This window comes from Chiroxiphia lanceolata, chromosome 5, assembly GCF_009829145.1.
Source record: "Chiroxiphia lanceolata isolate bChiLan1 chromosome 5, bChiLan1.pri, whole genome shotgun sequence".
NCBI lineage: Eukaryota > Metazoa > Chordata > Aves > Passeriformes > Pipridae > Chiroxiphia > Chiroxiphia lanceolata.
This window is the reverse complement of record NC_045641.1, coordinates 31,619,184-31,682,973: the sequence shown is the minus strand read 5'-3', so window position 1 is coordinate 31,682,973 and position 63,790 is coordinate 31,619,184. Positions and strand designations below refer to the sequence as shown.

Here is a 63,790-nt window from a genome sequence, read left to right as displayed (position 1 = left end):
ACAGCAACAAACCCGATAAAGGTAAAACAGGCTGTTTTATAGTGTGTCCAAAAGCCCAGACTTTGAAAGTAAATTAAGATAAAAACAAAGTCTGGTTTTTTCCTTTTCAAACTGTTCTACGCTCAGCCCTCTTGACTTGTACTATTTGTACTTCTGAGCACAAGTCTTGCTGTTTCACATATTTTGTAAGAGGTTTTTTTATCCTAAGACATTAAAATTACTCGTGCTGAAGTCATTAATCAAGTCATTTAATAATTCTGTAGTTTAATTATTGAAATTATTGCAATCTACGCTTAGCAAATGTAGCAGCATGTTGGGGATTTCCAAGGTATGTTATATGTGTATTCTCAACAGTAGAAGAAACACAATCTTCAGTCTTGTTGGCTCCTCCACGTCAAACAATGATAGGGAGAGAGGCTTTTTGGAAGTTTAACAACCCAAAGAGGATTTGGGACCCAAATTACTGCATCAGATCCTCCTCTTCCTCCCTACGAGGCAAAATGTCTTCAGCTCCTCAATTTCTGCTACTGAATTTTCAGTCAGGTTAAGTTCCTCACAGTGTGTACATGCAGACCACAAAAACCTGGGAAGGACAGAATACTGAAACCAGTTTGGGGTATATCTGCCCTGCCAATAGGGCTTGATGTTTTAGCTTAACCATACCTCAAGGGAAAACTTTATGTCCCTACGCCTCCCTGAGATCACAGTGGATGAGTATCAAAATGGAAAATCCTGGTTCAAATCCCTTTCTTCGTCCTTATGGGTCAAGCCAGTGCCCTAGAACATCCTGGGCAGTGGGTCCTAAATGACTCTGAAAATTCAACTTTGCGTAGCCTAATTAGATCATTGGATTATTCTGTTTTGAAAAAATGTGGAAGAATATGGTAGAAAACAAAGATACAAAACTTGATCTCTCTCTAGCTGCTGAGAACAAGTTTAATAACTAGTTTATAACCACAGAATTGCTGGATTAATTGCTAGAGTGGCAATCTCCAGCATATGGGCCATATATCATGTGTAAAGTCCCATGCTAAAACTCAGGAAAACAAAACATGATGTGATCTGCAGAACATCGCCTTGTCCAATACTAACTGTGCCTGCAGCAGCCGATCTTGGTGTGCATGTTGGCTTGTTGGCGTGGCTGTGTATCACACTCTTTCCCTCCCATCTCACTCCCTCTTCCTCCTGTGGAAAAAAAAAACAGATTTGGGGGGGCAATGAACATACAGTGGCTTCCAGGCAGACAGCCAATCTGCATGGTCAAATCCCAAACTACCAGTTGTGGTAGTCCTGTGCTGGAAAACTTGTTAAGTAACTTTCTTAGGAAAATCAGAGATCTCCACTTGCATTGTAGCACAAAGTCCACATTTTCAGGATACATTCCCACATCTATCTCTTATAAAAGGGAAGGAAGAGGGTTGATGGAAAACCGACAACATGCTGGAGACAACAGTATATGCTGCCCAGTACATTTTTAGGCACAGTAGGAATACATGCACAGGCATAAATTATCAGAGAGAGAAAACGTCTGAGCATCAAAACCGTGTTCAATGTGTGGGAAACCTCAATGCAGCTCAAATATAGCACAGCGAGCAGATGTCTTTACTACCATAAGCATACTTAGACCTCCCTGGATTCACAGCAACAGCACAGAATTACAGTCTCTTTCATTCAAAAATTATAGCAAAAATCTATGTCGCCAGTCACCTTTTATATAAACCCAGGAGGCTACATCACCCACAGTAAGAGATCTGCACTAAAGACAGAAAGAAACAGGAGAAATTAAAGGAGGAAAGATGCAATTTTCATTCTTTCTTTTCAAGCCAGACTTCCTTATGTGGAAGAATGCAAAATTCCTTGTAGCCAAACTCAGGAGGTATCGACTGATGGGGAGGCTACAATGAGTGAATGTGCCTCAAAAGTAGCAATAACTCACTTGAAGTCTACCAAGTGGCTGGTGTTCCTCAGTGGTTGATACTGAGGCCGCTACTATTCAGTGTTTTCACCAGGACAATGAGGTGGAATGCACAATCAACAAGATCATGAATGGCATGAAATGGGTATAGCAGTTGATACACCAAAGGGCAAAGCTGTTATGTGAAGAGACATCAACAGGCTGGAAGAATAGACTGTCAGGAACCTCATGAAGTTCAGCAAATGACAAATGTAAAACCCATGAACGGAATAAGCCTATGCGGCAGCACAGACTCTGCATTGACGGGCTAGAAATCACTTTGCAAAAAAGGGCCTGTGAATTGTTGTCCTGATAGGCAAAAAATGGAGTCTTAAGTCAACAGTGTACCCTTGTGGGGAAGAAGGTCAGCCTCATAAGGCATTAACAAGAATGCAGCCAGGGCATCAAGAGATTGACTCTTCGTCTCTATTTAGCAGTTATGGGTTTACATCTGTCCTACTGGGTTTATTTGTGGGCCGTAAAGTGCAAGAAACAACAAAAATATGGAGCAAGTTTGAAAGAAGGACCCCACACTTGTTGGGGCTGGAGCACCTGACCTGTGAGGAGAGGATGAGGGACCTGGGCTGGTTCAGCCTGGAGGAGAGGTGGCTTCAGGGACACTTAACTGCTGCCTTCGGCTGCCAGAAAGGTAACTGTAGAAAATGTAGAGCCATACTCTTTTTCTCGCTCCACAAAGAAGGTCTCTTCTCTAATAAAGAGACAATGGACACAAGTTTTAAGAGAAATTTCAATTGCATGTATTGAAAAATATGTTCACAATGAAGGTGCTCAAACACCAAAGTCAGTTGCCCAGAGTGGTTGTGGAAGCCCCATCCTAAGAGACGCTCAAAAGCTGGCCAGACACAGCCTTAAGCAACCTGACACAGCTTAAAAGGTAGCCTGGTTTCGAGGCCTTCAGTGCTCCCTTACAACCTGATTTTTTTCCTATGACTTTATGATTCAGAGGACCCAAGAGAAAATGTAGGCAACAGAAAACCTGAAATCTTTATGTAATGTTCAAAACTTTCCTTGAGAGGCAATTCCTGGCGTCTGCTTCCACACCTGATGGCAGAAGGGTCCACGCCTTAATCTCATGAGTTGAATACCAGCCCTACATAATCAGAGATAAGCGATCTTTGAGCAATCATCTCCTGCCCATAAAAATATCACAATTGTGGATGTTGTTTCTGCAATTAGCTAGTAGGAAAAGCTTTGGGTATGTAGGACGGTGACTGACAGTAATCTCCACCTTACCAAATATATATCTTAAATGCTTGTTCCCCTTTTTCTAGAGAGATTTTCACAGCAAATATTTGGTTCCTTAGGCTGTGAACCACAAATCAGCATCATGTAATGGTGAATGGTACTACATCCAGCTGGTGGTCAGTCACTTTTGGGGTTTCCCAAGGCTCAGTATTGGGACTAGTCCTGTTTAGTATTTTTATCAGTGATCTGAATGAGGGGATTGAGTGTATCCTTAGTAATTTCATGGATGACACCACACTGGATGGGAGTGTTGATCTGCTGGAGGATAGGAAGGCTCTGCAGAGGGATTTGGACAGGTTGGATTGATGAGCCTAGGCCAATTGTATGAAGTTCAATAAGATGAAGCGCCGGGTCCTGCACTTAAACCACAACAACCGCATGCAGCACTATAGGCTTGGGGAAGGGTATCAGGAAAGCTGTTGAGTGGAAAAGGACCTGGTGGTGCTGGTCAACAGCCAGCTGAACATGAGCCAGCAGTGTGCCCAGGTGGCCAAGAAGGCCAATGGCATCCTGTCTTGTATCAGAAACAGTGCAGCCAGCAGGACCAGGAGAGTGGAGTTCTTTTCCAAGCTTAATAATTCCATGATTCTATGACTTCATATCGAGTTTCTGGAAATTATCACTCCACATCTACCCCTCTAGCTGTGAAACAGCTCCCCAGACAGAGTCACAGAAAACTGAGAGGTAAAGGTGTTAATAAATACATAACAGCAACAATCAATATGAATACAAAACAAGGCAGCAGGAGAAGCAGCTACCATGTTTAATCCCTCTTAGGACTCTTCCTCTTGTAGACGTTGCAGGAGAAGCTGTTTAAAAATAATGGTTGGTTTAAAGTTTTGTTGAAAATATTATCTAAAACCTCACTGAGTAGGTCTACTGTGGGCACATTTTGCTTTTTCAACTTTGCCTCAATTCATTGGACTCTTGGATGGACAGATAGTGGAAAAAATTTCAAATAAAACCCAGTGTTGATTTAATATGAGAAACTACTATTAACTCATGAACAGGACACTAACATAAATTCTTCATGGTAATGTAATTTAAAACAATTTTCTTTCCTATTTTAAAGCTGAATTTCTGGAAAACAATATTGAGGTATGAAATGTTCCCATTTTATGATTATTCTGAAAGTCTACAATTAGATTTTCTGGCAGATTTACTGTTTTTAATTAGAATCAAAAGTGCAGACTAAAGTCATAGTTATAAAAAAATGTTATATTTTCATTAATATTTTAATAGAGGCATCCGAAGCAGTAATTTTGCCCAGAAGAATAGGTCAAGTCTCTGAATATTTGATTTCAAATGCTAAATAGAACCAAAAATATTGACTTAAATATAAAGTACCAAGTATATCAACTGGGTAATGCCTTGAAGAAATATACTGGTGTGGGACAACAACAAAACAAAAGAACCAATTTTGATACTTTTATTAGACTGTTAGCAACAAATATATGGAATTCCAACTAAATGCCTGAAGTCAGACCTCTCTGACAATTTCTTTTTGTAATTTAAATAAAAATATGTGATTAATGTAGCATTTCCTAAATGGATATTAAAACTACTTCATCTTTTTGATTAATCTCTTAGGCATACACTGCAGTTTGCATTGAAAAAAAATCAGGTATTAATTTACTGGGCCAAGAGTACATCCCACTCCTAGTTAAAATGCATACTGTGTGCACATCCATTGGTTGTAACACATTGTGAAGAGAGGAAATGGTTCTCAGTTGCACTAGTAGCAAAAATATCCAGTCTCTTTCTCCCCTTACCCATCATTACTTGTCACACCTCTAAAAATGCATATGGAGTTGTGGGTAAAATTTAGTCTGCCAACTCAATATGAAAAATAATCAGAGGACTTTCACTTATTGCTGTATGAACTGGTTTTCCAGTCTCTATTTACATCATAAACAATATAAATTCAAGCTGAGTTTTACTCATTTTTTTTTTCAAGTATATTGAGCATTTGAAGACCTTTATAAAGAAGCCAGTCACCAAGTACATGAGTGAGTGAGTGCAGCACAGCCCAAAAGTACTACCTTGTCCCCTGAAACAGTGTGACTGCGACACTCTGACCCAAGCAGTCAGAGGTAGCTGCCAGCTTTCTCTTGTCAAGGCTGACAGTTGGCTTAAGTATCTATCTCTGTGTTGTGCACCATGACATAAACATGCCCATCATCACACCTGGCTGGAGTTGTGTTCTCACAGTTTTCTCACAAGGTTGCACCTCACTCCAGTCACTCTCAGCCACTGAGTCTGCAGCTGTGTGGCTCAGGACTGCTGGTGTTTTTCCTATCACCCCATGACATATCCCATATACAAGAAACTTGATTTATATTTCCAGTCCCTGTATCAAGACTGATAATTGTATTCAGACAGAGCAGATCACAGTAAGGCATCTGAATGTGATTCGGAGATGACAGGAGAGGGAGAACTGCCTGCTCTAAATGTGGTTTCTAAATTCCAGTTCATCACTTAAAGGGGCAATACCCAAGTTTTCGCTGGGTTACGGTTTAACTCACAGACATTATTAGTTTTTTTTCTGGTAGGTTAGTGAGCTCTTCAGGACCTCTGATTTTCTTCTCCTCAAAGTGCTCACTGCTGATGTTTAAACCACCTTGGCAAGTTTGGTGAGCTTGACAGACTTCTCTAGTGTCTTTCAGTACAACGTCTTTTCCACAGCATTTTGATATTTAACATATAGATTTAATTATCAGGGAACATAGAATAATAGAATCATTTAGGTTGGAAAATACCACTGACATAATTGAGTCTACTGTGTGAGAACATAAGATGAGAAATAAAGTAAGATGTAAAGTTTAAAGCATATTTGATTTCATACAGTCTTAAAAGCCTCAAGATTAGTGCGAAGCCTGTCTTTTAAGTACTTCTCTCTGTCCACTCAGTGCACATCAGTGTAATGCTTGGGCTAACATATATCATTGGACATTGTGCCTTTAATCTATGCTGTATGTTGAGCTTATCTACCACACCAAGAACCAACACTGTGTTTCTTCAGGTGGGGTTAGCTCCCAGCACCCCCCTCTGGCAGGTGCCCACACCAAGCTGCAGGGCAGGACAACAAGTCCTGTGTTAGCAGAGACCAGGCAAATACCACAAAGTTGTAGCATTGACTCTGCATCTCAGACCATCATCTTCACTGGCAAGAACAGCCAGCTGGCATGGACATAGTTTTCTGTCTAAAATCTTTCTGGCTGCACAGTGCCATATGGATGTGTATGTGTTGATCTGCCCTAGGAATGGCTAGGGTGTTCCTGAATACGTGCTTCTGGGTTCAGGAGGTGGTCCAAAAAGGAGCAGCTGTGCTCAGTCAAGAGCTCAATTTGGAGTGCTCTTGACAAGTGGAAGTTGCTACAAGAAATCCACTATCATCCATGATTTGTTTGGCTTCTTTCTGTGAATTCCTTGGGAGCACCGCAAAAGCTAAAATTGTGTTTACATATCTCTGTTCCTCCTTGGCAGTCTCCTTATTCTTTTGTAAACTAACTCAGTGTGGCACAAAAATGGCACGATGCAGGAGCATGTCTAATAATCCTAACTTTGCCTATCCATAAAACAAGTAATATAACAAATGGCAATTTTTTCTTCTGTCTCTCTTTTTGGAAATAGTACTGGAAAATCACATACATTCTCTGTTTCTATTAAACAACATACGGATGCCATCAAGAGACCCAGAAAAAGACAACAGTTTACTGGTATTTCTGCTAGCATCAGAAAGACCTAGTCTTTTTCTAGTCACAGCTTATCATGTAGTGCCTGGAAAAGGACAGATGGGATAGACAGGGTTGATAGGGAACCTCAAGAACCACAGAAAAGATTAAGAAGAGTTTTCCCTTCTGACCTCTTCTCCTCCATTTGAAGGTTTGGGTTCAGCACCCTGAGCTTCTCTCAGACCCAGATGCCTATAGCAGTTTTCCCACAATGCCTACCAAAGACAAACACATAGTCTTTTAATGGTTGGAGCAGGTTAAAAAGGAGATGAAGCTAAAATCTTTCCTTTGGCCTGTGAGGTAGGGATTGAAAATAATCTCTCTCATACTTTCCAGGTCAATGTCCTAGCTGTTGTCTGTTTTCTCTCCTTTCATTTTATAAGGTTAAGTTAGTCTGTTCAAAATGAGATCCAGTTAAAAAAAAGAGACTAGGAACCTCTTTCTCTACCCTGATTATCAGGGTAGCTAATAGTTCAGTGACCAGATGAGATACCGAAACTGAATTTCCACAGAGAAAACAGGGAGTAGTCTAGAGATTTCATGTGTTGTGTGACTGCTTTCACTACAGAGTAATTGGACTAAAAAAAAAAAAAAAAAATACATCTTTGCATAATTCCCATCCTGGTTGGACCTTTTCTCCAGTCAGATGATTCACTACACCCTGACCAGCCTTGAACACTGAATATATTTGTTCAAGTCTTCTTCACAAGAGCAAATTTCTCCATATGCTTAGTGCTATAATACAGTAATGATCAAAAAAATCTCACTGAAGGAAAACCATTCATGAGAGTATTTTCAAAAAACATTCTGCTGTCATCATGCTAATCCTCATTTTTAGGTCTGAAGTGTGTGAGAAAGGCTGAGCAGTTCTGTTTAATTAAAATAACATAATTTTGGAACAGCAGACAAGCAATAAATAGTATAAAAATAAACCAGATGACAAAACAAAAGAACAGGCTCATATTTGTCACCAAATCTGATTTGTACCTTTCCTTGTAGTTTGCCCTTTTTAAGTGTTTTTGCACTGCTGTTATATGGGATGGATGATATCAGATCACTTCATGAGCAATTTTTGCACTACACAGTGTAATAAACAGCTCCCAAAACATATCAGAGACGCATCTTCTTTATATTATTTTCATGTCAAAATTAATTCTTGCAAAAATAAACTGTTAAGAGAGCCTTACAGAAACAATTCTGAAATAGTGTGCTGTGAAAACTGTAATCTTATTTCCTTAAATTAACTGTTATCTTTTTAAAAAATCAGCATTTTCTTCTAGATGGAGAATCTGCAACGTTGGCCAAAAACACCTAAGCAATTCCACAGTCGTTTCTTTGACTTCTTGAAAGTTGTTTTTATCCCTCATATTACAATTTCTTTAGCATACAATGGAAGGAGTAAATGTCATTCCTGAGTTATTCCCCACACTGTAGAATTTTTAATAGTCTCAGTGGGAGCAGGTTTGCTTTCAAGTAATGTATTTCTGTGCCAACACAAACTATATTTGGATATTGCTCTTGTACACTGTGAGAGATGAAACCAGAAAACTTTACATGTGATACCCATCTTCTTCCAGTCAGATCACTGGATCTACCAAACTGCTAAAAAAATGCAGCCAACATTCGTGTTACCCTTGTGAGTATCAATATTGATAGGATGGAGAACTTATTTCTAAAGGACTTCAGATAATGATGGGAGCTTTCAATCAGTCCAGAAGCTATTAGACTAAGTGGTCTTTCAGCAGAAACATTTCATTGTACACAAAGCAGCCTCTGAAACTCTTCAGCCTACAGAATGGCATGTTCATAGAGCCCATAAGAAGCTTTGATTTAATTGTGTGGGCTGACAGTCGGGAGCTACATACACGGTTCACTTGTTGCCATAGAGGTGGTACGACTGCAAGAGGAGCTGGTGAGTAAACAGGCACAGTATGCAGCCATCTCACTTTAACCTGCCTGTGTGTGTCCAAATCAACACCCACACTCACAGAAAGAAGGCGAAAAGAAGAAAAATACCTTTTTTAGAATGAGATCCTTAGTTATTTCCCATCTGGTAGGAAATGCCTAGCACCATGCAAGACCTGATGGCATTTCTTGTTGTTTTCACAGTGAGTTAAGTCAGCATGCAGGCTGGATTGCATCTATTCTGATATGTTATGACATAAACTCACTGAAAAAAGAAATAGAGAGCCACTATTTAATAGAGGGATTGGTCTAATGGAAGACTTTTTGCCTAAAATTTTGGTTTTAACTCTTGTACTCCCACTATGTGTATCAGCTGGGCAAGATATGTCTTCATGCAAAATCCGAGCCCTGTCCAGCCAAGCATATGGTCATCTCTTCTGCTGTGATTTAGTTTAACTGCTTTGTGTCAATTTTAAACAAGCTCCTTAACACTGTTGCAGCAAGTGAAGATGTGATTAAGAAAATGGCAGTTTTTCCCTAATAAGTTGTCATTACCTAAAAAAACTGTAAAGGTTGTGTTATTGCTTTCATGCAATTTAAGATACCGTAATATACACATTATTTGATATTTAAATCTTCCTCTAGCTTTTATAAGTGCATTTGTCAGGTTACAACTTAAAAATTCTCTTTACTGTGAAGAAAGTTAATTCATTGCACTTCACTGAAATCTTGAAATTAATGGAGTCACTTTTCTGAAACGTTGCCCCTTTATCAGTTATTTGTCTTTATTCATGAAGCCTGAGTATAGTCAGGTAATTTTATTTTTAAACCTTCAACCTCTGAAAATTAGTCATTTCATACACCCTCTTCTGTCTCACGTAACACATATTAGCTTCTTAAGAGAATAGTCCTGTTAAGAATACTTCCTAATATCACCCAGATACATTTCCTACATTTGTTTATGCCAATGTTGGGAGAATTAAGTTTTAAATGTGTGACTATGTGTCTAGTCTAAATATGACTAAGAAATGGCACACATTTACATAGCCACAATATACATGATACATTTCTTCTTTGATGTAAGAAGAGAAAGCCATGAAATACTAAATGCGAACTTTACAGACCCAAAAATTAGATGGCAACATTACTGTTTTGATTTTGAAAGAGTAAGTTAAATTAGCTAACAAGGAAAAATTACCCTTTGCTGACAGATGCAAGTCAGTACAAAACTAACACTATTTTCCTTTTTTTTCTTTTTAAGAAAAGAGACAAGGCTAAGCCCTCTCTTTAACCTTCTGGACCCTTAGAAATATCAGCTGTTATGTGAGCTGGTTTCACAATGATACTTTTGTTGGTAGAGCTTCCAGTAGGAACTTCTCAAGGGAAAGAAACACACCTTGCATCTATGCTCCTGCTTGTCCAGGAAGGGTAATCAAGTACAGCATTTCCAAAGTGGATTGCTTTTTTGTTTTTCCTTTGTGGGTTTTGTTTTGTCCTTTGAGAACTGTATACCACTTCAGGTGAAAATAAAACAAAATTCGCTTTACTGTGTCTGAGGGATGGTGAAGTGTAAGAAAAGTTCGTCTATTTTGAGTAAGACTCAGAAGCCTGAATGGGAACTGGGCAGAGCCTATCAGTTTAAAACTCCAGACTCATTTCAGGGGTGAAAGTTATGGTTATGTTGCTAAATAGTATAGACTGGAGACTGTTGTTTACTATGCTGTCAGATGATACTGGAATGTGACAGCTAAATTCCCTTCCTCCACAGGAGCCCAGCTACAGAAAGGCTGCCATTGCCAGCTCCATTTGATGCTGCCTTGGGACAAGGTAAGTCACCATGTCTGCACCAAAACCATACCAGCAGCACTGTCTAACAACACCTCCTCCTTGCTGCTATTTTACTAAAGCAGATTTATAGATGTAGTCCTACAGATCCAAGCTACAGGACTGGCCCTAAGCTCTTCTCATGCTAATATATAAATCCTACTTCCGGAAACCAACATAGCATCTTACTGGGAATTTTACTAGGTGATAGGATGGGAAAATGTCAAGTAACCAGGGTGGTTGTCAGACCTGTTTTCTATTCTTTTAATTTCTCTTTCAAATGAAAGTCTTATCTCTTAATAAAACATCACTTATCCTGCCTATATGCATAAGAATCATTCAGCAAAAGAAGGGTAGATTATGCCTGGAAAAGTTATTTCTGCCTTTGAAACATTAGGATTTGGAGATGGATGACTTATGAAGAAACTATTTTTTCCAACTTCTTTTATTTCTTGTCTAAGTCCACAATTCCAGTTGCTAGCAAAAGATGCATTTATGATATTGCACCAAAAAAAAGAAGACTGACTTTCAAATTCTATTTCTTTTGTGACCTGAAAACAATGTGTTTTTTTTAAAAGAAGCTCATTTTCACTTCAGTTTCTTGAATTGCATAAATTGCTTTATTATAAAGGAAATGACAACACACTTGATCATGAAAGGTGATTATCTGTGAGAAACTCTATATAAACTCAAAGGTTACATTTTGAGATGTCCAGGTTACAACCACCGTTGTATGCCGGCTGTAAGCAGGAATGTAAGTACAGAAAGTGTTTCTACACCCTTACTGAAGAGGTGATGCATTCTGAAGGAGGGCTGCTAGAGGAATGACAGACATGACAATTATCTATTCTAAAAAGTGCTGCAAATTATGAACTGGCAATACTCACTGGACAAAGTTTGCTTGGTACAGTACAGTCACCATAAAAAATTCGGGTCTATTAATCCACAGAAAAATTTGATTTTTTTAGAGTCAAAATATTTTATTTAATATTTTTGATGGTGAATTTAAAAAACATGTTTAATTAAATTTAATTAGATACAATGATGAAAAATTCAAAAGATATTTCAATTAATCCAGAATAGAAAACTAATTTTTAACCTGAACATTATTTTTTGGGGAACAGGGAGAAAAGAGAAGATAAGCAAAAGATAAGAAATCTCTTCATGCTAAAGGATTGCTCCTCTGTTTCACCATTGATTAAATAATAAAATAAAATTTTACATTACTGGGTCTGGTAATGAGCCTAAGTCATGCTATTTCCAAGAATAATGAAGGAGAGCAACTCCTGGTCCTTAATCAAGACAAACCTTGCTTTGTTCATGGAAATCTGTATTGATTTTTACTCTAATCTGTGGCAAAAATAGTTAAAGATCAATCACATCCTCAGATATATTCCTATTATCACTTACTTTAAAATGAGTGTAAGCTAATGTTTAATTTTTATTTCCGTATGTATTTAGTATATTTGTGTACTTATTTAAGCCATACAGTCATTATAGTGTTTTAAAAATGAAAGAATTAAGATCTTGTGTTCATGAACGTAAGTTGCAAAATAAACCAAGAGGGTAAATAAATTTATACGTTGATAGACTTTTGAATTAAATGAATCTTGCTAAAAGCACTAGATGCAAAAAAGACAAAAAACTAACTGTCAGCATCAGTGGTGCTAGTGATTCAAAAAAACCCGTAATATGTAAAGCAGATTTTTATTATGGCCAGGGGATGCAGAGGGGTTTCATCCCCCCCTATGCATTCCGCTGAGAAAAGAAACACAACAGCTGTTTATACATTTGGAAGGGGTGAGTTTCAAAAATTATCTATCATATACACTCTTTGAGAATTGGTACAAAGTCTGCCTTATCTAAATAGACATTCGGTTACCTATCCCCTATTTTTATTATTATAGAGTAGTTACATAAAGTGTTATCATTTCAAGCAGTTGTTTTCCCCACCCCTCTCCTATCTCCCTTGCAATGCTATGTGCTAAAAGCCTTTCTTTTCCCGCTTTCCCTGTCAGTCCCCTATCTTATTTGTTTATGTAAGTTAGTTCCCCTTTATCTTAACTGCCCAAAACTGTGCAGGTTTCTATTTGCAAGTGGTTACAATTTGCAAAGTCATATTTCATGCTAATTTTCATCTAATGTGTCTAAATTTTTATTTTATTTTGTCTTGTCTTTATTTCACTAGGTGAATGCTTGACTTCCTGATTACAATGAACCACTGGTGATAGTGGGTTTTTTGAAAATTTTTTTGTTCCTGAATTATTCTTCCATGTTGAAAATGCTGTTTGGGTGGCATATTTCACATGCAATTATTTTGTCTACTGGTATAGAGATCATTTGCCCCAGGAAAACATCTCTAATTGTAAGTTGTTTTTTTTCTAGTATGTAATTTTTCTATAAATCATATTGACTAGACTAATATTGGTGGGTTTTATTTTTAAAGCTTTACACAATGTCTAATTTCTCTCCATTATTCATAACTTTTGATCCACAAACCTTCTTCTAGTTGCCAGTGAATGTCATTTGCAATCTCATAGGGCTTTATAAATAATAAGTCTGGAAAATCAGCAGCTCTTTAGCTAGTGGAAGTCATGAAATGTTCAAGACATAGCAGAGATTCACAAAATGACACATTAATAAACACTCATAACATAAAAAACCTTTAATAAGACCTAGCTGAGCTGCATGAATATAATCAACAACCTCCCACTGCTAACAATACTTAGTTTGAAAGACCTTCCAAGTATATGACTTTGTCATATCATACGTTCAATTCATGTAATTGGAAAAGAAACAAAAATATGAATAATTATCAAGAGACTTACTGGATATGGCTGTTATGTTCTTAATAGTACTTTAAAAAAAAAAGATATTAAAAGCTATTAGTATTTTCAATATTTGGAAAACAGTACGCCTTTGGTCGGAGATTTTGCCTTCTCTTCTATGCCAGCTAGGTCTTATTACTGTTGTGCAAATACCCAGGAATAGTCTGGAAAAGAAAGAGTGGGGAAGATTGGTGTTTCACTGGCTCTGTGTTTCTGAAAGCCATTTTGTCACATCTTAGTATAGAAGGATTGTTGTGCTCCATAAAGCACATATTGCTTTATCTTACTGTCTCCCATGTAAGAACTGGCTGCACGATCAGGGGAGACTGAGGTATCTAAGACCCAGTCAAAATGGTAGCAGACTCAGACCTGACATTTTGTCCTGGAGTATTTTTATATCTGAACCACATTCACAAGAGTTTCTAGTTTCCAGCCTAAATTATCCCATTACTAACTCTCATAGCTTAACTTCTCCTTAACACCTCTGGGAAGAAAAAAAGGTTTGAACCAAATGTTTTTGAGGAGCGGTCAATCATTATAAAGAAGAGGCAAGGAGTAATGGCAGAAACCTGAAGAAATCTATTATTCCAAAAATGTTTGTCTCCTCTTCCCATGCATCCTTGCTAGTGATGAGCTAGTTTTGATGGACTTAGTTCCAGGTTTCACTTTGCACTTCTGCAACCCTCTCTTGTGTCACTTTGCTCAGTCTCAAAGGACCCTGAGGGAGCCTGCTAAAGAGCTGTGTGCTAAGACACTCTGAAAGCGAGATATGCACAAATTCATAGAGTAAAGCAACTGTTGGTTATCACTCCCGAAGGCTACAGCTCTAAGCTTTAGCATGCTAACCACCCCGAAGAGGCACCTGAAGAGGATTTGTTATTCAGAAGGTGCCAGTCAGGAAGGAAAGAGGCCAGCCAGGGCCAGGGCCTCTGCTGCTGGATTTGATCTTGCATACTCATAAGCTGCCATCTGCTGCTGAGTCCACCTTTCTCCCTTTAGGGTTTTAGAATCATAGAATATTAGAATTTTTTCTATCTTAGCATTTTTTTCTATTGAATCTGTCAGCTGCCCACAAACATCCCACTCCCCCACCTCCCCATCTATCTGTAATTTTGCCCTTCTTATTTTGTACAGTTCTCTATACAGGCTTTTATTATGGCCTTTTCCAGAACTTAGCTACTTGCTTAGAAGTTTGGGGCAAATTTTTACAATGTGGACATGCCAGAAATAGTTCTGAACTACAGGAAGACAAGCAGTGGAACCCATGTTTGGGGTGGCAACAGAACAAGGGGGTTGCGTTTCTCTTCCAGTGTGTCAAGCTAATTGAGGATTCGGAAGTTCTTCCTCTGCTGAACAAGATATCTTACTTCACTAGCAAGTGTCTTGCAGGAAGATAATCTGTTCTCTGTTTTTGCTTCTGAGTGTAACTGAGAATAAGTATTTCCCTATACTCTTGATGGTGCAGTTTGGTCCTAAGTGTACATCAGAAATCTAGATGCATTTCTGCTATCACCCTGACCCTAGAATTTGGGAATAGTTGCACTATTCTTTGAACCGGTTCCCCACTTTCCAGTTTCTGATATATTTCAAGACAGCGCCCCAATTTTCTTGTTCCAAGCTGACACCATGACTCTCTCATGTGACAGCTTTCACAGATGCTTTCCTGCAAATACATTAAAACAGGTCTTATTGAAATCTCTAAGGGGAAAAAAGAATGACTTTGAAGAAAACAGGGTCACAAACGGAAAACACCTTGCTTGTTTTATAATGTGCTTGCACATTTTCTCATTCAAAATCTAATCACAGCACTTTGTGTCAGTCATGGAAGACTGCTTGAGGTGGATTCAAAATATCACCTACCCACCTACTCAGCATTTAAATTTACTTTGTGCTGTGCATGGGAGTACAAAATAAATGGGTATTAAGTGAGCATTTTAATGGTTCTGGGATCTCTAACAGACACAAAGGAATCTCTCACTGTCTTTGCATATGGTGTCACATATACGTTGAACAGAAACACTCTAGTGTCATCAAAATGTTCTTTCCTTTCTGTGTAACCGAATCTGGAAGCTTCAACATTATGCAAAAATGTTGATTTGGTATCCACGCTATTCATCACTCACAAAAGGGTCTGATAAGTTTACTGACATGCATAGAAAGATTTCCATTTTCTTCAAGAGGTAAGCATCAATATTGCTAAGTAATGACTAGTTTGAGAAAAAAATGGCTACCAATGACAGCTGGAGCATTTCTGAAGCTGAAGTCTGTTCTTGACAGAAATCGATTACTTCTAAAGCAATTATGATAAATAAAAAATACTGAATTCAGAAAGTGGAGATGTTGTTAGCCTGACATGGCCCACAAAACTGGAACATTTAATTCAAGGAAGTAATACACAACAAAAGAAATTACCCTTCTGTGAATCAATTGCAATTATGTGTACAGTTTTCTACAATGCTAATCAATTGCTAAGGAATTAAATATAAAATATTGTGCTTTTTACAAAGGGACACTTTCATCAGTATTCAAGCAGAAACTTTCTGGAAATAACTAGTAATTTCTGGGTGGGTCTGAATCAAAGCCTAACTCTGAATACCACCAAATTTTGGCTAAAGACATTGTGAATATTATCTCCTTTCCTCAGGGAAAAATCCTGTCTGTCTTTGCATTTTGAAGCTCTCTTCTCTGTCTTCAAATTAGTTTAATTAGCTCCTGCAAACCGAAGATAAAATGAGTTGCAGAGCTGTCTCATCAAAAAGCAACTTTGGTCAATTTAGGTCATTAAGACCATATCAAACTTTCTCATTACTGCTTTCTCAGAGTCTAGATATTAAGGGAGCAGGAGGAATTGTTTCAACTTTAGAATATAACAGTAAGGCTGTAAATCAAGGAAATGAGTCCACATTAACCGAAATATAACAACATCTTTCATCATTTGGGGCCTGAAGTGAGGTTCCTAGACTCCCTGTGCTATCACACAAAGAAAATCAGGGGCCTAAGATTGGGTGTCAGCATATTCTTTCCAAAGTATTGGAAAAATCCTACCTAGTTTGTATGTGAGGCTTTTCAGGATATTTTTTGACATTAGCTTGATCCTTCTCTGCAGAGCATTTTTATTACAGATTGTGCAAGCTTTGGAGTAAAAATCTTTCATCATATCTTTGATCAGACTGTTATTTCACAGTACCTGGACACACTAAAATAACAGCCAGAGAAACATAGAGTAATTTAGATCTAGAAATAGCAGAGCTGCCGTGGTAGGGTACTGTATCTGAGCAGTTAAACTGCGTTACATAGTGTGTGCCATACATGAAGAACTAGACCTCGTAAAAATGACTCTTAAGAAATATTAGACTAGACATCTAGCTTTCAGATGGCTAAAGTTAAGGTGGAATTTATCCCAACTTGATTATCAACTCCAAAATTACAATCCTAACCTATATACTGGATTCAAAATTACAGTCCTTGGTGTCCTACCTAAAGGCACTGGGAACCTCACCTTGCACCAAGAAGTTCTGTGAGCATCTTGAGGCTACGACTGCTCTCTCTGAGCAAGTGATTCACCCAGTTGCCATATCAGCTGAAACTGATCCCCACAACAGGTCCAGGGCAGTGCACAAAAGTAAGTACTAAGCACCATACATGATGTTACAGAGACTTTGTTTCAGAAATACTGCAGTTCCACCAATAATTACAACAAAAATTATGGCACTTAGAAAGAAAAACAGTTAACCATGGAAAGCATGTCATAGTTTCTGAGTCTGCTCTATGATGTGCAAGGGTGTTTTTTATGGGAAATAAACATCGGGTTTACTTTTGCCGATTGAAGGCTGAAAAGGACTTGTCAGTGACAGAGTACACTCTGTATTTTATGTTCTTAGTATAATAAAGTAGAAAGGGAAAACTAATGCAGGAAGCATGTGCTGGCAACAAGACATATTCATGGGAGAGAGAAAAGATGAAGATTCAGCTTCTTTCTAGAAAACATCTACCTGGCAGTGCTACATCAGTGAATCATAAGGAGATTTGAAAATTTGAAACCCTGATATGGAGAATGCTTGCACTTCTCAACAGTGTTCAAGAACAAGGCCTATGTTTTCATTCACAAGCTAATGCAGCTGCTGTACCACTGCAATTTCCCTTCCTCTGTCCGCAGTGTAGCTGTGTCCAACTCTTGCTTCAAAGGGATTTAACCATCAGCCAACTGCTCTGATCTTCTCAGGGGATTGAAGAATTATCTTTACACTGTTTGCATTTCATTTTGGAGCAGAGGTGATCCTGGTGAACATGTCCTGTCACTAAGTCAGAGAGGCAACACGCGAATTGTCTGGGGAGAATTTGCTCTGAGCATTGTCAAAGTATAGGATTAACCTTGCAGGTTAATTCCATGCTTTGGGATCCTTGTAGGACTCTGCTTAATTAAAATTTTGTTTGTCTTTCATGTTCAGACAAAACACAGGAACAAAGGCAGCCCATCTGTAAGAGCTGAAGGCTTATCTGACTGTTTTGATCTCAGATTACACCAGTGGGCTCACTTGATTTTTCCTCACAATGAAAACCAGCCAAGTCTGGCTCAGTTGCAACCCTTGGCCGGGATGAGAATTGTGGGCCTTGATAAATCCCCACTGGACCTGCCCTGATTTTCAGTTTCTCTTTATCATACATATTTTGATACCTTTGGCAGTCTTGTCTTCTTAATGACCTCATGTCTTCTTTCATCTTGGTACAAAGTGCATTTGTTCCCTCCCTCTCCCTCCCACCAGGGCACAGGGTAACCCACCCACCTTGCTTGCCCCTCTACAGGCCTCCTGTGCATCACCCCACCCTGGGTGCTCTCTCATAGAGCATCCCCTGCCCACTCAGCCCTTATTCTCTAGACCTTCTCCACAGTCCACTGTCCTTGCATGCCCCTCAAGTTGTCAGTTCCAGTTAGAGCCCACCCACCCCAAAACTGGGCTCCACAATCACCTGTTCATATCTGTCTTCCAGTTCCTCCATTTTCTCACCCTGACATTCTGCCAATCACCAAGAGATGGGACATCCTGTCATCTGAGAGAAGAAGAGAATGGTGAGTTGTATGTTTGAAGAATTCCTCAGAGCCATCCTCCACTTGCACCTCAGGCTTTGGGTGGTACATATAGGAATTTCCTTTATAGGTAGGTGGGCATGGGAAAATCACACTCACCGTGGACTCATGAGCCTTTTGTGGCAAAAAGTAGATGGTGTCACACTTGTGCCCCAAGAGCTTCAGGTCACTGTCAGTCCGCCCACTCCTCCAGATCCTCTTGTTGAGGCTTTTGCTGTACGTGAATCCTCATCTCTTCCTCTGTCAGAATCCCAAACAACCCATTCCACCTTCTCATCCTGGCCCTGTCCATGTTGCCCATTCCCACCACCTAGAAGATGAAACATGAGGAAGGGGGTCTCCTAAAAATTCTGTTCCCTCTCCAGTCATGCCTCCAAGCATTAGTATGTCCCCAGCTCCATGGGTGCCTCTTACAACAAGCAGATGCTCTCAGATGTGTTTTGCTGAGTATCAGTCACTAGCTCCTCGGACACCCATGCCCAAGCCCCCAACCTTCACACTCCTCTTTTTTCATTTGTTGTCCCTCATCACCAGCTATCTGCCGTCCTTGTGTTTCATTTTGCATTGTTCTCTCCTTCACAGCATCACCTACAGGACTTACACAGCTCTTTGTCTGACGGCTCGGTCGGGAAGAACCGGTCAGCACACTTCAAGGGTTCAGAGTGAAACAGCCTCTTTATTAAAATGTCTTCCACCTTTTATAGGGTAGGGTAAGAACTCACTAGAAAGAGGGCATAACTGGGGAGAGCGAGGGTGGAACATGCAAAACAGAGGGATGGCACAACCATAAAGGGAAGGGTACTGCAATGCAGCAAAATTCAACCAATGAGAGGGAAGGGTGCAGGGCCATGAGGGACAAGGGAATTTATCAGAACTTAGGGTACAGTATATAGGGAAACATACAATAATCTGGGAAACAAAATACAAAACCCGAAACGCTTCATTTGAAACAGTTCATATTTTCTTATATAGACATCTCATCTTCATAACAAATATCGGGCTCTATGTTTCTTTTCCAGCTCTCATACCCTTAATTTTTTTCTCCTCCAGCATTTGTCCACTACTGTTCACCACATTCCAAACTCCCACTTACTTCTTGTACTCCTGCAAGCACCTTTTTATTGGCATTACTACTTTCTTTAGCAGAAAAGGGTATCATGGGGAATTCAGGAAAAATATGAGAAATTATTTAACCCCAGAGTAAAATTATGTAACTACAATAATGAACACTTTCTTCTACAACAAGGCAAAACCCTGCACAAACAAATATGCATGAAAGTCCTTTGTGTGTGCATGCCTCCAGTTTGATCAACAATATACACTTTTGTGTTTCAGATGAATGTTTCCTTTAACTTAATTTCATAAAGAAACATAACTGATTTCAATGTAGCATGAAGTTGCATAAATGATGTTAAACACAGTGAGTTTATTGAGGTTGCTTTAATCTGTATTTTCTTAATAAGTACAAAAAATCCTCTAACGTCACATTATTATTATTATTGTTATTATTATTTTTAAAATAGAAGCTTCACACAGTTCAGATAAAACAAATCATTCCCATTTCTCCTTTTCTTTCTTCTTCCTTTTTTTATTTTGATAGTTAAATATTTGAATTACTCACTAAGCAGAATATATAAAATTTATAATAAAATTTAAGAATTTATTACGAAATAGAAGAAAATAATGACACCTGCTATTACACTGACTTTTAAAAATATTATCCTCATTTTAGACCAGTATATTCTTGAGTCTACATTATCTTATCAACATTTCAAAGTTAAGATTAAGCTGTTGATTTGTGCTATAATAGTACTTCATATCTGAAAACTCTAGAACTTTCTAAAGTGCTGCACCTAAACAGCTAGGAGGTTAAGAAAGTAAATCCCATGAGTTTCTGATCTTTTGGCCTATTGTCTTTGTGTGGCAATTCTCATTTTGATGTACTAGAATTACATTTGAATTGTGTCTTGTTCTTCATTAAAATCTCATCTGAGTTCCTACAATCATACATGTCTGCCATCTCTGATTTTTGAGCTTTCCATCATGATATTTTGCTGTTAAGAAATTCCAAAAGTAAACTTGCAAAAACATGAGTGTGGCTTGAATCCTAACGCTAACTGTATTTTCACTTTTTAATTTGATTTTGCATGAATTTAGCATGAGATAAGAATTTAACACAGATTACAGAGAGCATCTTAGCATAAGTATGGAAACTTTTAGGTTTGCAAATAGTCCTGGTCCCATATGTAACCTCTTCTGTGTTTCTGAAAGGTACTTCATTAAAAATGACAGTCCCTCAAAATGGGAGGCAGATGTCAAAAGCAGAGAGCAGATCACTGCTGTAAAAGAAAATGAACTAAAGTATGAAAACACAAAATAATTGTCTATGTGAGAGAGTACCTGGATTTGTGAATTTGAGGAGGGGAAAGTTTGGAGAGAGCAGGGAAGAAAGGGAAGTACCTTACTGAGGAAAGCCAACCAGGCGGCTCTCTGGTAATGAGGACCACAGGTGGAGATGCTGCAGGTGGACAACAGCATTTGCCATGACAGAGTAGAAGTCGATCACAGGTCCAACTCACACAGCATCAGCAATGAACATAGATGCACCAGGTAGCTTTTCAAAAAGCCAGACACTAAAGCCCACAATCCATAAACTGATGAGCCAGACACTCCGCTGGGAGAGGAAAGCAGACCTCAGGCAGGACAATTGTTAAAGTTTCTACTGTTTTATTACAAAAGGAAGTTCATGTGATGAAATTATATTGGCAAGAACAGTTTAACCATGGTTAAATTACAGTCCTAATGTTACCTTTCTTCCCTTTTTCCAACAACCTTTTATTAAAATCAAACACTGAGAAGCTAATTTGTATGTGATTCATGCAGATCCTTTCTTCTTTACCTCTCATTTTTATTCCCACACAGACAGACACAATACTGCTCACATTGATATAATTGGAAACATTGCCATTGAATTCAGTAGGAGCAACATCCAGCATAGCATAGGTGGGTTACTGAGTTTCCATGGGATATCCATTGTCACTATTCACTTCCAGTATCATGCAGGTCTATTATGGGAACACAAAGTACATATGACAATTATGGCTTTAAAGACCAGTACACTGCAATCACATCCAAATTTTCAGCCTTAGTGTACAGCAGTGCCTTAAGGGAAAACTGCTCTGCTGCAGATGAATATTTAAGGAATAGAAATAAATGGGTGACTTTGTTGTACAATAACGTGTGCAATGTCCAATTTTCTATAGGAGATCATCAGGAACTATCTGAATCATTATGTTCATTCCAATTAGGGCTTCATGCAGTTCAAATTCATATCATTCTTGAAGCTAGCATGTGAGTTCCATAAACTCACATGGCAACAATGCTTGGCTTTCAAAACATATTCATAAAAAGCTGATAGAGACCATTTCAAGCCACAGAAATGAATGTTTACTTTGACAGTCAAGGCAGTGATGCTGAGATACTAAAAACTACCTTCCATATCATTAAATACAGCCTTTTCGCTGTGCTAGAGTAGCTGGTAAAAAATGTCAATCTGCTTTTTGTCATGACAGCTTCTCAACAGTTCATTTTGTAGGGTATTAATCATGAATGTTTTTCACCTTTTAAAAAAATTATTTTTGTTTGCACAATGTACTAGGTATAATGTTTGGCAAACTGGTAAACTATGATAGACACCGGGATTTCTGAATTTGAGATTAGGTATTCTAAACTTCCAAAAACTTCAGCCAGTCCAAAATGTACTCATTTTCTCAGACAGAACCTCAGTATAACACTACCCAGCTATGTGTAGACTCCCCAGCATACAGTTTAATAGTCCTCTTGGACTATTTACCTTCAGTAGGATCACTAAAATTATCATAAGAGCTAACGAGAGCTGTACAAACAGCTGAATCAAACCTGGAGTGCTTTATGAAGAATGACAGTCACTCTCTAAATCTAAGGACTGAAGAGCAAAATTCCCTTGCTTGGCCTTGTCACAATAGAGGAAGGAGTGCTGAGTGTCAAGATCTTTATATTCAAACATGTTTTGAAGCACTGACTGCACTCACAAGTTGGCCTTGTCTGCACAAAAATTAAAACCAGGCATGAGGGTGTATAACTCTCTTCCAGTCATTTGGCAACTCTATTATTACCTGCTTGCTGGAATCGATTTTCAGCTTAAAAGATGTATATTTGGCTTAGGAAGACCCCAGGATAGAATAAGTGCTCCAGGATAAATCTGTGCATGCTTTGCTCCATTTGTACGATACCTAATCAGAATGACCTGCTCCATGACCAGGCACTTGGACCTACACTAGGACTCCAAGAGCAATTCAGAACTAAGACTTAATCTGCACCATGTCCATCTACAAAAAAGATGGAGTATGAAGAAATAATTTCACAGCAGACTTTGGCTTGCCATTCAAGTCCTTAGATGTCTTCTTCTTCCGAGCAAGGGGCACGCTTGTCTGCGAAGCTCGTCACTAGATAACAGTAATGACAGACAAGGAATGTAATAGGAACCTAAGGTCCAGTTAGTGTGCAAGCTGCACAACGTGCTCAGAAAAGCAATTGTAATATGGAAGCACTGACATGAAAGAAATGCATTTTGCTCTATTTATTAATATAAGAACTTAGTTACTAGAAAGAGATCTCAGGGGATAAGAAATAGCTTTTATTTTTTTCTATTATTATAGAGTATGGTAAAGTTAGTATTGTAGGCTTAGAAGATGAACCTAGGAGATCTGAATTCCATTAATTTTCTGCCTATTGTGATGGTACAAATAGGCAGAATTTTCTACAACGGGGAACTCACTTGACAGAAGGGTCAAATCTACTGGGATATGTGGGTACTGATTAAGACGATATTGTAAATGCTGTTTACCTAAGTCCTAGTTGAAAAAAAATGGATAGAAATGGACACTTGTTACCACTTGAAACATTAACTTTAAAGGGTCCCACAAAGTGCTGCTGTTCCTGAGTAGCATAAAATAAAGACTTACTGTTATAAAGAGTTTGGGATTTATTTCAGTGAAACATTTTACATCTGCAGAAATCCACCATTTTCTCATGGGAAAGATTATTTTTCTTTTTAACAATTAGGTTAAATTTAAAATTACAAAATTGCAGTTCAGAATTTTCATTGATAACTTTCTATTTAGAATTACATGATATAAGACTACAGGAGCATAACCATAATTATCAAAAATCTGCAGGCTAAAAATATGGTTTTTATGCAGAGACACTACTAGAAGAACTCCTTAATAGGAGCTCTCAACTTCAGCATTCATTTTCCTTTAAAGACAAATCACTTGTTTACAGTATTTTTAACGATGGTAAGTATGCACTAAGTGTAAACAAAACAAAAATACTGAAATGCTTACTTACAACATAAGTATTTGGATATCCAGGACAGAAACATCATCCAGCCATGTGCTGATCCTCTGAATTCTGAAGCACAAAGTGCTATTGTCTTCTGGTACAACTACTCAGTCATTAACTAAGTAACACTTCCTGACAGGTTTATCATCAGAGGCAGTGCCTCAATGGTCCATGGGCATTCTTGGCCTCCAAAGGAGAAAATGGTAGCTTGTGATCTTTGCATGGACACTTGCATAACCCTATAGTCATAGGGTTACTGGGGCTGGTGAATTCACCTTGGAGTGGCAGCATAAAATTCCCTTAAATAAGGGAAAGCATAAAATTCAAGCTGGCAGAGTGCAACTGAATATATTTGATAACAAATCATTTAGATTTTTCTTAAGAATTTTTATGCAAATGAAATTCCATCAAGATTTAGTGAATCATCTAAATGTAAAAAACCCTAATGTTTTTCAATCTGGAGTGGCAAGCCTCAGCATGTTGTGAACAGTTTTGAGAGCTGTGAACCATCCCTCTGTCAATAAAACGTGAAGGGTGGGAATGCAAACATTTTTCTATATTTGCTGCTACCATAATTCATTCATTCACAAGCACAATGCTAGACCACTCACAAGTCTGCGCTGCCTTTTTCTACAATATAACTAGACAAAGAATGGTTCCATTCCACCTGGCTGCTGCAAAGTGGGACAAGAAGAAAGGGGAAACAAAGGGAGTGGCACAAAATACTCTTCCTTTTTTTTCCTAGCTATGAACACAGATAAAATATTTGAGGCAAATGGGAACCTTTCTGACTACAACTTTAAAAACTGCTGATCATATGCACAGTAGGATAAACAGTTGCCTGATTATGTACAGTATACATTGCAAGGCTATTTATTCAAAGGAATTAGGTTAATATTATGAAATATCTACTACTCAAATATGGATTATAATGTATGTCGTATATGCATTATGCATATTAGTGACATGTCAGTGAAATACAGAAATCTGGACATAAGCGTTTATTCATTCAAATCTGGAAAAAAAATAAGCAACTTTATTAATAATTACAAGGACACCACATGACAAAATAAAAGTCTTTCACTTATATATTAAGTGATAGAAGAACACTGTCTAAGTATATATATTTAGTATTTTTGAATACACAGTTTATAGGCAAGCAATAATAAAGGATAATATGTTCTGATTTTTACACAGTAGCATGCCTGATTGATCTGGAAGATGTATTTCATTTGTCACTGAAGATTATGAAAATGTGCTGTACAACCTTACACTAAAAAATCATTTTTGCAGTATACTTTCGAATTTAACAAAAATTATGCCTTTCTAATGAAATCCCAATAAAGAGGTAAAATATCCCATATGTGTGGAATTAATCCATAAATATAAAGCAATTTTAATGTACTTAAACTGTAGTTTCATAGGTGTAAGTCAATTTTTCTGTCTAGTTCTATAGCCTTCTCTAGCACCAGCACCAATAACTAAATACTAATTGCTTTCCAACACACAAAGTAACTGTGGTATAGAAAACATTGTGCCATAATCAACCAGAGACCTTCTAAAAGGTCTTTCACTTTCTTCCTATACTAATTAATAAAGAGAGAAGTGTATCACCTTTCAGTATATGCGGAATGGTAGGGTTTCCTAAACAGAAATTGAAAAATCTTATAGAAAAGGGGCATATCTATGAATGAAACTTCATCTCTCTACAAAAATATTTGATTAGGAATTGAAACTTCATGTGCAGTTGAAATAATTCAGTTCTGGTCAGAAAACTTCCCGCAAAGACTAGGAAAGCAGACAATTTGCAGGATTGTGTGGGGTTACAGTTTACCTTCAATTTTAGATTTAAGGGAGTGAAAGAATTAATTAAAATAATTAAATGCAAATTAAATTTCATGTCTTTGACTTTTATCCATCTCTGGCCTTCTTAAAGATTTTTTTTCTTTTGGTGTTCTCTTTTTGATTTTCAATGCATCATTTGTAAATCACACAAGGTGTCCTGAGAGACCTTTGCACCTACGTGGACGTCATTCTATGTCTTCATCCACAGTACCCAAATATGTAACTCTTGCAGTCTATCTTTTCCAATAATATTAATCAAACTCTATAGACAGTAAAAAATAAACCACATCAATTTCAGATTAGCCTTTACTCCCATTAAACTGTAAAGTACATATTCTCTACAAGATATATTTGGAAATCCCCTCTAACTTCTCCCTCTAACTTGATTTTATTATTCTGGCCATCAAATGTCAACTTCCATTCATCTACTACATCCTCCTTCTATGCTGATACCAGAGCTAATTTGGACCTAGTGAACTGCAAAAAATCATAGAAAGTTCCTGTTGCAGCATACTCTAAACGGACTATAAATCTCACACAAAGAAAATGTTTCCTCTGTGAGTCCTTGAGTTTCAGAGTTATTTCTAATAGAGCCTTATTGCATTTCCATGGAAGCTGAGAAGCTTTTTCTAGCTTCTCTACCTCTAATGATCTGTAAATAAGATAATATTTACTGCATTCTTAATATGGAAAGCTTGATTTTTTATATTTTTTCAGTAATTTTTTAAAATGCAGTTGTATATCCTTGTATTTTCATGTGGACAACTATTTCTGAGGTCAATGAGTTGGATTTTAAATTGATGGTCTTTGCTATAAAACATTTATTAGCTTCTCTTTACTCTTGCATTATGCTGTGGTTGTAACCATGGCTCTACCCGTAGGGCCTTGAGTGATATTGTGAGACATTCTTCAACGATCTCTACATCCCAGACTAGGATTTTTTAGATCTACAACAGAAAATTTGGGTTTTCTAGGCTTTCCTTTAAACAGAAATTTCTCTTTTCTGTACTCTAATATCCAGGAATAAACCTCCAAGTTATTTTGTTGGGCTTTTTCCCCTAGTTTTTGCTAATAACAACCCAAGTTCTGCTATCCTTTCTCATACTGAACATGCATCTACTGTATATAGGTGTCTTGCACTGAGTCATGGATCTTTCTACTTCTGACATATAGACAGTTAGCAAAATCTTCCAAGAAGGAAATTAGGCTATATAATACATCAAAACTCACATAGCAAGAAACAGTGGAAGAAAAGATTATTTTATATAGTTGGATTTAGTTTTAAATTGTAATAAGAGTTTAAGATGTAAAAAGGGACTTTAATTAATTGGAATGAAGTGTGTAAAAGAAACTCTGATGATTTAATTACTAAAGAAAGGATTTGCAAGTATAGGAATTATGCAATATGCTGCAGAAGAAAGATAAACAAAATCCTGTGCTAACCTCAAATGCACTTCCTTTCAATGAGTTTATAGAGCATCACTTCAAAATGTGTCATTTTGGTTTACAACAAATTACTAATAGATTGCAAATTTGAGGAAGCAGTAAATATTTATTTTATATTATGTAAAAGGATATTTAGCAGATGGGCCTTTATGGAGAGATAAGGATGTAGGTAGTCCTATCCAAGGAAAGAAAAAAAACAACCACAAATTAATTGATGGGTTGCCAGATGACAAGTTTGACTGAAAACATTCTCATGGAAACTAAAAACATTTAACTTTTCGTTATATTCAAATCACTAATCTACAACATTCATGACTGCATTAAAAAAGTAATTGGTATCTGCAGACAGATAAGGAGTACCAAAATTATGAGCAAACTAGGAGATACTGAGATAAGAATCATAGAATCATAGAATCAACTGAGTTGGAAAAGACCTCTGGGATCACCAAGTCCAACTCTTGATCCAACACTGCCATGGTTACCAGACCATGGCACTAAGTGCCACATCCAGTCTCATCTTAAAAACCTCCAGGGATGGTGAATCCACCACTTCCATGGGCAGCCCATTCCAATGCCTGATTACTCTCTCTGTAAAAAATTTCTTCCTAATATCCAACCTAAACCTCCCCTGGCAGAGCTTAAGACCATGCCCTCTTGTCTTACTGATAGTTGCCTGGGAGAAGAGACCAACCCCCACCTGGCTACAACCTCCTTTCAGGGATTTGTAGAGAGTGATGAGGTCTCCCCTGAGCCTCCTCTTCTCCAGGATGAACAACCGCAGCTCCCTCAGCATCTCCTCAGAGGACTTGTGCTCAAGTCCCTTCACCAGCCTTATTGCTCTTCTCTGGACCTGCTCCAGCACCTCAATATCCTTCCTGAACAGAGGGAACCAGAGCTGGACACAGTACTCCAGGTGTGGCCTCACCAGTGCTGAGTAGAGGGGAAGAATCACTTCCCTGGACTTGTTGGCCACACTATTCCTGATCCAGGCCAGGATGCCATTGGCCTTCTTGGCCACCTGGGCACACTGCTGGCTCATGTTCAGCTTCCTATCAATCCAAACTCCCAGATCCCTTTCTGGCTGGCTGCTCTCCAGCCACTCTGTACCCAGCCTGTAGCGCTGCAGGGAGTTGTTGTGCCCAAAGTGCACTTGGCCTTGTTGAATCTCATCCTGTTGGAATCAGACCATCTCTCCAGTTTGTCCAGGTCCCTCTGAAGAGCCCTCCTGCCTTCCAGCAGATCAACACTCCCCCCCAACTTGGTGTCATCTGCAAATTTGCTGATGGTACACTCAATCCCCTCATCCAGATCATCAGTAAAGATATTAAACAGAACTGGGCCCAACACTAATCCCTGGGGAACACCACAAGTGACCGGCCACCAACTGGATGCAGCACCGCTCACCGCCACTCTCTGGGCCCGGCCCTCCAACCAGTTCCTAACCCAGCACAGAGTGCCCCTGTCCAAGCTGTGGGCTGCCAGCTTTTTCAGGAGAATGCTATGGGAGATGGTATCAAAGGTTTTGCTGAAGTCCAGATAGACCACATCCACAACCTTCCCCTCATCCACCAGGTGGGTCATCTGATCATAAATTGAGACAGGACTTGCCCTTCCTAAACAGGTGCTGACTGTGTCTGATCCTTTGTCCATCCTGTAGCTGTTGTGTGATTGCACTTAGGGTGATCTGCTCCATAACCTTGCCAGGCACTGAGGTCAGGCTGACAGGTCTGTAGTTTCCTGGGTCCTCCTTGCAGCCCTTTTTGTGGATTGGTGTGACATTCGCCAACTTCCAATTGTCTGGGACCTCCCCAGTGAACCAGGACTATTGATAGATGATGGAGAGCGGCTTGGTGAGCTCTTCTGCCAGCTCCCTCATCACCTTAGGATGGATCCCATCTGGTCCCATAGACTTGTGAGGATCTAAGTGGCTCAGTATGTTACTAACTGTTTCCTCCTGGATTACAGGGGGGCTATTTGGCTTCCTGTCTCTGCCTGCCAGCTCTGGAGGCCACTTGTCCTGAGGACATCCTGTCTTACTATTGAAAACTGAGGTAAAGAAGGTGATAAATACCTCAACCTTTTCCTCATCTTTGGTGACTATGTTCCCCTCCGTGTCCAATAAAGAATGGAGGTTTTCCTTGCCCCTCCTTTTGCTATTGATGTATTTGTAGAAGCATTTCTCATTATCCCTAACAGAAGTGTCTAGATTGTGTTCAAACTTGCCTTTGCCTCTCTAATTTTCTTCTACATGACCTAACTATATTCCTAAACTCTTCCTGAGTAGCCAGCCCTTCTTTCCATAGTTGGTAAGCTTTCTTTTTTCCCTTAATTTCCTGCAAAATCTCCCTGTTCAGCCAGGCTGACTGTCTTCCCCACCTGCTTGCCTTTCAGTACTCTGGGACAGCCTGCTCCTGTGCATTCAAGATTTCCTTCTTGAAGCATGTCCATCCCTGCTGGACCCCTTTGTTTTCAAGGGCTGTTTCCCAAGGTACCCTCTACCAGTCTTCTGAGTAGTCCAAAATCTGCCCTCTGGAAGTCCAGAGTAGAAGTTTTATTGATGGCCCTCTTTGCCTCCCTGAGTATTGAAAACTATAATTTCATGCTCATTGTGCCCCAGACAACCTCTGACCACCACTTCTCCCACCAGCCCCTCTCTGTTTGTGAACAGCAGGTCTAGTGGTACCCCTCCCCTAGTAGGCTCATTTACCAGCTGGAGCAGAAAATTATCCTCTATACGCTTTAGGAATCTCCTAAGGCTACTTCTTCTCTGCTGTGTTGAGTTTCCAGCAGATATCAGGCAGGCTAAAGTCACACACAAGGACAAGTGCTGGCGATTTTGAGACATCTCCCAGCTGACTGTAGAATGACTCATCACCCTCATCATCCTGATTGGGTGGTCTGTAACAGACTTCCATCAGGATGTCAGCCTTGTTGGCGTTCCTCCTGTTTCTGATCCACAGGCACTCAATCTTATTGTTACCGACTTGAAGTTCTACAGAATCAAGAGAGTCTCTAACATATAGAGCCATGATCTCACTTTTCTGAGAGGTAAGGTGATTCTTCTGATCAGGACTGACAGTTACTAATGCTGTTTGCACCAGACTTCGCTGTATAGGTAGAAAAAAAGAGATATAGAGATGTACTAGATTTGTTTCCCAAACAAAGACCAAGAAAAACTTTCCCAAAAAGGCTATTTGAATTCATGAATAACTATGTCTCTATCGGGGGACCCATGGAAATCCTAATTCTATACCCCTAAACATATAGTCTCCATGAGGGTGATTCTGTGATTCTGAGCTGGCCAAAGCTGAGCCCATCAATGATACTGGTGGTACTTCAGTGATAACATATTTAAGAAAGAGTAGAATAGCTATGCAGCTGTTGTGAGAGAGAGGAGTGAGAAAATGCAAGACAAACAACCCTGCAGGCATCAAGGTCAGTGAAGAAGGAGTGGGAGGAGATATTCCAGGTGTCAGAGTAGAGATTCCCATGGAGGAAACTATGCTGATGCATGTTGTATCCCTGCGGCCCATGGAAGACAACAGTGTAGCAGACATCCACACTGCAGTCCATGGATGACCCGATGCTGCAAGTGGATAGATCATGAAGGAATCAGCAGTCCATGGAGAGGAACCAACACAAAAGTGGGAAAACAAATGTGAAAACTTTTTAAAATAGAGAAATTCTATTGGATCATGGGACAAAGTCAAAGCAAGCTAGTTTAAAGGCGGGTTGATAACACCTCAGCTTTCAGAGGAGTTGCCAAGAAGGAAGACACTCAAAAGATATGGTTAAAAATCTGAGTGGACATTTGCACATGCCAGGAGGAGCAGCCCACAACAATAAAGATAGCAGTAAGTGCAGACATGTGAATTTACTTTTAACACTGAAGCTCTGAGAAAATATGAATTTAAGTTATAAGGAATACTGAAGGAATTAGTTTAAAGTTTAATGCCTCAATAGTTCTGGTGCCTCCCTTTTCAGTCTTTTGACTTGTATGAAAAACATGGATCTGGAAACAGATAGGATTACTCTACATAATGCTGCAGTTCAAAAATTTGAATGGTCTAGGTTAAGACAGTCATACAAGTTCTGGAAAGTCACCAATATAGAGAGACAGGCAACTCTTGAATGAAACTAAGCCCCTCTGCATTGACTCCCTGGGTGTAGGATGTGATTAGTTGCCTTCTGAAAGTGTCTGTCTCTCTCCACTAACTACAAATGGCAAGTAACTACATAAGGTTTGATACCTTCTCATTAAACAAATTTATTTAGGTGAGGTGAATCCTAGACTGAAAGGCAGCATTTTGGGATTACTGAAACTTGGAAAATTTAAAAAAAGTAATGGTTCCTCTTGAGTGACTCAAAGTACTTTTTGACTAACAGTTCAATGAGCAATGAATACATTACCTGAACTATAAATTATTAAATGTTATCATAACAATAGTAATTTTTTCTCTTTTTCCTTCTGATTGTATTTCTTGCACATGGTTCTCTTTGTCTCTTTCTTCTCATTACTGAAAAATGTATTTGAATGCAGGCAAGCTTCTTCTCTCTTCCACTGCTTCAAAATTAATTTGACACAGAGAAACTCCCTATATCAGAATGGGAAAAATTACTTGAAGTATCAGACAGAAAGGGATGACAACGGTCCATCTCATAATTAAATAATGATCGTGCTAAAATAGAACATAACTTGAATATCAGAGGTGCAGACACATTTTACATATTTGCTTATCACATTTTACAGATGCCTATTATCAGCCCTAACAGACACACTAAATCTTTCTTTCACATACAGAATACAGAATACAGAATTACTAAACTGAGTAATTAATCTGAGTATGGACTCAGACTGCTATTATTCTATGAAATTTTGGATCATTAAACATTAATTAGATAAAAACGCTGCTTTCTAATTTTCATAGAGTGAATCAGATGTCAAAGTGGTTTATATTTGACAGAGATTCAGAAGAACTAAGCTAGTAGGCATGTGGAAAAATTACTGCACCTGAAGTGCACACATGCAGTAGGTACCTAAAAGTCCCTGAAATTGAATCTTCCTCATCTACTTTTTTTCTTTAAACTCTTAAGAATGTTTATGGAACTGAACCTTTTTTATCTTTACAGGTCTTTTTCCTAGAAGTTGGTTCATAGGAATACCACTGTCTCTGATGTACCAAAACCTAAATTAGCAAGTTCCAGCTCAATGGAAAGAAAATGTAGGAGCAAAACACCTTAATTGTTAGATAATCTTTATGTAAAAACGTCAGCAAGTCACACTTCATGTTTCTTTCCGGATTGCTGCCTTTTCCTTGGGGAGATGTGAAACAGGACATCCACTAAACAGATGGTTGTTGCCTCTGAATTATTTAACAGCTAAATCAATGAGAAGCTTCTGCTGCCATGAGGAGAAAGAGTGTGCTGGAAGCATTCCTTCTCCTCCTCCTTCTCCTGTTAGAAGTGGCCAGGAACAGAGTCTGATATTGGCAGCATCAAAGCCTGCAGGGGTGGAGGATGCAAAAGTGAAACCTGGATTCTAGAGCTACCAAAGGAGAACTGCTCTTACATGAGAAATATGTTTATCCTCTTCAAATAATATTGAGTCCAGTTTGGTGCACATCTATAGTTACTACACAGGGTTAATGGGATAATGGGACTGGAGGATTAAAAAAAAAAAAAAAAAAGAGAGAGAGAAAAGAAAAACATCAAAACCAAAAAACCACCACAGACAAAAAAATCTAAGTAACCTGTACTGTATAGCCTTGTAGCTTTGTAATCTACATAAGATATACTCAGGTCTCATTTTTAAAATACTGTGAGACCACAGGCTAATGCCTTTGAAGTATGAACGCTGCACTGGGATACAGGCAGAGAGTTTACAGACAATGTCTCAGGAGAAACACTGTAAGGCCAAATTTCTCAATGCAGTCCCTTTTACTTTGAGATATAAGTGTATAATCCGTTGCAAAGCCTAAGTATCGTCCTACTGTCACAAGAAGGAACGCTCCTTGCTGACAGTGCCATCAGATTTACAAAAGCTTGCTATTTCCTTGGCAAATGGAATCTTCATGCAAACTTCATGCGCAGCAGGTGTGGTGTCCTTCAATCCCAAATTTCCAACCTTCTAAATCTGAAAATAAACACGAAGCCTTGATCGAAAAGACTCAGTGACGCAGGAACTTCTCCTCAGTCTTAAAAATGTGTTTTATTAGTGGAAGCCATGACTTAGAGCCAATAGTGATGATCACAGTAGTGAAATAAAAAATACCTCTTTAGGATGAGATCCCGTCTATTACAGCTGGCCAGCTGCGTCCCGGCGGGGCGGAGCCTCGGGATAAGGCGCTGTCCGTGGTGCTGAAGAGCTTTGGCCCTCCCAGCCCCCGGGTCGTCCCACCTCCGGCTCCCGGGAACCCCAAAGTCAGGTTCCTCGCACACGCCCTTCCTCAGCACTGAGCAATTTACACCGGAGGGCCAGCGTCCAGAATGGACTACAGAGTCTGAGGCAAGCGGGTTAGTTTTGCACAGCTTGTAATCAATCCTCATTTCTGTCTTCCCTTTAAGCAAACCACCCGAGCATCCGTCGGCTGTTGGACTGACTGCTGAGCCAAGCAGTCTGTGCACAGCGGCATATACTTAATAGGCCACAGGGCCCATTAAAATAATAAAAAAAGAGTAAAGAATAACTGCACTTCTACCACCTGGGGGGGGGACACACCAAAAATTATGTAGTTTTTTGTGCCACTGAATGCAAAACAGCCTGGACAGAAGCATGACAAAGAGATAAATTATGACCAGTTCAGCAGTATCATGCCTCTGAAAAGGTAAAAATGCATTTTAATATAAAGAACTAACACTCTATGTATTAATGTTCATGAATAAGATCACCTTTAAATGTTTGATAGTTAAAATAATTTTGTAGTCTTTTAGTACCACTAGGTCTAGGGTAGGCACTCCTGTGCACATATATGAAAAATTCAGCCTATATTGTTATATTATCATACAGATAAAAACAATTAATTGTTGTGCAAATCTAATCTTCTGAATCAATCATGTATGGTATAACTTTCTAGTTAGTGCCCAAACAAAATGAAACAGAGGTCAAAACTTTTACCTGACTAGACAGTGGCAACTTTTCCTTATGGAATTTGTTGCATTTATATAAAAAGTACATATAGCTATCGTCTTATTTGCTGACATTCTGCAATCTTTTTGACCTTAAATCCCAGCAGAAAATGTGTTGAAGTGTGGGAAGAGCTTGTGTGAAACTCTAGAACGAGAACTCCTTAGAAGTGGAAATGAACAGACTAGAGGCACTGAGTTCCTGAGTATGGAAAGCATAAAGACAAAATACTGAGTATCATGCTATTATTAATTCACCTGCCTGCAAATTAAGACAGTCTACGGAGTTACTCTTTTCTAACTGTAGAAAAATGAGGCTGTTTACTTTCTCACAGTGATGATTTATTATTTGTAATAAACAAATCAGTAACAACAGAAATTCATTATTGAGAAAAGGAAGCACCAAAAGCACAAATGACCTTTTGGTACTCATTCCTTAATGCAATGAAAAATTTGCATAGTTTTAAACATTAGCACAAGATACAACCCTTGTTATACACTAAAGTAATTAAGTATATTCTGAATCTCACTGAACTAGCACACACTTAAATTGTTTGGAGAATAAGAATGTAACTACTTATAATAGTCAAGTTTACAATGACCAAAGGAATAAATGAGTAAATGGCATAGAACTCATAGGTTATCTGAAAATAAATTTCAGTTGGACAACACATGGAAATCATGTATGTGCAATTTTCTTACCTATACATTTCCCTGTTAATCTGGTTTCATGCTACTTGTCAAAACAAGTTGACCATAAATCCAGGTAATCTGGCTTTCCAATAAACTCTAAAATTTATTATTAATAAAGACACTTTGCGTCTCTCTATTATTCTTTCACTATTTTAATGGTACGTAAATTATATTCATTAGATTTTAATTTTTTTCCCTCCAAATCTGCTTCATTTTATCCTAGATTATTCCATTAACTTTACAGTACTTCAGCATACTTCATTGACTGTAAAAGATTTAAAAGTGAAACATATCACTTAAAGTTCTATACCAACTTTTTTCTGTATCATATGAGTAAATGCAAACCAAGCTTCTCTTGAAGTTCAGTAGACAACAACCCACTAGATATGTGGACTGTCTGGAGGTTATCTCGATATTGCACATAGAAGCCAAAGAGCTATGATCATGTATCTGGCAAGCAGCATTCTGCAGAAACAGAGAGTCTCAAGAGTTCTTTCGGGGGTATTGAGACTACAAGAATAACTACTAGACAGGAGGCACTAACTTCTCATTGTACAGGCAATAGGAAAGCTACTTACTCTGTTGCTCCTTTTTTTTTTTTAAGATTGACTTACATGACCAAATTTAACTATGCAGATTCAGGTCGTAACTGTGCAAGGCTGTAGGCAGCCTTACTGTCTATCTAGAATCCCCACCAACTATGAATAAGTTAGACCTGCATATATCCATAGGTGTGAGTGTATGCACATACAGCTGATGATGGGCTTGATGTTCTTGCAAACAGGAAGTTTTCCCCAAATGAAAACCAAGAGATCTTTCCTTCCCCCCCCCCCATCTTAAATATAATAATTTTTAAGTCTGATCCATGATTTTTGAGCTTGCAGTCTCTGCAGATTAGTAGAAAATACGGGAAAAAAACCAGACATTTTTTATATTCAAAGCAGCCTGAAAACAGAAATGTTTGCAGTTACTGGAAGAAGCAATAATTTCAATTTGAAGGTATCTTTTTCAAGTAGAGGAAAAGCAAACGTAAACCCAGAAGTACAGATGGCCAAGAATGATGTAATTAGATCCAATGGTCTTGCATGAATCATTCTGTTGTACTACTGATGGACTGACAGCCGACCTCACCCACAGCCTTCATTCTGTTTTAAGTCACTAAATACAGAAGCGAAATTTTGGAGTTCATTGGGGGCAACACATTTTCTGTGCTAAGACAGTAAACATCATTAAACTTATTCAAAAATAGAAGTACTTGCCTATGAACACCTATGAAAGTAAAAGAAACTGTGGACTGCTTATTGTCCACCTCACCAAAGAAAATATTTTCAACAGCCTGCAAAACTGCAATGGTTACATGATACATGTACAAGCTCAGTATGGCTGGGACTGTTGTAAAGACAAACACACAAAAAAACCTAGGACAAATACATTTAGAGAGAACTAATTTTAGACTATGGCCTGCTAGATTTACTCATATCTCTGCTTGGACATCTGCCAGTACTTTGACAGTGCAACAAACATAATCAAGGAAAAAGCTCATATACATTCCATCACCCTTTCTCCCACAGGCATGGGTGGGTGCAGTCAGCCTAAGGGTTTAAGAGGTGAACATCTAGGGTATGTTCCCACACATCCATATGAATGAATTTGAGGATGATTATTTTTATGTATTCCACATACCAGTGCATACACGCATGCAAAAATAGACCAATATACTATATTTACAACCCAGATATATACTGGTTCTTTTCCAAAACAGAAAACCGGCACACATGAGGACTTCTACATTTCTATTTTAATCAGCAAATATGCATGTCACCTTCACAGACATAGACATATACATGCACATCATATGTATATACACATATCTATGTATTTCTCTAAAGGGATCAAAGTCATAAGGGTAAAGACGTGCATATACTTGATTCCCAAAATAGTATCACTTCTCAGCAGTAGACTATCTCATCAATCTGTTATGAAAAAGGCAACTTGCTATCACAAATGTAACTGCCATCCTCAGAGTCCAACATAAAGTAGGAAGCTCTTACCATCTTTGTCTTAAAAAAAAAAAAACAACCCAAAACCAAAACACCACATTTTAACGTTCTCATTCTGTCAAATACATTTATTTCAGGTATAGTACTGAAGACAGTTTTCATGAAAATAGTCTGGTGCTTTATGCTATTTCACATGACAGGACCAGCTCATCATGTTGTTTTTAATTTTCTTAGCTAGCTGACCATAGCACAGAAGGACATTTTTCCCAGAGGGTGTCAAAAGAAGCCTCTTTCTCGTCCTTACCACAGCAATTTGCAGAACCTTGAGTAGGACAATCACTTTCTTGTCCTCTGCAAAGGTTTTCAATGTGTTCTCCCACCTGTAGAGAGTTCTCTGCAGTATTCCAAGTTTGGATCACCTAAGGGAAGCTGATCTTCCTCCTAAAAATTCCTAATGGGTGTATGTAATTCAAAGACAGAAGAACAATTTGTAACAAAGAGTCACAAAAGAGCAAAATAGTTCTTTACACCATCTGCCCTGCCTTTGTTACACAACTAGAGCACAAGCCTTCATATTTAAGTAGCTTTTATTAGAATTTCAGATAGTAAAAAAGGAGATTCCATTAAAATATTTTTAAGTTTCTAGAAAAATATATTTTACTCTAAAGCACTCTGAAATTCTTTTTTTGTGCAATCTTGACAGTTTGACATTCAAAGATGGATGGTATGACAGTCAGCCAATATAACACTAGCTTGTCTCTGAGTCACACAATGACATCTGTGCAGAAGGTTTTGTTTGTGATTATTATCTGGATCCATTCTACAGTGCCTTCCATACCACTTAGATAACAACCACACTAACATTAGATTGTCACTGTGAAAAATAGGAAAGCATTGTTTTAATTGTTTTACAGTTAGAAAGAAAAGTAAAGAAAACTCTAAGTGTTATGCCTAGGTTAACATAGAGAATTGAGATGGAACTGGAAACCAGAGCATATGAAACCCAGCTGAGTGTTTCATCTGCCGGCCACCTATTCTCCATCTCACAATGATGTCCTGCTGTTTGGAAAGCTGAACATCCCAGCTTCTGAGGTTCTGTAACCAGATGCCAGAATTCACAGTCAAGGAAAAGGCATAAACAGCAAAGACAAAATAAGACCTGTACAACAGGAATGCTTAAATGCAGAAAATAATTCTTCAGTTTGCTGTGTCCTGTTATATCATCCTTTGGGCAATAAATGAAGCAATGTTGTTAAGCTTGCCATTTATCATCAACAGAAGTTTTTCCCTCAGTTTCAACAGTGAGAGGAAAAAAAATTGTTTGCGGTCTTGGCTTAATTATTTGTTTAGAATGGATGCTATTAATGGTCCTTTTCCTCCTTGTGAAATTACTGGTAAGTCATACTCTGGGATCAAACCTATGTATAACAAAGAAAAATTTATTCATTTTTCTGAAGTAAGGCACATGCAGATACAAATACTTTATTTCTTTAAAAAACACTGAGCAAACAGTTCTGTCAGAGCAAAATAAAAGCTGGCTTCTAGTCTCATTACATAGAAAAGGATTGAAAAATACTGTAGTTTCTCTCTGATTATTTCAAGTTGAGACAATATAGGGGAAAAAACTTTTTCTAAATATTTGTTCACATTTTGCTTTGGCATTGCTATTTGGCATTGCTATTTGATTGCTATTGGCTTATATTTCTTTTGTTCAAATATTTGTATGATCAAATCACACTGGCAGAAATGTTTGAGGAGCAGATTTCAAAATCACATGCACAAGCATTCACAGAAACTGAATATTCTGTCCTCCTACATGACAATTTATTTTAGAAAAGTTCTTTTACCAGTCAAATCAGAGCAAGGAAATAGCAGCACATGATTTATTTGACCTATCACTACAACCAGAATAACAAATATTCTGAGAAACAGTCACAGGCAAGCCACAGAATAAAAGTTTTAATCACAAATGCATTGGTTTAGTAATTTCAAGTAACATATAAATCTGATTGCAAATATCCTTTCAGCAGCAAAGCAGTACATTGGTTCTGTGAATTATTCATCCAAACCTCATAAATATGTATTTTATAACAGCAGGGTATACTATTCTATAAATTCCCCTAATAACTTGAATTAAATGTGAACTGTAAATAAATTTTTAAGAGGTTTTGTGGTCTTTTAATGCTTTTGTGATCAGCACAGTTTCAAATGACCTTCTGTGTTTTAAATTTCAAAGTACCATCAAGTCTAGGTTTGATTTTGTTCAAAGGCTCAATGAGACTCTCAAAATTGTAGTTGAAATGTTTTCTTACATTGACTCAAGGGAAGAAGAAAGGACGAACTTTCCTTTTGAGTGTTTCTTTCCTGGAGTTCAGTAAGAGAAAAATACTAAAGCAAGATACGTTACAGCATAGCTATATGGAGCATGAGAGAAACACTCAAAAAGGTTTGTCTGTCTACTTTTCCTTTCTCTTCACTGACTATGAACCAGCTACATTAGCACAATGAACTGAGCACTGGCACGTTGTTGCTCTCCAGATTAAGCTATAAACTGCCCAGACTGGTTACATTTTTATTTAAGACTTTTAAAAAGCACAAAGACCCATTCCACAGGAAACACCCACTAAAAACAATCCATATACCAACTTTAGTAAAACACAATTCATTGGTTTTAAGGCACCCACAAGAGAAGGAAAAGAGTAAGAAAGAGTAAGTAAGTAAGAAGAAAACAGATTAGAAGGGGTAAAGAGAGGAGAAAGAGAGAAGGAGAGAGAGGAAGGAGAGGAGAATAGTTACCGACAAGAAGAGGGAGAGAGACAAACATGGAGTCTAGTGTATTTACAGAGTTGAGTTTTCCCTCCCAGGAGGGATATCCAGGCAGTACCTTCCAGGCCAGAGTGAGCTGTGCTGTAGCCAGACACAGGCTCCAGAGGTGTGGTGTGGGCAGGTTACTAGGCAGGTCTGCCTTGACTGACAGCCCAGCTGCAGGGCCTTCAGCTCTGCCGTGTGCTCTGCCTGGGCAGCAGGCCTTGCCCTCTGGCTCTGCCCTGTGCCCTCAGCACAGGTCTGATGTGCAGGTTTTACCACGGACCTGGTGGTCCAGGCCCAGCCCTTCCCCACATGCACACACACACACACAGTGAGTTGGTTCCAGCCCATATCAATAATTTAGTGAGATTCTGATCCAGGATCTCACACACATGACCTGAAATACATGTGCTTCCTTAATGTGTGTATCAGGCTGTGCCACCTGATGGCTGTGGGATTTCCACCTGAAGCTGCATCCATGTGTACATGCTGGAGCTATGGTTGTGATGTCTCCTTGTATGACCTGTTGGGTGTATATGTGCTTGCATCTGTGTGTTACACATGTGCTGAGCCGGACATGCATCCATATATACAAAGCTTGCATGTTGATGGTGTGTTATCCAGACACTTCCAATAAGGTAGCAGTGACTGTGAAGTCCTTGGGAAAAACTACACCAGAAATTTCTCTGCTAGGTATATAAGGCTTGTAGTCTGAAAGTCCCCAAGAGGTGTCCAAGAAATAATACCCAGAATTAATTTAACTTCATTTTTCTGCTGGCAGTCTCCAGTTTGCAGCATGTAGACTGTACTTGGTAACCTTGGACAAGGAGGAGGGAAATTACTGTTTTGGTGGGTAACCACATCATACACTTTACCATAAAACCTTTCGGCTCCACAACACTTATCAGAAATTGTTCTGGAAAGTTATGTTATAGACCTCTCCATATCAGTACCTTTCTGGACAGCTTATTGCAATCAGTTATATAAAATCTTTTACTTTAGCTAAATTGCTTCTTTCCCCTCTCTAGCATTTACCCATATATGATCATTTCAGAGAACAACCAAATTCCTTCTAAGCCAGGAAATTCCACAACCAAGTAAGTCAAAGTTTTGAGATCAAGTTTTTGAGATCAAGGCACAGTGTTCAACCATTAGAAGGTTTCTATGGTGACAAAGTAATTTCGAGGTAGGGTTTGAGAACCTCCTAGAAGATAGGTAGCTTTGGCTTATCTTTTTAGGTAAGAACCTGTCAACAGCTGCAGTCTTTTTCTTCCTAAAACATAAAACCCCCAATCCTCATTGGTAAAATACCAAACACAATTATGCTGAGATTCCAAATTGCTATTCAAAGCACCCTAAAATCACATATCCTTTCTATATTTTTTCCTTTTGCAATCTTGTTTTAAAACTAAACAAGTAAATTTTAATTCCTCTCATGTTCTCACCTATAGAAAGATGTTTGCACATGAGATTTGAAATCTTTATACTTAGCTTGTGTCTTGTTTTCAGAAGTTTTTATCAGGCTTTGGAATCTTTTTCAAAACAAGGTTAATTAAAAAATTACAATCAAATCTGAAATAACAGGGAATCATGATAGTGTTGCTGTGCAAAGGATCTGGCACCAATTTAATACAGTATTTTCTGCCTGAGAGGAGGAGATGTCAGTACTTCATATCAAAATAATATATTCAGATACCTTTCATAGACAGAAACCATAACAAAAATACTCAGAACCAGCCTAAATCACACATCTTTAGTTACATGTTTATATGTTATAATAAAATTTTACTGTAAAAAGATAGTCACTATTTATTTATGACATATTTGGTTCCATTTTCACGATACAGTATGTCGGCCAGAAGAGGGAATACAATTTATCAGCCCTGATGTGCAGTGTTGTGTTGACAATGATGAGGGCACTGGTGATCAATTGAACCAAATGAGATGTCTCCAGATTAGATCCATATTAGAAATTTTCTTCATGAAGAGAAGGAAAAAGAAAAACCTTGTTATTTACTAGAGGGAAAAAAAAGGATTCATACATCAAGGAGGTAAATTTTACTTTGAGTTTTGAATTGGTTATCACTAACAATGGAAGGTGACAAAATTCTGGAATCCCATTCTTAATATACTGTACTGCTAGTTTGGTATGCTTTTCACTGGTGTAACTCTGGAGGCAATTAAGAAGCTTTTCTTTCTTTGAGGATCTATAATTAAAATTAATGGGAAAAATCTGTGAAAAAAAGACCACTGCTTGAAACAAACATTACCTGAGGATAGGCAGATTGTGACATTTCAGTAACTCCTGAGTCATTCCCATTCCAAGTTCCTAGAAGAAGGGAGGTATTTCATTGTGTGTATGAAAATAGCTGGCTCTCCTCTGCACCTTCCTTAGGGCTAATGTTCATCTATTCTGAGATTTTGGGGCTCAATGTCATTTCTAAAAGTTCAACCAGGGAATGCGGGAAAGAATAGAGAGAATTTTCACTAAGTACAGTGAATCCCATCAGCCACCTGGGTGCACAAGAACTGCTATACCATCTAGGCCCATATCCTTCTGAGAGCAACTAGGCACAGATACTTAAGGCACTAAGAAAAGAGGGTCTTTCCCCAGTGTGTCCTTAATGTTCTTAGAATATAGACTCAATCTGAAGCTAATTTGGCTTATTTTTAAATGTACTAAAATAGGTCTATTCTTCAGAAATGTGATTAAAACTATTTCTAGCTCTTCAAAATATCACATTATAACGAACTGTAGTAACTCTTTCATCAGCTTCATAATGTAAAGTATGACAAAGTGTTGATTTTCTTCTCAGACTCGGTTTAGACCTCACTCTTTCTAGTCAGCTCTTACAAGTAAAAGAGTTTTCAAGCAAATAAACCCTGTGAATTCAGGCCTCTCAGCTGAATACGATCCTGATGCACAAACACACTTGTCACAAGGCCACAGGAACGATATCTCATCAGCAGTTGAATGGCAACTAAACCTAGCAACCATGGGAAGGGCTTGAGCCCCAGGTGTATCACAGCATGGGGCAGGTAGTGGTTCTGCAGCACTTACCTTCTGGTGAGCAGGTATCCTGGTTATAGTACAGCCCTGTTCAATCACTCCCGTATGGGGCTCTCAGCAGCAGGGTCTGGCAGACAGGAACATAATGAATATTCACATCTGATCTATGAGGTCCTGAGGAGGGACAGATAGCATAGACCTGCATGGAAAACAGGCTTGATCTATGCACTGCTACAGGGTAGTGGGAAAAGGGGTAAACCATACTGATTCTCACATGCAGCATGCAGTGAGAGCTCTGGGAATCTGCTGACAGAACTGCTCTCTGAGATGGGGTGTAACCTCAACAACTCGGTGGAACCAGGGACAGTTTTCAAAATTTTCATGGTCATATAGAAATGGTCATATGGAAATGGTCTTATGAATACTAAACAAAAATGTTTCTAGTTACCTTTGGAATGAAGGAGGGTTTCTGAATAGAGTTGCTCTCTATGCAGATTGTTTTCTTCTATCAGATCCCTCATAAAATGCTGCTACTTGGGTTTTCTCTAGAATGTCCTTTTCTCAGACTATTTCTGCATCTAGAAAGAGCTTTTGAATAGATACATATTCTAGTGATAATGTAACTAAATATATCATCCACCCATACAATTGCGATTGATTTTCCTCTAAAGCTGGTCTTTTCTCCATAGTTCTTACATCTAATTATCATCAATTTTAGCTCAGGAAGGAAATGATTGAACAATGAAGAGATCAACTGTCTTGGCAGCAAAATAAAAAAATCAAATTAGTAAACTGAGAATTTTAGATGGCAATTTGATCTTTAGGACATGTGGTGCTAAGAGGAACCGTGTAGAAAAAAGTTTATGTATGGAAAGTCAATTAAATTCAGTATAGCAGTATCAGAGGCTTCTGTCACTGAACTGCGAGAGTAATTAATTTCCATCCAATAACTGACAATAGCAAAGTGTTCTGTACAAAATATGTGTAAGACAAACTGAGTAAAGTGATAATACATTGATCTGAAAGAGAATAGCGTTATTCTCTGAGGATATGGTCTGTTTTGTTCTACAGCAATATTTCCCCAGAGTCAAACAAAATAATTTATTAACACACCAAAAGCACCCCAGCAGGCATAGTTAATATTTTAGTACTGTAGGTGATGGAATGTGACAGTTTCACTTGTTGTTCTGACCTTTATTTTTCTTTGTACCATAAGTTCTGTGTTTATGCACACCATTTATCATCTTTGAAAGACCCAAACAGACTCTTCAAGGCACTGGCACTAGCTTTTATTTGCATGAGATTTTTTTTCTGAGCTTCCTCTTTCCTGTGAATAAAGAAAAATACCTGCAGAGAATGATTCAGAGCAGCAGCCTAACTCTAAGTGCTCTGATTCACCTGCATCTCTCTTGGGTGACTCCAGATGGAGTTCAGTAACCAGCCTCCCCAGCCTAAAGTTAGCCTGCATGGGTCTTACCTGCATATTTTTCTTGTGAGTTCAGTTCTTCTGTCTTCATAAAACACGTAATATTGATGAGATAATTTCATCACTTCCCCTCTTCCAGGGTTTTGATAGTATTTCTGGGAAATTCAGTAATGTGGTGCTCTCCTATTGCAGAAAACACAGCAGTCACCTCTCAGACTTGGGGATGCAATTGAAAAACTGATTATCGTGTGGAGGCAAGGAAACTGTCATACCCAGCTCTACAAGAAACTAAAATATTACACTGACTTGATAAGAAAAAATACCCTGTTTTCCAATAAATTATACTTTTGAAGGAAGATGATAAAATAATATTAGAGAAAGAAGGGGAAAACAATCTTACAAATTACCAAAATAGGATTTAGCTCTTCAGATTCCTTAATTAGCATACCTTGCCTGTTTTGTTTTCAGTTCTCGTTTCTTGTTCCATGATATATCATCGCTACTGGTAGCAAGGAAATTAATTGCTCCTGAAGCTTTTCTAGCAGAATTTAGAGATAATGCATTCATATTTAATGAAGTTGTCAGTCAGTTGCTTCTTCTTCTTTCACTTACAGATTTAAACAAATATTTGCTTTCCCCACTGTTATGTCTGTGTTTTTTGGTATGCAGTCTTCCCTGAAACACTGAACTGTTCAAAATACTGAACTAAAATAAAATTTTAGTCTAAAATACTTGGCTTTCTAATTGCTATTTTTATTGTGTTTTGTCTAGTGTGGTGATAAATGGTATGCATAAACACAGAACTTATGGTAAGATTTCTTAAATCACTCAAATGAGCTAGAAACTTCACTCCTATTTTCAACAGTGTATTTAAAGACAATGGGTTTAATTCCTAAATCTCTGTTGGTCCATTTGGAAAATGTTGCTATATTCACATTCCTCTGAAAAAATATCTCATTGAAAAAATAAGTCTTGTGATTCACCTTCACATCAATGAACATGCATGTGTAGCCAAAGTGAGAGCAAGGTGTGAAACAAAAAGCTGAGGGAAATACTTAGAACAAATATTTCCTATGTTAAAGAGGTGACTATCAACTCAGGTTCTGGCACTGTTGATAGTTTACTTGGCATCACACAACAGCAGTGACATCCCAAAAATTAGCAGCTAGCCGTAAAAATTTATTGGTTGAAATTGAAATCTTTAATTGTTTCTGGAGATAAACAAATATGCCATTATATTTTGCAGTTGCTAAGTATTTTTTATAGTTTTAAGGTATAGTTTCAGACACAGCAGATAGGATTTTTTTTTGAGAGACTTTCTGTCTCTGACTACTTTGAATAAAAAATGTTTTCACTGTGTTTACACAGTACAGTTTTAAGGTGAATTTATGGCCATACTAAGTGTCTGAGCAGTCCAAAGTGCCCGAGGACCCCAACTGTTCTCCGACAGCAGAACAGATACTAGCTGTGTAGCCAGTGCAGGAAGTAACAAATAAATAATTTTGTCAAAAAGACAGGTGTCTCTTTGCTTCTGTCTCCATTAATTCTTGACTAACCAGCAATAGCTGGTTATCCAGACTTGAGTTCTGATCTATGTGCTACAACCTTGTTCCATTACACAAACTAATTTGAAAGAAAGTTGAGTGACATTATTGTAGACTAAAACCACAACCAATGTGCTTACACTGGCCTTCCTAAGTGTCTGGTATTCACATTAAAAAATATGTACAAGGTAAAATGTTGAATACCTGAAGTCAGTGCTGCAAATTTTAGAACTAAAATATCACTGGAGACAAAAATAAGGACATTAGACACTGCAAGGTATTCTACCAATAATACTGAAGACTTGTAGTGCTAGCTTGTCTGATTTTCTATTAAAACAAATGGTCTTTGCCCTCAGAAGTGTGCTTAATGGCAATTCTGAGGAAGTAAGTAAAACCACTGTGTTAATTTGTCATCCTGCTACAAACATACAGGCAAACTTAGCCTTTAGATCATATTATATTGTAATGCCATTCCCTCCTTCAGTTTTGTGCTTTGGGCACTGCTCCAATTTCCAGTACAGGAATAGGGGGAATGAGGAATAGGTTCTGGCAGAGAAATATGATAGAATTGGTGGAAAAAGGACCCCTGAAGTAGCAGTCTGGAAATTAAGGTAACATGACCTCATTAGTAAGATTCAGGCTGAATCTTTTTTATAATATCAGACTTATTTCCCAGTTTCATTTACATATGCTTATATGCACCTAATCTTATTTTAAACACCTAAAGTCAGGCTGCAGCACTGCCTTCCAGCTGCCACCCAGCCTTCATTGACAGCAGAAGAGTCTCTCAAACTTTTTGAGAGACATAAATTTATTTCAGCACATCCTGAATGGAGGGACAGAGCCTTCATTACAGTAGAGAAAAGGCGCAATCTTTGTGAGAACAGAAAAACATCCATTTTGGTTATTCATGGGTTGGTTTTTTGTTTTGTTTTGTTTTGTTTTTTTTCAAAAGACCCCTAACCAGAGTAGATTTCATAGGGATGTATCTATCAGATCTCAAGGCAGCAGGTGCCTGCTCCTTATCATTACACGGGCTTTCCCTGCCTCCAGGCCTCAGCTGCAATTTCATGGGAGCAGCTGTTAGTATATTCTAGTATAATCTCTATTTCATAGGTATTTTTGAACTGAAAAACAGGGTCTTGAGAGAAAAAGTAGAGACATAAAGAAAATGTATCTGTTTTAGGATAACCATCTTGAGTTGTCACTTCATTTCTACCAAAACCAGAGGAATTTTTTTTACTGGAGTAAATCCATCCATGTGGGGCCTTTGTGTTAACAGTTGCTGTTGCTGTACTGTTGTTTGTACAGACTTCATCTATACAAAGCAAATAGACATGCCAGTGAGTATTGGAAGCAGAATAGCTCAATATTTGACTAAACAAAAAATAATTAGGAATCCTTCTTTCCAGAGAACTTAGTGCATTAATTATGTTTTTTTTCCATTTCCTAGCTGTTAATTAAGTTGAAAAGCCGAGTCTATCACTCACACATCCATTACACCAAAGGATAATTTATTTGCCATCTGAATGCTGCAGTTGCTCTTTGTTGAAGCAATACAGGCAAGACTGCAGAAAGCATCATCTTTTCTTAGACTTCTGTATGTATTATTTTTTTATAAATGGAGACTGGCATTATACCTCCCTGAATATGAAAATCAAAGCACTTCACTAGAAACACAGTCAATGGCGATTTTCTTATCATTACAGATCATAATTAGAAACCTCACCCCATGGAAATTAATATAGAGATCAGATAACAGCGCCAAGCCTTGGCAAATGACCAGTTGAGCTAATATGACACATGCCATTATTCTATTCTAGTTACAGGTATGAGAATTAATTTGGAGGGAATTTTAATTTATGAACACTTCCACCTAGATAGTTATCATCTATTACTGCCTTGTGAGGGCTTTTATTAATCTACTCTACACCTTATCTATGTGCTACAGGTTAGAGATTTTAACATGAGTGATTTTAAGTACAAAATAGCACTTAAAAATGCTCTTGCCATATGTTAATTGATTTGAATTTACTGGAGGGTTAAGTACTATGTTCTTTACTGTGAAAACTTAGGAAGAATCCAGTCAGTCATATTTTTCCATGGTAGAAATGGGAACTTTTAATTTTAAGGAAGGCTGTTTATTTCTACTGGCTAACTAGATCCACTAAGCATTTTGCTTTCAGACTAAGCTTAGTGTTTTCATTTCATTCACTGTGAAATATGTGCTATTGCACCTCCTTAAGTATTGAACTTTTTCTCTGACTGTTTGTGTTTTGGAATTACTGAACAAACTGTCTTTTTAAATGTCACAGGGGACCTTGAAATAAGTGGATAATAGAGAATTTAAATATTTGAAGGGCATTGCAATTTAATGTGTCTATTCTGGATGACATGACCTTTTAGTAGAAAACAGATTTCTGGATGCATACCATGGTGCTTTTCCAGTAGAATAACTACTTTGAGAAATCTTCCCCCACGTGAAATAGATTTTCTTTTTTTATTCCCTGCCCGTAGCCCAAATAAGTCTGTGCATGTGAGAAGACCAGTGGCTTGTCTTGGATATTTTCCTATCTCCTGCACACTGATGGAAGCTTCTGGGGTGAGTATGAAAAAAATCATCATGAACAAAAATGAAAAACATTTCCACTGGAGTAAAGTTCTTTCTATAAAAGCTGGTCAGTGTCCCCAAAATTTTGGACACTTCCCTGGATCCATTCCTCCTGAAATCTTGGCCATTCACCAGTGTCTTATGGTAGTGATTTGTGTATGCACCAGTAGATAGTTTTATGAACATGATGGCCCCTGTAAGATTGATACAATTTATGGATTAATTTAGAAAAAAATTTAAACAACCCAGTCTCTTTCTTATGTCCCTCCACGCCTCAAAGGGATGATCTTTACCTGCCATTTATATTCCAAGAGAAACTTCTTTGCCTGAATGTCAATGTTTCCACCAAAACCAGTTCAAATTTATTTTTCAGTGAAGAGTTTTCTGGTGTGCAGACATGCTGCAGATTTTGCGTTCTTTGTACACACTGTATAATGCTTCACCAGATAAAACATTTTCAGTAACCCTCCTCTTTCTCAGCCTCTGGAGAATTAGTCTATTTTCTAGACAGAAAACTGCTGGCTTAAGATATCTGTTTTTTGTTTGCTGGCTCAAATGAAAGCCATGAAAACCAGCTGAGCAAAGAGCAAGACTGATGTGACCTGTGTGGCAGATAGAGGTGGCATATAATTTTAAGTTCCTTAGTAGAGCAGCCTCAGACATTATATGTTTCTGAACATCTTCCAAACAAAATCATATTTACCAGAATAGAATTACTACTCGGGTTATTGGTGTATTTGCTCAATAATCATAAATAACAGTTATTGATGTATTTTCTTTAGAAATGACAGAAAAAAGTTAGTGAAAATCTCCCATTAAATATTTCCATGATTAACCAAATGTATTCAATTCATAATGTACAGCTACATTTTTCACTTGATGCAGACCATAGTAAGAGAAGAGGAGTATTTGTTCTTTAACATGGGAATGAAGTCAGGCCGGGGCAGCCACAGTACATTTTTCAACTTTATTTTAACTCAGTATTGAAAAAAAAATGCCAATTAAAAAAGTGAATGATTTATAGTCCTCTCCAGTTACCGCTTATTACCCCTTAAATCTTCCAGCTAGAGACAAATGAAGCATGGAATGTACAGCATTGACATTATAATACAGTAAAGACAATCTGTTAAATCATACATATATTGTAGTTAACTCTAATTTAGAATATAAATCTTTGTGACAGATGACATCACCTTTCCCTGGGTTTCATTGCAAGTAACTGGAGCTTAAAGATAATGAAATGCTTAATGTCCCAGCAACCCTTTTAAGGTCAACCAAGGGAAGCATTTGTACACTGCTGTGTGCGGGCAGTATGAACAAGTTCATTCTAGCTCACCACTCAGTGTTAATAAGTCTGTTTTCCTCCATATGATTGGGAGATTCCCAGAAGGCTGACTCATCTTTTGGCTTCCACAGATTTCCTCTCTTTTATTCTTTCTGGATCCAAGAATCTAATTTTCAAGTAGATCCATGTTCGAGAGCTTCTGGGGTATGTTATGTTTTCTCCATTTGATCGCAATACTGTAAATGCATTATGCTCGTGGGATGATGCAATAGGCACTCAAATTGCAATGCCAATGTTAACTTTTGTCAACTTCTTGGAAATAAATAAAATGAACATTCCAAGATAGAGGTGTACTTTGACTAGCAAATGAAAGAAAAGACAGAGCTTGAAACTCCACGTTGTTTTCCTGATTAATGTAGATAGGTAGAAAGTGTATATATTAGTTGCCTATTGAGGAGCCGCCTCTGTGCACTGTGTACTTAATTTACATCATTACAGAAGGCACCTAAAGATTCAGACATATATTCATTTATGACTGCCATGGACTTTGTTCTTTGTCAATTTAACACCCATATGTGATTTTACAGAATATTGTTAAAGCTTTTTTCCCCCTTATAACATAAATATAATTCCGATCAAGGTTAAATATTAAAAAACATATTTCAGGATTATAACGGACCTGGTATGTTGGCCCGTATGCTGTTTTCAGGGCCTCATAGAATCCTTTGTGATCTCCCTTTGTCATCTTGAGTCTTCTCCTTGGGATACTGCCCCTTTTATGTTTGAATTTAAAATTGAAGTTAAGTTTGCAGTGCACAAGCTGATGGTCTGTTTGGCATTCGGCACTAGGCATCACGTGGGTATGGTGGACATTGTGGACATCTCTCCGTTGCACCAAGATATAATCAATTAGGTGCCAATGCCCTAAGCAGATATAAGCTCCACAGATATAGTTAGACATTATCTCCTCGAACGCAACATTGCCAAACTGATCTGTTACAAGTAATCTGTCAGATTTAGGTCTTTTCAAGTTGAATTTGAGTGAAAAAGAGGAGTTGGAAATCTTCAGTAGCACAAGCATGACTACTTGCTAATGCCTGAAAGCCAAGGATGGGTGACTGAGGTTTTCTGCGCCATCTCTTTTTTTCCTGAAATACTTTGTATTTAAGTCCAGAACATATTTATGGATTTACGTCTATACCTAGAAAACAGACAAAGGTCACAAGCTTTTGCTAGTGATGGGAACATGGTGTCCTCCATCATCCAATTGCTGTTATAAAGCCCTTTTTGAGTGATGCCTTAAAATCTATATTATATAAAATTTTACTATAGCTCTTTTAGCTCTTTTAGCACTTTTAGCTCGCTAAGCACCTTTGTATTAAATTCCTAAAATGCTGTTTAATGTTCCTTGTCAAGAATTCCAATGGGCAAAGATTTTAGCAAGGTGAAAAACACCTTATCGGTAAAAATGTACTTAGACTAAGAGGTACCAGGGTCACACCATTTGATATGACCAGTCAAAACTACTCAGGAGCCTTGAAGCCATTCCAAGAAGAACAGAGCTGATGAGGATGATGAGGGTTGGAAGGAAAGGGTGGTCATTTTGGGACCACGGACTCAAATCTGGGAGGTGTGATGAGGCCAGGATGATGGGAGGGATGGTTTTGGGGGTGGCTGTAACCAATGAGTAATGTCCAAATATTATAATTAGATGGTATTATAGAAATTGAAAAGGCCTATAGTGTCAGTGTGCAATATATTTTTGCACCAAAGTCACCATAATCAAAGAGCTGCTTTTTGCCTTTCTATACCCAAAATTGTTCAGAGAATTATTTCTCCGATTTTAAGCAAACATGAGGGATCTAATTCTGAAAGAATTTCAGCTCTTGGTAGGGAAGGATCTGTTGCACTCCTTTAGACTGAGTATTTGAAATTACACTTTCAAAGGAATCCCCAAGGCATTCAGGCTGGGACAGCATGTGAGAAGTGGCATGCTCAGCACATAGTGTGCCCAGATGTTTCCCTCATAAGATTGCAGCTGGGAGGAAGGCTAGAGCGTATTTGGTTTCCAGCTCAGAATTCAGGTACCTATAGTTTACCTACATCTTGCTTTACACACCAGAGTATCTCATAAATCATAATTTTTTTCTCATTAAAAAGTAGCCATTAAATGGATGGTATGAACCATTATGCTGCACAAGTTCTTCAAATGCCCATGCCAACTCTTTTAGACTCAAGATTGTAGGATGCGTAGGCAATAAAGGAGAGCTTACCAGTTTTCACTCTGGATATCTCTACCTTTGTAACAATTAGGAGAGTTTGCTTTACAGGCTTTTTTATCCTCTGGGATATCATCCTGATTCTCTAAAGCTCTACATACCTCTAATTTTTGTGCATCTCTCTTCTGAAGGAAAACCTCCAAACCCCATTCCACAAGAAGGATGCAAATATCTAGGAGAAAAGTAACAAGAGTAGGTCCATGGATAACTGCAGTCTGTGTATGCAAATGTGTAACCTAGTGCATTACAGTGAACCGTGCAGATGGCCAACAACCTCTGAATCAGCTTACAGCAGAAAGTCTAAACTGATTAAAATTTACATCAGATTTATGTGATTAACTATCATAAAAGTTTTAGTTACATTACTGAAAATCATCCTATTATACTGTATCTTTATAATCAACCATGTCAGTGTGTTTTGTTAAATCCAGTTGAATAGGAAATTACTTTTTAAACCTACAAAGCGCAACTGTCTCTCCAGTCCGGAGACCAGCCTTGCCAACTACTCATAATTTGTAAAAAAATGAAAGAATTTCCAGAGCATATAAGTATAAAATAACCTGCTGCTAACTCAGGGACTTGTGAGCAGAAGGAAAAATGTTAGACTTTAACAAGCTGCTTTTCAGAACTTCTGCTCCTGCAGTCTTCTTGTTGTTTTTGAAATGGAATAATGAGAACTGAACATCCTTGATGCCTTATACAATCACTGCAGCAAAATCTAAGAAGATACCAGAAGATTTTATTTCATATTTTGCATCCTCATATTTACATAGGTCCGCAAGCAAATAAATATAAGTTATGTGTATTGTAAAGTCAGACATTCAGAATTTGGGTAAGTTGTTTTATATAATGTGAAGGAAAAACGCTAATTTAACTCCAGCTTATTTGTATCTTGCTTTGTGAATGGGTTCATGTCACTTGGGAAAAAAAACAGGTAATCCTGTAGCTGAAATCTGTACCATAATATGTAGGGACAGTGGGGGCAGGAATAAGGGCCAAAGGTGTACAGTCAATAACAGGTCTGACTCTTTTCCTTTGATATGGCTGATCTCACACTTCTGAGAGGTTTTTAGTACAGGCTGTTCTGCAGTGGCCAGTGATTTGTTTTAAGAGGTAATAGCTCCATGAAACTGGAACAGAATTTCCTGGGATGAAGACTTTTCTTTTTTTCTTTTCTGCAAAATTTCAAAGCCTGGCTTCAAACAGTGGATGTGTTAGTGCTTCTCAGAAAGCAGAATAAAAAAAGGTCATCTGTATCTACTACAAGGGAACATTGAAGAATCTTGCTTTTGTCAGTAAAGCAGAGATTTTCAGAATGATTTCATGGTTTTTTACCTGATGGGTCACATTTAGCATAGGATCAAGCATAAATAGTGACTCAAGGATGTTCTTTCCAATCTGCATTACTTTACTTATTGCTTATCACTTGTTTTTGTCTGCTTATGGGCCATTAAGTCTGTTAGCTTTGCTAATATTATCAGTATGTCCTTTGAGTACTGACAATTCAGATACTCCTTCCCTAAATGAAACAATTTACATATTTAAAATTCCTCATGTACATATACACACAGAAGTATATACACACATGAATATATATATATGTGCATATATATAAATACATGCAAATTCGTTAAGTGTATATGCATATAGGTAATAACACCATCAATAGTTCTATTAACTATTGAAAAAAAAAATTGAGCAGTTTCTAGTAAAACATTATTTCTTACACAAATACTCCAGTATACTATCTAATGTCACTAGGAGAATTGTTCTAAACTATAGGGAAGTACCATCTTGAAAAGTAGCCTCCACTAGTATGTTTCCAATCAAAATCTGAATGATTCTGTGTAGTATAAACTACATCTCTACTAGTATATGCCAATGCAAGAAAACTCTCTTAGGTGCAGAGAGACAAATATAACTTATAAAAAAAATAGGACTTTACCTGCATATCTCCTTAGTGTGGACACTCTTCTGCTTGTGAAATAGCCACTATCATTACAAAGCTCATCATATCCATGTCTCCTACCTAACAAGAAAACTGTACCAACTGAAATCATTAAAGAAAGATGTAGCTCATCAAGTCTACATTCTTATTGTAAGGCAAGATAACAGTACTCTAACCATTTCTGCATGGATTCAGGTCACCTGTGATGCTGTTCTGTTGTTTTTGCAAGTCCAGAGGAAAGCAATGAAGATTATCAGGGAGCTGGAGCACATCTGCTATGAAGACCAGCTGAGGGACTTGGGATTCTTCAGCCTAGAGAAGAGAAGGATCTGGGGAGACCTTAAAGCACCTCCCAGTACCTGAAGGGGGCTACAAGAGAAATGGAGAGAGACTTCTTACAAGGGCCTGTAGTGATAGGGCAAGGGGAAATGGCTTCAAACTAAAAGAGAGTAGGTTTAGATTAGATTAGGATTAGGTTTAGACTAGATGAGGAAGAAATTCTTTACTGTTAGGGTGATGAGTCACTGGAATAAATTGCCTGGAGAATTTGTGAATGTCACACCTCTGGAAGTGTTCAAGACCACAATGGATGAGGCTTGGAACTTAATGATCTTTAAGGTCTCTTCCAACCCAAATCATTCAGTGATTTTATGATTCTATGAATCTACAGTCAGTGCTTCACAGTTTCCCCTGTAGAAAGCTTTGCCTAATATCTAACCAAAAAGTCTCTTATTAGAGTCCATTACTTCTCAACCTAATGACATTGGGGAAGATAAATAGCTTTTTCTCCCTGTAAAGTATCTTTGCAATACTGAAGTCTTTATGAGATCTATATCAATGCATTTTATCAAAACCTACTTCTAAACCAGTACTGCTGCAATTGTAAAAAAAATGAAACCATGAATATGTGCAGCCCAGAGTTCACTATCTAAAGAAGTGAAAATTAGCACTGCCACAGTCAATGACTTGCAAATTGTAATCCGTGAGCAGTGGGAAAACTGGATGTTCTGTAAAAGCCATCTAGAAATAGGAAACCTGTTGTAAGTAGGGTAAATTAACTGCAAAGGGGCCAGTACCTCAAAAGAGATTCTAAATATCGGAAAGTATTGGGAACCACTGATGTTCTGCTATTCATGCTCGTATTAGGTAATTTACATCTAGTTTGGGTGTGCTTACTAAACACTGAAGTAATAGAACATGACTGAAAAATATTGCTGAAAAATATTATTTTGCCCAAAGCAAGAAGTAAGAATCATTCTTGGTTGCTTAAGGTTTAGTGTTTGCATTATAATCTATATACAGAGATTAACCTAGTGGTGAATTCATTCAGCTGTGTCATGGACTAAAAGAGAGTTTTTGAAATGAGAGAGAGCTTTTAAAACAGGAAACACGAGTCCATAGATAGAATGGAAGAAAGAAAAGGATTGAAAGCTAAGACAATACAAAGGCTTAAAAGTGTCAAGCTTCCTAAAGGAAGAAAGAAAATTTGAAATAAGAAATGAGTGAATAGAAACAAAGATCCAGAAATATCATGGACGTTCAATTGAAGGAAAATATTCCTAAATTAGGATGATAAGAAATTACAGAAAAAAGAATTACAGCTGTTTAGGATCATAACTTAGAAAACATTTATGGTTATTTCAAACAAAAGACACCAGTACAATAAGCTTTTATAACTCATACGTAGTAAGAGTATTATTAAAGCCTGCAGAAAACAGTTTCTGTAACGGGGAAAATCTTTCAAAAATCATAAAATTTAAATTTCAGAAGAAATTATTTTTTCTTTCAGGTTTTCATGAAAGCATTTGTTTATGAAGGACTGACTGAAAAATCCAGACTACTGAAAAACTAAACCCTCCTTTAAAATTAAAAGGCTTTTCATTTTAATTTCAGAAATTCCTTCTGTAACTACTTACTGTGATATTCTCTCTGTCTGGCTATCATTAAAAATTTCTTAGACTTCACTATCTTTTTTTGGGTATCTTGAGGTTAGTGTGAAGTATACTGTAGTTCAAAGGATGTTAGTAAAGTTAATAAGAAAAAGGATCAAACTGTATAATTTAATAGGTTATCCACAGAATTTATAACTAGAATCCTACAAATACTGAATTCTATAAAAATATCCTCTTCTCTCATTAGATACAAACATCACTGGCTGTTTGAAGCCATGATATGGACTACAGGAAATCTGTCTAGTTCAAGAGAAAGACAGAAAGGGAGGGTGAGAGGGAAGCAGGGAGGGAATCCCTAAGGATTTATATCAAGAAGGGAAATTTTATTTATTTCCTAAATACTCAAAACCAAAACTGAAACTTTTCCCACTGAAATCAGTAGGACTTGACTTCTTTGGTAAGCTGATTAAACTCACATACTCAGAAAGCATTTCAGAAAACCAATGGGAAGATACAGCACATTTTAAAGATTCTGCATTTTGCAAAGAAATTAGTTGTCATTCTTGTTTACTCATCCCTGTCAGTGACAGCATCGAGCAGATTATAATACTTTATATTTTAAAGAAAGGACAGACATGAAAAAACTCTTGAAAGACTATAGAATGTGGAAATAATTATTTAATTGGACTCCTGCAACTTCATGCAACTATAGTTTGATTTTCACTTAAGATCAGCATGAGGAAATATTTCCTCTGCTTGGGTGTTGACAGGTAGAATCACTACGAGCCTCCTCTCCCATGCCAAAATGTCAGGAAATTAATAAAATGTATTCAAGGTGTTGGTACAAGCATATACAACAATTCAAAGCAGAGTTGTCACTCAAGTTAGAGGTGCATGAACTGTGCTATAGCCAGAGTAAAAATGAAGATCTTTCTTGAAATTAATTGTGGTTTTGAAAAAGTGTTTTGAAAGAGTATTTTAAAAGTATTGTGGTTATTGCTTGGCGCAAAAAGACTTATAGCAAAATTGTCATGTTTTCCATGTAATGTTTCTGTCTGATACTTTGATAAGCAAGCCTCATCTGATGCTGTGGTAGACTTTGGGAGAGTCTATAGCAGTTTAAAAAATTGATTTTCAGAGGACCCATTTACTGTGCTTCAACTAATGGTATGGGGTGCTCTGAGGGAGAACACAGGAGTGGCACTTCATCAGTGCAAGACGGGGAGATGTGCACCAGGAGTTATCACCTCCTATTCTCCCACTGCTGACAGGAGCAGAGTATATGTGGCCAGATGGGGCGGCCCCCAGAGGTACAGCCCCAGCTGTCTCCCCAGTACATCTGTTCCTTCAACTCCTTCAATTCTGCTGTGAGGCTCATTCATATAGACACAGCCTCTACCTCGCTCAGTGGTTCGCATTTTGTCTTTGCTTAAGATTAATGTTTTACGTTAAGTGATGGAAATGGGTGAATGTGTGTGCATTTCAACATATCTTAAAGAAGTTGTTCCTCTTTGGGTTACATTTGTGAAACAATGAAGAGAAGATTCCATCTGAATTTACTTTCTTGAGTGTCCTTTAGTTATGTATGAAATCTAGGGCTGCTGAAATACATTTTCTGATAAAGAGTTCATTGAAAACACCTCACATCTAAGGATCCTATTAGTGCTATACAGAGAGCATTTAAAACCCCAGGTGCTTCAGCACTCGACAGAGACGAGATGAAATCTCAGTATAGGATACAGCCTTTACATTGAGAAAATGTGGACTGAGGATACCTCTCAGGTTTCCCACCTTCAGTTTCTGCCACAAGAGACCATTTAATTTTCTACAACGCAAAACCTCTGTTTATAGGGTATGTTGTAAAGAAAAAATTGTTGTATTCACTTATTTTTAACCTCACATGATTCTTTTCCCATTTTTAGTGGAATGTTTGGCCTTTTGACAAGAAGATAATATGAATATAACTAATGGCAGCATAGAACTTCTGCTGCACATATTTGGTCAAACCTCATCTTGGCAAGACTTTGCTAATGAGGAAGAGAGAGAGAAAACCAAGGGGCTGATGGCCTGAGGCTGATGGCCTAGCAGTTTAGGTTCATCTCAGCCTTGCTGGTGTGCTTTGAGATAGGTGATTTTCTTTTATCAAAAGACAAGCACTGTGTTAATCTTCATCTAATGTGATAGGTCTCCAGGAAAAAAAAAAAGGAAAATAATAACTAAAAGTTACATGCTGCGCATAAGTTATTGCAACTTCCCTGCAGATGTTTGGCTTTTAATTCATTTCAGTCTTCAATATTGTTCATCTTTTCTTTTCAAGTAGATCATGATTTTCGCTCCATGTGAATATTAGTTAAACATTATATTTAGACAGGAGTAGGAAAAGCTTTTATGAATGCCATTCAGGAGGAAAACAATTATTTCAGCTATGAAATTGAGATTTTGTAAATTTATCAGAATTCTGATCTTGAGAAGTTTTGAAAATTAATTTTTCTTCCTTTTTTGAAACATAGGACATTCAAATGTTTCCATTTTTTTACTCCACTGAGGACTCACAATGTTTGTGGTTCTTTGTGTGTCTTGGAAAGGTGTTAAATCAAAATGTAAAGAAAACAATTAAACAGATGAATCCTACACCCTGCTACTTCATCTATGTAGTCATATCCACACAAAGAATTATTTTAACAGACCAATTCTTATTTAGGATAATAACCCCTTATTCTTATTTAGAATATTAATCACTGAAAATAGCATCAACTGCTGAAATACAACCTTACATAAATAAAAATCTGCTTCAGTTTTCATATGAAATATTGAGTTTGAATGTCAAATGTTCTGAGGCCACTTTATACCATTTGGATAACACAGAGGGGATTTGAGTTGCTAATTGCATTCACTCCTTTTATGTAAGTCACTTTGTAATACAATACGACTGCGGAAAAACTAGAGTGTACAAAAAAAAAAATAGAAATCTCTCCGTGACACATTTTTCACACTCTGAGAATGTAGTTCCGTTACAATACATAAAGCTCCTTTAAGGAAAACTGAATAGTAAGAACAGCTTTTGTAATCAAACCAGATGCAAACTACTAATCTTTATTAAATGTTGATATTACAATTCAGACGTTTTCTCTTGTCAGAGGAAGTGATTTTCAGATGAGCACATGTAGAGCAATTCCTACTAAGTAGTCAAACTGCTTTTGATTAAATTGGCAAGCTGCAAAAAATATATCCCAGGACTGTAGCTTAACAACTCAGCCAGGGCAAGATGAAGTATGGAGTCACTGTGGATGTAGATTTACTGTTAGATCTAGGAATCTGAACAGCACATAGCAACCCAGAATTTAATAGGAGATTAATCTTGTGGAAAGACACACAAACCAATGAAATTAAAATTATTTCCCTTTAAAGTTATTTCTCAAATAGCCATCATTCATGGATGGGGACAGAGTATGAAAAGAAAATACTGTATATAGGCATAATTTACATGAGTATAGAATTGGTATAATAAAAGCAGTTCTTAATATCTATCAGAAACAGACACAAAAACAAACCATTGTGACAACAATAAACATCATGAATATGTAAGAAACACTAAAATAGAGTTGCATAAATGATTGAAAGAGAAACTGGGATTTTGGTAGATATATAAATGACCCCAAGTTTAAGTCTAGAGTTAGTGGAATGCCTTCTTGTCTAATTTTGCTGATTTATGGTGGATAAAAACAACAGAAGCTTGAATGAAAATTGTACAGAAAAAAATAGAGAGGTGCAGCTGATTCTGTGCCACTGACCCTCATTTTGTAGCAAGAAGGTGTACATGTAAAGACCTTTTTAAACTTTTGAACAAAACTGAAAGAATATTCTCCATTCTCAGAATTTTTTGGCAAATTCTCAGACTGATAAATTGGTAAACTGAAAAATAAAATCATAGTTATTTTCTGTTCTTCCTTACATCTCTCCCAGTCACAGCTCAGCAACTTTACTGTAGTGGCTTTGTGGTAAACCAATGAATATATGTGTAAGGCAACTTATGGGAATGATATGAACAAGAGAGCTGTGAGACTTGAAAATAAAGCTCTTCACTGTGCTAGTAAAACGCTGGTTCTCTAGAGTGATTTGCTTCTTGAAGAGCATTATTGATCTTGTAGACGAAACACACAAGGGATAAGTTATTTAATTTATTAGGATGACTTTTTTAATTATTATTTATTTATTTATTTATTTTGCTTTGAGTTGAGAATTGGTTTTACCTTGTAAGGAAATACCTGGCAAGCAGTTTTGTCTACAGATTGCAAATATTGCTCTTTCTCTATTTCCATTAAATTTTATAGCAGAAAAACTCTATATACTGGGCAAATTCCCAGTGTCATTTCCTTCTTAATATATTCAAATTTAAAACAGTAAACAGGCACAGAGCTTGCTGGTGATCTCTTCAACCAGAAAGGGGGGGGTGGAGGGAGAGAGATCAGTCAATAAATAAAGAAATTAAACTGATGCTGCATAGGGCAACCTAAAAGTCAAAGAGGTGCCATGCAGACTGTTTAGCTGGAACTCAATAGTGAAGTGGGTGTCAGTCTCCTCTCCCAAGTAACAAGCAACATGACAAGAAGAAATGGCCTCAAGTTGCACCATGGGAAGCTTAGAGTGGATATTAGGAAAAATTCCTTCATGAAAATGGTTGTCAAGCACCAGAATAGACTACCCAGGAAAGTGGGTGAGTTAGCATCCCTGGAGGAATCTTAAAGACATGTAGATGTGTTACTCCGGGACATGGTTTAGTGGTGGATTTGGTAGTGCTGGATTAATGGATGGACCTGATGATCTTAGAGGTCTTTTCCAACCTAAATTATTCTATACTTCCATGAAAATAGTGTTTTGCCTGCATCCAAACGACCTGCTGAGGTTTTCACAAGAGCCTTGTTGAGACGATATATAATATATGATGACAACCGGATTGCTCAGCTGGCATCATTCAGAGCAATAACTCTGTGTCTAATAGAATATGGAATGTTAAGAAACATTTTTGTAATGATTGTATTTGATTTATGGTCACAGAGGAAGGATACAAATTATATGACTAAGAGTTTTACCATAACCTGTATGAGCATAATGTGTAATAGGCCATAAGATAAAGGTTGAATTTTATAGAACTTACAAAGGTCCAGAACTTAAGAAGTTATTGATTTCAACAGAAGTGAGACGTTTAAACACTTCTGAACATCTGGCCTTAAATTAATTGGGGATGATGTCTTTAATTCATACTTAAGTAGAATGCCCATTGGTTGATTTGAAAACATAAAACCAGGTGTGTTAAAAGAAAAGGTGATCTCTTGTACTTATGTCAAATCATGAGTGCTGTGAGTAATATTTTAATTGTGTCATAATTATATATTATAGCTAGAAACCTCTATTTCAAAAAGACCTTTTCCCCTGAATTTGTGAAGTTCTGTTTAGGTAGGCTGAATCACTTTCAGAAAATACCTGTCTCCCTCCACGGGCTTTGCAGATAACCTAAGATAACCTAAGATAACTAAGCTTCCACCTGGGTGAAATGAAGTGGAATTAATTGGGTGGGATAAACTGGGGACTGAAGATATCAACTATCTTTGAAACTCTCCAGGGATCATGATTCAGCTGCAGGATTCTAAATAGTTTATTCCTAATGACATACCTTTTAAAAAATATTAGTTTTTCTATCTAAAGTGTTTCCATATGCTTTTCTTCATACCGTCTCTCAGTTTCATAAAGTTTAATACTGAGGTCTAAATGAAGGCTCTGGGAGAGAATGCAAATATCCCTGAAAGAGCTGGGTTCAAGCCTGCTTGAATCAGTTCCTGATTCAACAGATAGAAGTATTACTAGCACCATCATGAATAAATGATTACCATAAGATCCTTGGGATCAATAGCTTTGTAGATAAACTCAATTGCACTTATTCCCCTCAGGAGTTAACTCAGGGCCCAGCTTAGGGCAAACAGCTGAATGTCAAGGAGAATAATATTGAATTTTGTTAGCTTTGTCATTCATTTAAATATACTTTTATGCCAGTGTGGATGAAACTAAGTTTTCCTTGCCAACACTGACTGCCCGAAGTAGCCCGTTCACACACCAGTGATGACCCATGGGCAACATCAAGCAGACAAAACCACTTGGAAACAGCAAAAGGGACTTTTCCCAGCGTTCTGCTGAAGAAACAGGTAAATGAAGGAAAGCAATCTGAAATAAAATGAAAGTGTTAATGTATAAATAATAATTCTAGTAAAATTGTAGATATTGTATGACAAGCATCAGGAATATCCCTATGCTTGATCCCCCAAAAAGGAACTGGCAATATTTTTAATATAATATTAATATAATATCAATTTCTATAATATAATTTGGTTTTGTAATTTGCTTTGATCCTGGCACACAGTGTCAAGACAACACAGAGCTCTGCACTCTGAAGTTCACACACATCTCCTCAGTCCTTTCTAAAGCATATTTGGCAGAACCTGCAAGCCGTGGAGACTGTGACCTTTTACAGCAGAAAGCACTAGATCATGCTTGTATTTTTCTTCAAAGGACAATTTTAAGGAAAACAAAGTCAAATGAGCAACGCAACCTGTGCTACTACAAAATGTAAGCCCAAGTTTGTATTATCCCTTGGAAATGTAAAGAGTGATGCCCTTCAAGTGCTGAAATCCAGAAGAAACCTAAAGACTCTCCAGTATTATTTTTTGACAATCATTTAAAGGCTTTTTCCCATTTCTAGTGCTGACTTTAAATATTTTAAAGCCTTAGTTTCTCTCCAACTTGTATCTCCTAATCACAACAAACTGTCACACGCTGTCAGTCTCCACCAGTGGAAATTACAATGAGCAGCTTCACTTTACAAAAACACATATAACTGATTTCAGATTGATGGGAATGGGAAACAAATGTGCCCCAGCCTTTGATGAGTGTATTTGTACAGCTTGGAACTTTTATCCTAGAAGAGTAAATGTGCTCTTGACAGTTGGAAGACAGATAGCACCAGGACTCTCTTCTAGTGACACTGAGATTGGATGTGGCACTTAGTGCCATGGTCTAGTAACCATGGCGGTCTTGGACCAAGGGCTGGACTTGATGATCTCAGAGGTCTTTTCCAATCTGGTTGATTCTATGATTCCATGGGGTAGATGTTGATTTACTGTCCTTCATGAATCATTTTGTAAACTCTGGGCTGCAGTCTCTAATGGCCAATTACACATCTAGTAGTAAACCCCTGACTAACAAATCCTCCAACAAGGCAAGTATACCCTATAAGGGTATACAACAACTTAAAGTGGGCTAATCTCCTGCACAAAGGCAGACTGTTGCTTTCCATAGGAGCTCAGGGAACAGGTTACTGCCTATATATTGTGTCTATTTGGGCAATAGCTTCCTCCAGTACCAGTACTGCAACAGGATATAGAAGAGGAGTTTCGTTCAGAGCCATAGTAGTGCTAATCAGTGTGTCTCCATTATGCTTTATGCAACAGATGTGACTTGGGCTTCAAATTCCCTCTGAACAAAAAGCTATATGATATTTTCCCAGTTACTGGGAGTTTTAAAAGTATTATTAAAATACAGTTTTCTGGCAAATCTTGATGCTGTCCCTATACAATATGGAAATAATTCCACTGAACCCCAGAGAGTTGCAAATCCACCATGAAAATGTAGCAGAGTATAACTGTAATGCTGTTTCAGACTTCAAGAAATAACTGAACCCCAGAAAGAACTGACAGAAACTGGAACACGTGGTGTATACATGACTGCACTGGAAAGGTAAAGCACCAGCGCAGGGTGCAAGGGCAAGGTTCCTACCAATCCACTGATGCCTTTATCTGTCCTCCATTTAATTCTGCCTGTGAACAAAATCCCGCCTTATTAAGGACTCAGTAC

At 37.8% G+C, this 63,790-nt stretch overlaps 1 long non-coding RNA gene across 1 annotated transcript; it reads left to right on the top strand.

Annotated features, from left to right (window-relative positions):
- Positions 1-3,850: 3,850 nt before the first annotated feature.
- On the top strand, positions 3,851-12,903 carry LOC116787749. Its single transcript, XR_004357434.1, has 3 exons — positions 3,851-3,904; positions 10,628-10,686; positions 12,872-12,903. It is a non-coding gene; the product is annotated as an uncharacterized LOC116787749 (long non-coding RNA).
- The last annotated feature ends 50,887 nt before the right edge of the window (positions 12,904-63,790 follow it).